The sequence below is a fragment of the Notothenia rossii genome, assembly GCF_949606895.1.
Source record: "Notothenia rossii genome assembly, chromosome: 6".
NCBI classification, from domain to species: Eukaryota; Metazoa; Chordata; class Actinopteri; order Perciformes; family Nototheniidae; genus Notothenia; species Notothenia rossii.
In genome coordinates this window covers 48,882,378-48,953,018 of record NC_136909.1, presented here as the reverse complement: position 1 = coordinate 48,953,018, position 70,641 = coordinate 48,882,378, and the positions used below count along the sequence as shown (strand labels likewise).

General features: G+C 42.5%; 2 protein-coding genes and 1 long non-coding RNA gene across 3 annotated transcripts; 2 read left to right on the top strand and 1 right to left on the bottom strand.

The window, feature by feature from the left end:
- Positions 1 to 19,007: 19,007 nt before the first annotated feature.
- On the top strand, positions 19,008 to 41,579 carry LOC307043980. Its single transcript, XR_013809494.1, has 3 exons — positions 19,008 to 21,307; positions 26,393 to 26,457; positions 39,689 to 41,579. It is a non-coding gene; the product is annotated as an uncharacterized lncRNA (long non-coding RNA).
- A 7,136-nt stretch (positions 41,580 to 48,715) lies between these two features.
- On the top strand, positions 48,716 to 60,466 carry LOC307042416 (uncharacterized protein). Its single transcript, XM_079686278.1, has 12 exons — positions 48,716 to 48,724; positions 48,883 to 49,006; positions 49,268 to 49,345; positions 49,469 to 49,828; positions 49,924 to 50,019; positions 50,101 to 50,333; positions 55,454 to 55,632; positions 57,299 to 57,416; positions 57,885 to 57,982; positions 58,073 to 58,267; positions 58,426 to 58,602; positions 58,710 to 60,466. Exons 4-6 carry the CDS (start codon positions 49,609 to 49,611, stop codon positions 50,211 to 50,213), a joined length of 429 nt encoding a protein of 142 aa, XP_079542404.1. The 5' UTR covers positions 48,716 to 48,724; positions 48,883 to 49,006; positions 49,268 to 49,345; positions 49,469 to 49,608; the 3' UTR covers positions 50,214 to 50,333; positions 55,454 to 55,632; positions 57,299 to 57,416; positions 57,885 to 57,982; positions 58,073 to 58,267; positions 58,426 to 58,602; positions 58,710 to 60,466.
- Positions 50,349 to 55,462, bottom strand: LOC307042415 (SCAN domain-containing protein 3-like). Its single transcript, XM_079686277.1, has 2 exons — positions 53,079 to 55,462; positions 50,349 to 52,788 (listed from the first exon to the last, which is right to left on the bottom strand). The coding sequence occupies exon 1, from the start codon at positions 54,890 to 54,892 to the stop codon at positions 53,081 to 53,083; it is 1,812 nt and encodes a 603-aa protein (XP_079542403.1). The 5' UTR covers positions 54,893 to 55,462; the 3' UTR covers positions 50,349 to 52,788; positions 53,079 to 53,080.
- Positions 60,467 to 70,641: the final 10,175 nt, after the last annotated feature.

Here is a 70,641-nt window from a genome sequence, read left to right as displayed (position 1 = left end):
AAACAGCCTGATTTTGTTTCGGATTGCATCATTACAGTCTTTGTTCCACCACGGTACCATCTTAACACATTTACCAAGTTTCCCAGTTTTATTCCCAATAGTTTGATTAGCGCTTTTAATTATATTTGAAGTAAATTGCTCATTTATTTCATCAATACTTTCTGCCATATCAATCTGATCCAATTCATTATCGCACAATTTAGCAAACATCTCCCAATTTGCTTTAGAAAAAGTCCATCTCATGATACCGCCTAGCTCAACCACATGATTTATATCAAACTTGATTATAATCGGAAGATGATCACTCCCAATACTGTTATTTGTCAATACTTCCCAACTGCTACCAGAAGCTAATTCACTTGTTACAAGAGTTAGGTCGATCGCAGACTCTGTTCCATCTCTAAAATTGATCCTTGTACCTTGCCCATTATTTAAACAAACTAATTCCTTTGCCTCCATTAACTCCTCCACCACCTGTCCGTTGTAATCTGTTGATCTCCCTCCCCACATTGTATTATGTGCATTAAAATCACCACACCATATTATTTCATTTCCTTGGCAAAGACTGTCTAATTCCTCTATTCTGAGTTTATTACATGGATTATAAAAATTCAGGACACTAATTTTCCTTTTATTAATCCAAACTTCTACACCCAATATTTCTAAATCATGACTGTTCTTAAAAGTTAGCTTACTATAAGACATGACTTCTCTGATAAAGATTGCACATCCCCCTCCCCGGCCATCATTTCTATCTTGTCTTATAGCAGTATATCCCCCAATTATGAAGTCCAAATGAGTCTTCAGCCATGTTTCTTGAATACAAATAACGTCTGGTTTTTCTTTTAACTGATATATATAGGTCTTGAATTCTTGTCCATTTGCAATAAGGCTTCTAGCATTCCATTGCAGAATGAGAAAAACCATTCATCTACTCAATCTGTGAATCATCATTATTGGTGGCTAGCATTTCATGTATCATTTCAACGGTTATATCCTTTATCCCCAAAAATTCACCTGCTGCCTCCACTATTGTTTTCATTCTTGACCTCTTTTTTGTCTGTTTTAACGCAACATTCACCACTTTTCCAATAAAGGCCACAAACTTGTACTTATTAACAATCAATGCATCCTCTCCTATCACACACTTATGTGAACACTTTGTGGGGCTTTCCTTTGCCTGTGGGAGTTTGGGAAAATCTTTTGAAGAGAACATACTTGATGCTACTTGGGATTTCCTAGCTATGTTTAGTGAAACCTTTTCTGTTGCTTCAGCATATGAGACTTTATTTTGCACTTTGTATCTCTGCACCTCCTTGGCCTTTTTCTGCACTTCACAGCCCTGATACGCAGCACTATGTTCCCCACCACAGTTACAACATTTCACCTTAGCACCTGCAGTACAACTACCATATTCATGTTCCCCCGCACATGTTGGACACCTGGGCTTAGTTGCTTTGCACTTGTCTGCCACATGCCCAAACCTTTGGCACTTAAAGCACCGCAGAGGTTTAGGGATGAATTCCCTTACTGGAAAGCTCATGCAACCGATCATTATCTTCTGTTGCATTGTTTCTTCAAACTGAAGAAGAACAGACAAACTATCCACTATCTTACCTTGATACCTAGTAGGAAGACGCTTTACTACAGTCACTTTCCCCCCTTTAATTTCCTTCTTGAGTTCTTCTATGCCTATTTCTATGGGAACTCCACTGATAACTCCAAGTATTTTCCGATTTGCTCCAGGAACATGGCATTTAATTCGAACTTCATTCAGGGTCTTCATTTTCAGTAACTTTTCCTGTTGTCTTGCATTAATCAACTCAACCAACATCCGTCCTTTGCTCAGAAATCTTGCTTGTTTTATCGATCCAATTTCTTTGTGAATTGCTTTAGTCAGGGCCACTGGATGTAGCTTAGCTGCGGATTGCTCACCAAACTCCACAATCACTTTCCACTCTTCATTCTCAATCCTTTTCTTTACTTTCTTCAATTCATTCTGTGAATCAGATTCACTAAGACTGTCACTTGACATGTCTATCTTCTTTCTTGAAGTCTTTTTCCTTACTTCATTCCATCCTCCTTCAGATGCACTTTCCATATCCTCCTCTCCAGGACTCAAAGAAGCCATTCCACCAGCTGCTCTCAATCTCGCACTCACTTCAACGTTCAATCCTATCTCCGTCTACTCAGTCTCAGCACGTGTGTCCGCTGCTCCAACCTTCTTCCAAAGCAAGCCTTTCCCCAAAGCCAGGGCTCCCTGCAGAAGCCTGCTGGTTTTAACCTATCGGTTAATAAACCTGCAGAGCTTGCGGCATTCCCCTGTCCGAGATACGCCTCCTACACACGGTCATAATAACCCATGAGCGCCGATATAACGCCTCATGTGGACAGCACTGCACACACCTCCACTCATCCCCTGAGCGTGTACACGCCTCATGATGACAGCCGGAGTGAAACGCAGCGTGTGGAGGTTTCCTCGCAGCCCTTTCGCCTCACGGGCAGCGGCGGCGAGGGCAATGGCATCACAGAGAAGCCAGAACGGGGGAATGAGCAGTATTCCAGGCTGAGTGCCCCCAGCGGCAGCGCCCGCAGCGCCACGGCGCCAGGGTTCGCTGCACGAAGCCTGCTGGTTTTAACCTATCGGTTAATAACCTGCAGAGCTCGCTAATTAAGCCGGCCGCCACTAATCTGTTGATTAAGTAGACAGCAGGGCTCGCTGCAGAAGCCTGCCGGTTTTAACCTCAGTTAATAACCTGCAGAGCTTGCGGCATTCCTCTGTCCGAGATACGCCTCCTACACACGTTCATAATAAACCCATAAGCGCTGTTATAACGCCTCGTGTGGACAGCACTGCACACACCTCCATTCATCCCCTGAGCGTGTACACGCCTCATGATGAGAGCCGGAGTGAAACGCAGCGTGTGGACGCTCCCTGGCGTGGCTCGTTGCCATGACGACCACAGAACATCTCGAGCATGTGCGCCCGCTCTTAGAGTGTTTCTCAGAGTGGCAGCGCGTTAGTCTTATGGACAGATGGATGAGCAGGCTGATCAGCAGAGGATGAGTCCTGCAGTTCGCCTCTCTCCCCCCCCCCTCCCCCCCATAGTTCAATGGGATACAGGAAACACTCCTGTCCTCCCAGAAGCTATGTCTTGCACTCCAATCCGAGCTGCTGGAACTCCTGTTGAAAGAGGATATTTCCAGGGTTCCTCAAAGGGAGGAAAATCAGGGGTTTTCACTCCCGTTATTTTTCTAATCCCGAAAAAGACTGGGGGAATGAGACATCCTCGATCTTTCAGTATTCCACATGCTGACGATCAAACAGGTGCTGGAATGTTTTCACCAGGACGACTGGTTCACTTCCACCTGAAGGATGCATACTTCCACGTACCCATCATCCCGAAACACAGGAAATTCCTGCGTTTTCCATTCAGGAAATATCAGACCAGACAATCGTCTGCCGTTCGGATATTTCCTGGCTCCTTGCATTTGTGTAGAGAAGGCTGGAGCCACTACACAGAGGAGGGATGAGAGTGTGGTTTTTCTCTGGATGACCTGCTATTTGCTAGCTCGCTCCAGGGAGGAAGTCGCTTTACAGACGGTACATCTCGTATCGCATCTGTCAAAGCCTGGGTTTCATAATAAATTGGAAGAAGAGCTGTCCTCTTCCCTCTCAGACAATCGTTTATCTGGGAGTGGAGTTAAACTCAGCCAGCATGAGAGCGCGACTCTCGCGGCAGCGAGGGGAGGAACTGACAGCTCTCCTCCGGCGTGTCACAACCCACACAGCCCTCTCCGTGACGCAGCTGCTCGGCGTTGGCGTCAGCTGGTCACGTGATGATCCCCTTGGATCTCTTCCAACAGGGGGACACTCCAGAGGTGGTTCATTCGCTGCAGAAGCCTGCTGTTTTAACCTATTGGTTTATAAACTGCAGAACTCGCGGCATTCCTCTGTCCCAGATATGCCTCCTACACACGGTCATAATAACCCATGAGCACCGTTATAACGCCTCGTGTGGACAGCATGCACACACCTCTCATCCCCTGGGAAAGGCAGCGTGTGGAAACTCCCTCGCAGCCCTTTTGTCTCACGGGCAGCGGCGGCGATGGCGTGGCTCATGAAGACCATTACGGCACTTCACAGAGAAGCCTCTCCCCCCAGCAGTTCCATGGGATACAAGAAACACTCCTGTCATCCCAGGAACAGTGTCTTGCGCTCTGTCCTCTGCGCGCGCTGTCTTGCTATGTGGCGCGCACGGCTGCCTTGCGCCATTCTCAGCGCCTGTTTGTGCACTATGGAGAGCGCTCGATCGGGCAACCTATGTCTGCACAACGGCTGTCACACAGGTTGTTTGAGGCTGTGTCACAGGCATGTCTCCTCTGGGGTGGAGCCCCCGGAGAACATCAATGCGCACTCCACCAGAGGATTTTCCTCCTCCACGGCTTTGCACGGAGGAATGTGGAGTGGAAGATATTTGCACTGTTGCATCTTGGTCTTCCCCCGGTTCGTTTATTCATTTTTATTTGAGGGATGTCTCCCATTCCTCTCTGACACACCCTGTACTGGGTGTCCTGTCGGAGTGAGTGACGTCAGGGAGCCAGCTGTGCGCCTCTCTCCTGCCTCTCGGCATGCGGAGAGCGGCCCTTTTCCCCTCTTATAGGAGGGATGTTCCTTTGTCCTCTGACACACTTTGTACGGAGTGCCTGGTCAGAGTGAGTGACGTCAGGGATTGTTAGAAATTAAAATCAATGTTTTGATGGTATAATGTAGCTTAAACATACCGTCAGTTTAAACGCTCTTTTATACTGAAAAACCAGAAATTCTTGTGCACAAGCAGTTAAGCTTTTATTCTGAAAATCCTTCATCTACGGTTAGCATTTAGCATGTGGCTAATATACGAATTCCTAAAGAGGTGAATTGAGAAGCGAAATGACGTGGTGTGGTGAAAACCGAAACCTACTGATTTAACACTACAACGATAGATGTCGAGATACTACCATGTTGAATATTAAATGAAAGTACAGTTTATTTGAATACATTATTGTTTACAGACGAGAGTAGCATGTGACAACATCCGGAATGACCGGAAACCAAACGAGCCGAGAAGTATTGTTTAGAGTATTGATTACAGCGTTTAGAATGTGTTAAATGAAAAGTGATGAAAGAGAATATGAGGAGAAATGGCGTGTTAAGCATATATTGAATGTGAAAAGAACCTATCCTCTGTTTAAATGCAATAACGGACATTGGAGACGAGGTGAGCCGGCTGGCGGGGAGGAGCCAGCGGAGGATATATAACAGCGCCGGAGGAGAGATCCAGTCTCTTCTCTTCTTGCTCAGGAGAGCCAGATCACAGCTGTTTTCTGCCGGAACAATATTCTGTCTGTAACACTACCGCGCCTTTTTTAATTAAAGTATCCCATTTGAATCTTTTCAGAGACTCCATTTAGTCTCATTTTAAAGCTTCTCTCCTGGACGCGAGAATAAAGAACATATTTAACAATTGGCAAGCTAGCCGGGATCTCGCAAAACCGGGAGAGACTACAGCAGGCTGCTTGCTGGACCCGCTGGCATCCGTTCAACACACAGAGAGCTCAAATTAACTAGGTAAGGAGAAACCTGTTATATCGAATTCTTCAATAGTTAATGTAGGACAATGTTAGTTCTGTGTGTTTGACGGCGGCCAGCGGATCCTGAAAATAGCTGTGCAATTTAAGTTAAAACAAGCCTAAATTGATAAACATTGGTATCCTACCACGTGGCGTTGCTTTGTTACAGGCAGGGTGAGTTCAATTTCTTTTTTTCTATTTAACCCTGCATGCTATTCGTTTGTCTGTTATTACATGTCGGCTAGAGGCCAATCACTATATGTGTCTTTTGTTGCGTTTTACGTTTTACGTGAATGGTTTTAGGCCATTAAGCAGTCGGGACTGCTTGAGGCAAAGACACAGCCAATGTTTGAAGCTAAGGTTATTGGAGTGAGTGTTTTGTGTAACAACAGTGTGAGGCTGTTTTAAAAAAGTCCTTTTTCAAGGAAAAGGCCTGAGGAGTTTGAAGCTTTCAGTGGTTACTTTATTTCTGTTTTTCAAGACATTGCGTTGTGGATTACGGCAGGAAGTGCGACATTCGTGCGTTAGATAGTGTTACGATATCTGAGAGGACCCAAACGCAGGACACGGCAGAGTGTTCAAAAAGGGTTTATTAGTGAACAAAAGGTGCGGGAAGGATAATCCGGCAGGAGTGGCGAGGAAGTGGAGGCTGGTGACGACAACACGGCGGTCAGAGAATGATCCACTGTGGTTTAACAACGATCTGGCGCCGACAGGTTGTGGAGCCTCTGCTGATATGCCGTTGTAGATGGCTGATGAGAATCAGGTGTGAGGGTGAACAGCTGATTGCAGCAGGTGAGCCGGGAGCCAGAGTGACAGCCACCACGCCCACACAACAGGCAAAGGGAAAACATCCCCAAGGAGGCGGCTGGAAATGGACAGCCACCACAGTACCCCCCCCCCTTAAGGGATGCCTCCAGGCGGCCTACCTGGTCTACCAGGTCTACCAGGGTTATCCCGGTGGAAGTCCCGTACCAGGAACGCGTCGTCGATGTTTCGCCGGGGAACCCAAGACCTCTCCTCCAGGCCATAGCCCTCCCAATCCACGAGATATTGGAATCCCCTTCCACGGCGACGAACGTCCAACAATCGCCTGACGGTGTAGGTTGGGTGACCATCGATGATGCGGGGGGGTGGGGGAAGAGTCACTGGAGGAGACAAGGGGCTGCTGGCAACAGGTTTTAGCAGAGAAACATGAAAAGTAGGGTGAACCTTCATGTGCGGGGGAAGCTTGAGCTTGACTGCAGATGGGTTAACAACAGAGTCGATGATGAAGGGGCCGACATAACGTGGCGTGAGTTTTTTAGACTCTGTCTTGAGTGGGAGGTCTTTGGAGGAAAGCCAAACACTCTGACCTGGTAAGTAGTTGGGGGCCGGGGTCCTGTGACGGTCTGCGATGAGGCGGTTGCGGGCAGCGGAACGGAGCAGGGCGGCTCGGGTGTCCTTCCACACCTTACGACAGCGTCGAAGGTGGGTCTGAATGGAAGGAACAGCAACTTCCTCTTCCTGTGCTGGAAACAGGGGTGGTTGAAAACCCATGGCACAATGAATAGGTGAAATACCTGTGGCTGCATTTGACAGGGAGTTGTGGGCATATTCGATCCATGGCAGATGTGGGCACCATGAAGAGGGGTTCCTGAAAGCCACACAGCGGAGAGCCGCTCCCAGGTCCTGGTTGGCCCGTTCCGTTTGCCCGTTTGTTTGAGGATGATAACCCGACGACAGGCTCACCGATGCTCCCAGAGCCCGACAGAAGACTTTCCAAACGTGGGAAATGAACTGGGGACCCCGGTCAGAAACGATGTCGGTGGGGATTCCATGTAGTCGAACAACGTGGTTGACCAGAAGATCTGCAGTCTCTCGGGCTGTGGGAAGCTTGGGGAGAGCAACAAAGTGTACCATCTTGGAAAATCTGTCCACAATAGTTAGGACGATGGTATTACCTTGTGAGAGTGGAAGTCCAGTAACAAAATCCAAGGCCACATGCGACCAAGGGCGACTAGGTACTGGCAGCGGGCGAAGCAGACCAGAGGGAGGTTGGTGGGAGGACTTGGCGCGGGCACATACTGTACAGGCAGCAACAAAGACCCTGGTGTCTTGAGCCATGGAAGGCCACCAGAACCGCTGTCTGAGGATAAACAGTGTGCGATGGACACCAGGATGACACGAGAGACGGGAGGCGTGTGCCCACTGCAGGACCTTGGAGCGGACAGAGATAGGCACAAAGAGATTATTAGCTGGGCAGTTACCTGGGTTAGGCTGCGCTCGCTGAGCCTCCTTAACAAGTGACTCAATCTCCCAAGTAACAGCCGCTACCACGCAGGAGGCAGGCAGGATGGTGTCTGGACCGGCAGCTGGTTCTTCGGAAGCAAACTGGCAAGAGAGAGCGTCCGGCTTGAGGTTCCGTGCCCCTGGGCGGTAGGTAAGGGTGAATGAGAAGCGACCGAAATACAGAGCCCATCGAGCCTGACGGGAGTTAAGGCGCTTGGCAGTTTGGATGTAAGCCAAGTTTTTGTGGTCTGTCCATACAATAAAAGGGAGCTCAGCTCCCTCCAGCCAGTGTCTCCACTCCTCTAGGGCAAGTTTGACAGCCAGCAGCTCTCTGTTACCCACGTCATAGTTTTTCTCAGCTGGAGTGAGGCGGCGGGAGAAAAATGCACAAGGGTGTAATTTTTGGTCTCTTTCCGAGCGCTGGGAAAGAACTGCGCCTACCCCGGTGTTGGAGGCATCAACCTTCACAACGAACTGGCGAGAGGAATCAGGGTGGATGAGCACAGGGGCAGTGGTGAAGAGTCTCTTTAGCTCCGAGAAGGCTGCATCGCACTCTGGGGTCCAGGAAAAGCCAGTTGTAGGGGAAGTGAGTCTGGTTAAAGGGCCCGCCACTCTGCTGTAGTCTCTGATGAAGCGCCGATAGAAATTGGCGAAACCAAGAAACTGTTGAAGCTGTTTCACTGAGGTTGGTTTTGGCCACCCTGCCACTGCTTGGATCTTCTCAGGGTCGGCCCTAATCTTTCCTCCCTCAACGATGTAGCCCAGGAATGAGACTGTGTTGACATGGAATGCGCATTTCTCCGCCTTCACAAAGAGTCTGTTTTCCAGGAGTCTCTGCAGCACCTGCCTGACATGGATAATGTGTTCCTCCTGGTTACGAGAGAATATAAGGATGTCATCCAAGTAGACGAAAACTGATCGGTTGAGGAGGTCACGGAGCACATCGTTAACCATCGACTGGAAAACTGCTGGGGCATTCATCAGTCCAAAAGGCATTACCAGATACTCGAAGTGACCGAGTGGTGTGTTAAAGGCCGTCTTCCACTCGTCCCCTTCTCGGATTCTGACGAGGTGGTAGGCATTGCGGAGATCCAGTTTGGAAAACATTGTGGCTTCCTGGAGGGGTTCAAAGGCAGAGTTGATGAGGGGTAATGGATATCTGTTTTTTACAGTGATGGTATTAAGACCCCTGTAATCAATGCAGGGCCGCAGTGAGCGGTCCTTCTTGGACACGAAGAAAAAACCAGCTCCGACCGGGGAGGAGGATGGGCGGATGACACCGGCAGCCAGGGAGTCATCGATGTAACTCTCCATGGATTTCCTCTCAGGGCGAGACAGGTTGAACAGACGGGAGGAAGGCAGAGGGGCCCCGGGAAGAAGGTCAATGGGACAGTCGTAGGGTCGATGAGGGGGAAGAGAAAGAGCTCGCTGTTTACTGAACACTTCTCCCAGGTCATGATATTCAGTGGGGACAGATGACATGTCAGGCGGCTCGATCTTGGGTGGTGGAGTGGCGGTCTCTGCAGGCGGTAGGGCAGACTGCAGGCATGAGGATAGACAAAAACAACTCCAACTAAGGATTTTGCCAGTTACCCAATTAATCTGGGGGTTGTGTGTTCTTAACCAGGGATGGCCCAACACTATGGGGGCATGAGGTGAGGAAATTAGGTGAAACTGAATAACCTCACGATGGTTTCCAGACAGAATGAGGTTTACTGGCAAGGTGCGGTGAGTGACTTGGGCCAGGAATTTACCATTAAGAGCATTAGCATTAAGAGGTGAATCTAACACTTCGGAGGGAATTTCTGCCTGAACTGCAATATTAATGTCCAAAAAATTCTCGTCCGCCCCCGAGTCCACTAAAGCGAGCAGAGGTAGGAACTGTTGGTTGCAGCAAAGCACGGCTTCTAGCTGCGTTCTGGGTCGGGGAGAGAGTTGAGAGAGGAGGAAGGGCTCGCCAGAATCCCCACACCTACTGACGAGCCTGACCTTTTGGCAGATTAGGACAGGAGGAAACGAGATGGCTGGTTTGGCTGCAATAAACACATTCCCCAGCCTGGATCCTTCTAGCACGCTCAGATGGTGAGAGGCGGGCCCTTCCCACTTGCATGGGCTCGTCTTCTGGGGGTGAGGCCGTGTAAGGAATCGGGAAGGATCTGGAGATTGGGGCAGTGGCAGTCCCAATTTGGGGATCAGGTGAGGAGTAGCTGGGATTGGGGTGACGGCTATTCCTATCCCTACGTCTCTCTCTGAGGCGATTATCAATCTTGATAGCTGTGGCAATTAAATTATCCAAGCTAACTGGATCATCCCTAGCAGCTAGCTCGTCTTTAATTGCTTCGTTCAGCCCCTGAAGAAAAATATCCTGCAATGACTCGTTATTCCAGCCTGAGTCTGCAGCAACTGTTCTAAACTCAACTGAAAATTCGGCTACACTACGGGAGCCCTCCCGGAGAGAAAGAAGGCCCCTGGAAGCGTCCCTCCCTCGTACCGGGTGATCAAAAACTTTTTTCATTTCGGAAATGAAAGTATCAAATGATAAGCAAATGTGTGGCTGGCTCTCCCTAACAGCTGTAGCCCAATCTAAAGCACTCCCCTTCAACAGACTCATTACGTATGCTACCCTAGCCCCATCTGTATGATAAGTACTGGGCTGCTGCTCAAAAACTAACGTACACTGGAACAAAAAGGCTCTACAAATCCCCAAATTTCCAGCGTATCGCTCCGGTGTGGGAATGACGGCCTCTCGTAGCTGATAGAGAGGTGCGGCAGGAGCGGCAGGAGCGGGAGGAGGGGCTGCCGGCTGTGCAGCGGGCTGCGGAGGAGAATACTGTGTGGTGAGCAGTTCTACTTGCGTGCCGATCCTTTGCACGTTAGCGGAGAGGTTCCGGAGAGTCTCCACTACCTCACGGAGAACCACAGCGTGATGCCCCACGAGAGCGCCTTGACTGGCCAGGGCTTGGCTGAGTTCGTCCGCAGTCTTGGACTGGTGGCCTGTGTCCGCTGGGCAGTGTTGGGTGTAACGCGTTACAAAAGTAACGGCGTTACAGTAATATATTACTTTTTGCTGTAACGAAGTAATGTAACGCATTACTAATGAAATTTGGGTAATATATTACCCGTTACAATGCTCAGTAACGCAGTTACAACACATTTTAACCCGAAATTAAATGGTGTTTTGTTTTTTAAGAATGTACTAACATAGCGAGACATTCCGACACCGGACAAATTATGCGGGTAGATTAGTAAACCTGGTGTTTACCCTTCAGGCTTCGCGTCGAGATCTTCGGGGAAGTTGAACGTTATGCAACCATTCAAAAAAGAGAACGTAGCCAAAAATACTAACAACAAATTGTGTCAGGTGCGCGTGACCTGCTCCGCTGCGCGTGCATCATTTCCAAAGTGCTTCCACAGCAGTGACACACATCTGATCTGTGGATAATCATTTATACGAAAATGGTTAAAGCAACCATCACTAAACGCCAGCAACACTACATCTACTGCAGACAGTAGCAACAGGTCAGATGCGGACATCACGTTACCCTCCGTTGTGGACACTAGCTTACTCCCGCCTGACTCGCCGGCTCCGGAGCAGCAGTCTTCGTCGCCCGAAACTACGCCGCCCCTCTGCGGCCCGCAGGTGCCAGGTATATCTAAACAACTACCCGCCTGTACAGTGGGGTAAGGCGGTCATTTTGCAGCTTGTGGTATAAAAATAGACAATGGCTAGAATATTCATGTGAAAATAGTACCATATACTGACATGCCTGGAGAAATGTTGGGTCAAAAATAATGCATACAATAGCACAGATGCCTTCACCACGAATGGCTACAAAAATATCTCATATCCCAAGCTTATTATAAACGAGCTGATGTTGCAGCTGAAATGTTCTCCAGGTCACAAAGTCAACCTCACATGATGATGTGATACCAGTTTTCAAGCACAATAAATATTCTCTTCCCAGCGTATATGATGGGACCAAGGTGATGAGGCTACATGGTTTTAATAATAATTGCCTTTCAATGTTTGCCATTTCAAACCATGAGCATGGTTTAAATAATATTTGCCTTGATTTACAATATGTTAACCTTCATTATAGTCCTTGACAGCGGTCTGTACTGCTGTATTAACAACGTGTCACATGTTAAGAATTTACAATCAGAATCGAGTATTCAACTAAGCCGTGTAATACAAGTTGTTAGTAGCCTTAAGGGCCTACACAGTTGTTAAGCTATACCACATTGCCCTTCACTGGATGCATAATGAGCTGCACTAAACTACATTTTAGCATTTAAAATACCTAGCTATTCTTTTGCGGTTATTTTGGTGAAAGTAACTAAAAAGTAACTAAAGTAGTGTAACTCATTACATTTCAGAGACAGTAATATTGTAATGTAACTTATTACTTTCAAAAGAGAGTAATAAGTAATATGTAATATATTACATTTTGGAAGTAACTTGCCCAACACTGCCGCTGGGTCCATGCTGGCCAGATCGTTCTGTTACGATATCTGAGAGGACCCAAACGCAGGACACGGCAGAGTGTTCAAAAAGGGTTTATTAGTGAACAAAAGGTGCGGGAAGGATAATCCGGCAGGAGTGGCGAGGAAGTGGAGGCTGGTGACGACAACATGGCGGTCAGAGAATGATCCACTGTGGTTTAACAACGATCTGGCGCCGACAGGTTGTGGAGCCTCTGCTGATATGCCGTTGTAGATGGCTGATGAAAATCAGGTGTGAGGGTGAACAGCTGATTGCAGCAGGTGAGCCGGGAGCCAGAGTGACAGCCACCACGCCCACACAACAGGCAAAGGGAAAACATCCCCAAGGAGGCGGCTGGAAATGGACAGCCACCACAGATAGACGATATTCTTCTGATTGTGTTTGGATAGCGTCCTATTTGTCCCATAAATAGCGTGTTTAAACAGAAGAGATGACCATACTGGCTCTTAAAGTCAAAACATTTACGTACATGGGTAGAGGGCTATGACGTAAGGGTATGAGGCCCATTTATCATTGTAAACTAAATAGAAATGTTATTTTAAACTACAGTGTTGTGTGTTGAATTTACTAGACAAAATATCACCTCACCAATTTCAACTCCAGGTGTTTTCTCAAATCCCTTTGTTCTTCAGGTCAAAGGTTGGAAAACCAGTTGCCATCTTGTCTTGACCTCATGTTCACGGTGAGCCACACGGCAGTCGCCATTTCATGAAATGCTAATTGAAGTACTCTGTTTGCTTTAACACACTGAGGCTAGGCATTCCATCTTCTAAAGAACATCATACTTCTTGTTAGAGTTAGAACTATTGGAAGTACTTCTGCTGGTAAATGTGTATTGGCGGTTTTGTGAATATTCTTCTTTGCAAATGTGTTTTGGCGGTTATGTGCTGTGTTGTTTAACCATAGTGTAATGTTCTTCCTATTTTAAAGATATTTTTGAGGAAACTAAGTTTCTCCTTGTTAAAAACGAGTCAGTTTTGAAACAGCTATTCCCTAGTGGATTAAGCTGGAATTTAAAATAGCGCACTCTGGTGGTAGTACAGAATTATTACCCAAATAGCGGAAACACCATAACATTGTGAATTTGAACCAAATTCATATTTCAAAGTCAAAACCATACACGGTACAACTTTATTTTAACATTTCATATTTTAATTCTGCATATTTTTTATATATTAATTAACTTTATTAATATTTTACCTTAAACTTAAAATCTATAAAAATAATAAAACCTTGAGCAAGAAAAAAAAAAAGAAGAAAAAAAAAAAAAAAGTTAAAGTTCGGACGAACAGCAACGAAGGTGCTAGTCAGAAGATTAGTGCTTCATCTTTGATAAGTTCATAAATAATTAGAGAACATGTCACCAAAACAAACTAAGTTGAGACTAGACGCAGGGCCAGGCTCAACTGCAGATATCAAGGAAAGGGTAAAAATCAGATCCGATGCTTTTAACAGTTTCAAGTAAAAGACAGAGGACATGGAACCAAATGGAGAAACTGTTAGAACAGTGGCAAACGAGAGGATTGATTCCAGCAGATGATCAACCTGGACCAACGGAAGCCCATAGAAAAGCTGTAGTTGAACATGAGAATGCTGAATATCTACAACAGGAAAACGCATGGATCAAAGCCGGACAACCCTCTTGGTATGGACCTGAAAACATTGCTATGAACAGAGCTGAAAAAAGAAAAGCTATGGTTGCAAGTCTGGTATTCCATCTGGAAGATGCCAGCCAAGGATTGACAAACAGCTTACATGTGGAAGAACTCGGCAGAATAATGGAAAAGGAACTCAACAGAGGAATGGAAGAGAGACGAAAGGCAGTTGAAGCCCATACTGACATTGTTGCTGAAAGACAAAGGGAGGAAGATAAAAACCAACAACTTCTGGCGGAAAGACGACAAGAAGATGTAAGATTCCAGGACATGATGGCAGATAGACAACGGAGAGAACAAGAAAAACGAAGAACCGGTGCATATACCTCCATGCCATTGATAGCGGCTGGAAGAGGAGGATTTCAATACAAATCATGGACTCATAGGGACATGGAAGCATTAGTGTCAAAGCTACCTCCACTCACGAAAGGAGGTCAGAAGTGGGTGAATGATCTGAAGAGATACACAGCCCAGGACCACCTGTGCTTGGGAGACATGAGGGCCCTGCTCGGACGGATTGAAAGACGACTTGAAGTGAGAGCAATAGATTCCGAGGCAAATTGCACAAATGACCCAGATGACACTCCATTCAACTACATCAGGTCGAATTATTGGGCTGCTATTCGTCACATCTACCCAACAACACGGAGTTTACATGCCCTCAACAGCCTGAGAAAAGAACCGGGGGAAGACATGTATGCCTTCCTGAAGAGATGTGAAGGAGTGTGGGAGGACTCCACTGGAGAACGACATGACGTTTCACCGTCTGTCGTAATGCTGTGGAAGAACGCGGTCATTAACGCCCTTCCCCAATCAGTGCAGGCAAGCCTGGGAGATGTGGTGGCATTAGACGCTATACCCATTGAAGAATGGAGACAACATCTCATTTACCATGATATGAAATACCAAGCAACCCAGAGATGTCAAAGACGTACAGAATTTCCAAACATGAACCAAATGCCGCAGACAGCCTGGTATCAACCACAACAATGAGGAAGCTTAGAGGACCAGACCATCAGGTGATGCATCTTCAGCACTAGAGTATTTGGAAATCCAGCTACATAGAGCCACATATGTCAACACAGGAGGGAGAGGTTGAATGTTATTTAAAAGATAGTGAGTAGAATATTGCATTTACACAGAGCATCCACAGATTAGAAGTAGCAGAGTAGAACATTTAGCAGACTATTTTTGTAATTATGAGAAGGAAAATACATTACGAGTGATGTTGTTCCCCCACACAGAAAACTATTGTGTCCACACAACTAGTGAGGTCAAGAAGACGGGCTTCCACCCAAAATATGCAAGGGGCGGCGATACACCTGACGTGAAGCTGTCCAGACCTGAAAACAGAAACTCGATTCTGTGGTGGTGAAGTCTGGCTACAAAGGGAGGTGTCCGATAGGGTCGCTTGTCTCAAACCAGTGAAGAAGTCAACAAGAACCCAGCTGAACTAGAGAGTGACTGTTAGCGGGAGAACAGTGACGGAGCGACGGAGACTGGCCCAACATTTTCCAGCCAGTACATAGATGGACCCCGTCAGAAGACCGGGGCTGTGTTTAAAGGGGAACTTCATTTATTGTTAGCCAGAAGTGCAGTTTTTAATCAAACAATTATTTGATTTATGGAGTCAGATTACATTTTTCTCATAAACACAATTTTATAATCGGTCTGAAGTATCTGTTTTAAGGCGTGAGCTGCAGATTAAATAAAAAAAAATGTAATGTAATGAGACTGGCCCAACATTTTCCAGCCAGTACATAGATGGACCCCGTCAGAAGACCGGGGCTGTGTTTAAAGGGGAACTTCATTTATTGTTAGCCAGAAGTGCAGTTTTTAATCAAACAATTATTTGATTTATGGAGTCAGATTACATTTTTCTCATAAACACAATTTTATAATCGGTCTGAAGTATCTGTTTTAAGGCGTGAGCTGCAGATTAAATAACATAACACTGATTGAGAGCTTGGATGAAGAAGTTGTAGGGTTTTTACAACAGTTTCAAGAATCAGTCTTTATTTATTTATTCTTGAGTAACTTTACTGATTTATAGTGTTGTGCGTAAGGCAATATCTCATTTGAGTGAGGGGCACCAGCCCTTCATGCAGGTCACTCTCTGAGAGAATAGTTCATATTTTCCCTCCAGTTTGGAGAAATATTATTTTATCATATGTTAGTTCAGCAGTGTCAACCAATCCTCTAATCCTAGAATTATTGAGACGCATTAGCGACACCAGGGGTATTGTTTTTCGCAGCAACGATGATGCATAATACCATGACAAAAGCCATTATTGAAACAAGTAAACTATTAGAAGTGCTAATTGCTGATTTTTTTTTTTTAGTGAATATGCATTTATACCATCAGAAAACCATAAATCATACGATATTTTTGTACCCCTTGTGGGTACACGGAGAAGTTATATTTATTTAATGCAACGTTATGGGTTTTACATGTCCTGTTCAGAATAGGGTAATCATTGCAATATTAATTGAGCATTTTATGCTCAAAGGAGGGAGTGTCATGATTATACAGATATGTTGATTTCAGTGACGTTGTAGTTAATAAATAATAACATGTAGTCAACAAGAGGTATGCCGAAGCTCGGGCCTTCTCCAATGAGAGAGTGGTCCAGTTTTAGATATTAGACAAATAGAAGTGGATGAATATGTCAGAACTCTGAGTAATATTATGCAGGTTTTGTCTACACAGCAGGCTAGGAAAACTACAGAGATACCAGACGAGACATCAGAAGAGACTCCTGTTCGGCCAGGTGATTGGGTGAGGGTGAAAGTTCACAAAAGACAGTGGGCTGATCCCCGGTGGATGGAAGCGTGAAAAGTTGTAACGAACTTCAAACGCGCTCCGGTTTAAAGGTAAAGAAAAAGGAGCAAATTGACACCACCTCACACATTGTCACCCTTCACTGGCAACTTCCAGAACATTATTGGGAGTTAGGACTGATTTGGCAGAGCTGGAACAAAACAATAAATAGAAATAAGATAAAGATAGAAACAGCTCAAAAGACAAATTGTCTATAGATTTTTATAGATTGTACATTAATGTGAAAACCTATTTTTTGTTTTACATCTGTAAAAAGAGTCCAATTTGTTATGTTTATTTTTGTACTCATTATTTAAATTCTGTAACGGACACAACCAGGGATAAAATAGAGATGATGACAAGAACAAAGCCAAACCAATTGTGGGGTCCCCTAGGGATAAGAGTCAGAATAGCATTGTTGATTGTGCTCATTACACTTGGCACCTTTCTGGTTGGAAGGGGAGTACAATATTATGTAAGACATGGATCCATTAGTTCACTCATAGAATGCCCACATCACTAACAAGACTCCAGCTGGGTTTCAGAGACTTTCACTTATCCCCAGAGCCAAAAGATCAGCTGAGCAACAAGAGGAGGAGTTAGAAATACTCGGTCCCAAACAAGAGGCGGTTATAATCAAGATGATTCACCCCCTTATATGCAGTTCTTGTATCAAATGATGAGATGGGTTTAAGTGATTGGGATATGTAAGTGATGGGGATTTACAGATTAGGGGAATCTCTAAATACACTGGATCCATGTTTTAGTCCGTACCAGAAACACCCCCTGTTAAGTTTATGAACAACCGATCGGTGACCTGAGCACAATTATTGAAAATGATTGTTAGACACAGGCTACTAACCCACAAGTACAGCTTTGTACGTACAAACTCTATGAACAAGATTCCCCAGCAGATAGTGGCGACATCGCAGATATGTCCAGTCACAAAAGTTACTACGGTTCTAAATAACAGTGAGATTTAAAGTGATGGAGAAAATATGGAGACGTTCTTTTATAGTGTGTGAAATATGTGGTGCTTGAAACATGTAGGTATTTAAATTTATAGAAGAAAATGGTTTCCTGAAAGAGTTAATTGGAATAAACATGTTACAGTGGGTGAAGGCAATGTTTAGGGATATGGTAAAATTATTAGTAGACATGAATTGTGTTTAGATGACATTTAACAACTAAGATGGATAGTAAGATTAGGAAAATAGAGTGGAAAAGGTTGGATTTATTTTACCTCAGTGTGTTAGAATTAACTATAGATAATGCGTCCCGAGATCTCTCTCTCTATCTATCCGCCTGTCAGAACGCTACGACCCCATCGTCCAAGCAGACAAAAGACCTCACCACGGAAGACTCCTCCTCCTCCATCGAACAGACAGAGAACCAGAGCTGAACCATCTCCACCTGAGGGATCCAGAACTACAGGTGACATAAAAAGGCACACTCTCATCGGTCCCCCACAGGACATGAAGTTCCAAGCTGAGCCACAAGATTTGGGCACAAGAGCAGAGTGTGGGACATGAGAGCGGAATACGCCCTCCAAGCAACCAGTAGAGACTGTAAAGGAGGAGATGAAAAGCAAAGCAGATGGGACACTGAAAAGAGTTACAGCGGAAGGATCCAAGAGCAGATGGACTGAGGAGAAGGTGGACGGAGGAGAGGAAAGAACGGAGGAGTTGGCATGGTCCGGCAGAATGTGAGGGGGTCGTGGCTTGACAACCAGAGGGGGAGAGAAGGAAAACGGGAGTTTGTGAGTTTACACATAAACACACTTATTCACCAACGAGAAATACGTAAAGAAAAATATTTATTAGCCATGAATTAATCAATTGGTGAATTTATAAAGAAAAAAGAGGAAACTATTAAATAACCCTAAAAACACACTGAGGGTAGAACATATTATTCAATCTTTTCATCATATGAACAAATTATTCTTTAAGAGTTTTTTATTCATGTGTGAATTTGGGGAAGATTTAATTTGTTACAGTATAGACCTACAGTTTAAAGGGGTGATTTTAGTAACCACTCTATAAAAGCAGACAAATCTTTATTTGTATGGAAAATGTTAAAGGTAGAGCTAGTACCAAGCCAAAGATGGTATTCCAATCTAGAGTATTGGTTTCTCCATTGTAGCATGGTTATTACCTCAAGAGGGAAGATTAAGGTGGAAATAACATTTGTTTTTCGTCCAAGATTTAGAGTTTTAAAATGACACTGGGCAAAGAGCGAAAGCAAAGTTTAATTTTTTTTTAAAACTAATGTAGTTGGGAGCAATACATGCAGGGCCTTGGAGCACTCATTGTGATGGTGCATATTTGTTACAACAAACATCGTTTAGGGAGAAGGGGTCGCTCAACCCACCCTGCAGATGTTTTAAATCTTACTTGCAGCTTCAGAGGGAGCGCACGGCACCAGAGTATGAGTTTTAAAAGACAAGCGCCACCAGCTCCTAATGGTCATCCATTCACCAGATGACCTGACATTTAGAGATGTTATTTAAAGGAGAAACATATCTGCCATTAATGTAAATTCCTGAATTAAACTACAAACCATTAATGAAATGACTTCTGTTTTTAAAATCCTTGTTAAAGGAGGGAGTAATTATCACATGCTCGGGCACCCAAGGTTCCACACACTGTAAAAGGGGTTAGCATAGCTATTTAAGTAGACCAGAATTGAAAATAAATTAGTATAATGAGTTATTGATATTCCACAAGTTTTCACACCATTTCAGGGACTTTATCACTGCATTAGAACAGACCACCCAAAGGTACTGAGTAGGAACTTTTAAGTGATGAAACTCTACAACTGTTGTAACTGACCAAAATCTTCTCCCAGAAATGACTGTCTAGAATGCCGTACCCCAGAGTAGAACGTACAACGGCCCCTTCTAGAGAACATATTACTTTCATACCTTAAATGGTATGAAAGGAGGGAGGGTAAATTTCTCAGGAGGAGACAGTTACAAATGCTAGCAGAACAAGACGACCCACCCCGTATACAGATGTGGATGACAATGATGAGTTAGTTTAAATGATATGGATGTTCGGAGATGAGAATCCATTTCAATTTACTTTACACTATTCCAAGATAGTTTATTTTTATTTTTAAATTTACTTTGCCAATCCAAGATATTTTATTTTATTCTTTATTACTTTATACTATTCTAATATGGTGGATCTCATGTTGTAAAAATCATTGCTATTTTAAAATGGTTTGTTTCTTTTCACTTTGTAAAAACAAGTGCCTTAACACTGAGCGTGGTATGAGAACGGTTTCTGTGAAAGGAGGGAGGAAGAAATGTTCTGATACCAAGCCATTGCTGCTATTTTGAAGAATGATATTGAATGCAAACACTAGAAGTTATACACAAGGGACAACTTTTAGGTTTGAACCAGGCAAATAATTTATTTTGTATTTTTGTAAAGGCGGCTGTAAAACCATTCCATTTAATTGTATGTTTGTTAATATGAGATATGTAATATGCAAAGTTCAGATGAAGAACTCATTGATTTCAGTATTATACACACCTTTTAGGTGTGTAAGGAGGGACTGTTAGAAATTAAAATCAATGTTTTGATGGTATAATGTAGCTTAAACATACCGTCAGTTTAAACGCTCTTTTATACTGAAAAACCAGAAATTCTTGTGCACAAGCAGTTAAGCTTTTATTCTGAAAATCCTTCATCTACGGTTAGCATTTAGCATGTGGCTAATATACGAATTCCTAAAGAGGTGAATTGAGAAGCGAAATGACGTGGTGTGGTGAAAACCGAAACCTACTGATTTAACACTACAACGATAGATGTCGAGATACTACCATGTTGAATATTAAATGAAAGTACAGTTTATTTGAATACATTATTGTTTACAGACGAGAGTAGCATGTGACAACATCCGGAATGACCGGAAACCAAACGAGCCGAGAAGTATTGTTTAGAGTGTTGATTACAGCGTTTAGAATGTGTTAAATGAAAAGTGATGAAAGAGAATATGAGGAGAAACGGCGTGTTAAGCATATATTGAATGTGAAAAGAACCTATCCTCTGTTTAAATGCAATAACGGACATTCGAGACGAGGTGAGCCGGCTGGCGGGGAGGAGCCAGCAGAGGATATATAACAGCGCCGGAGGAGAGATCCAGTCTCTTCTCTTCTTGCTCAGGAGAGCCAGATCACAGCTGTTTTCTGCCGGAACAATATTCTGTCTGTAACACTACCGCGCCTTTTTTAATTAAAGTATCCCATTTTAATCTTTTCAGAGACTCCATTTATCTCATTTTAAAGCTTCTCTCCTGGACGCGAGAATAAAGAACATGTTTAACAGGATCCAGCTGGGCATTCTCATACCTGTCTGACACGCAGAGAGCTGCTGTTCCCCCTCTATGATCGCTGCGCAAGGTGGGACCTTCGTCTCTACTTTCTCACAGCGGCCGGTATGTATTGTTCCCAGCCTTCACCCCGTCGGGAAGATAGGCATGTTTTGCTATGTTCCAGGGACGGTGATGCGCCATTACGCATGGCACAACAGGCAAGGGGTGTTATTTAGCAGGTGTGTCTGTGCTTCTAGTGCCGGGCAGACCCAGTGGGGCGCAGACTACATCATGCTTCGCCCTTAACCCAATAGCGATAGCCTTAGAGGGCGAAGCCATATACGAAATAGAACTGAGCTTACCTACTGTAACCCCAGCTTCTATGAGTAAATGGCACAGCCCTCTAAGCGCTGGGCCCCACTGGCTCTACGAATAGCTGAAGAAAAGTTATTTGGTATGGGAGCAGATTGCCGGGCCTCCTTCCTATTTATACCGGAAGGAGGCCCGAGGGTGGGGCCCACCTTGCGGGTGGGCGTGGACATAGCCGTGGGAACATGTTTCAAATGGGGGGTGCTGCGGGGATGACACCAGGGCCGGTTTTGACCAATTTGCTGCCCTATAGGCAAGATTTTAGCTGGCAATGAAAAACCTCTACAAAAGCTACAAACAGAGAAACATATTGACATGGTGGACAGCTTATATAAAAAGGCTTCAAATGTATACTATTTAGTATTGCATGAACATTGAACATGTTTTAATTGTGGGGTGGAATTCACATCCTCTAGGGGGGTCCGGGGGTCTCCCCCCGGGAAGATTGTTTTTAACATTTTAAAGTAAAATGCTTCAATCTGGTGCACTTTGAGCGCCCAATTACTAGAGACTGATCTAGGGGATACAACTCTAAACACCCATATGAAAAAGATCGGTTTGCCTTTTAATAATCAAATAAGTATGTGAACATAACCGATAACCTACCATAGCCAATAACAAATAAATGTAGGCTAACTTGTTTTATTTTGTGGTTCATTTATATCTTATTTTATCAGTTAACATTTATTTATTTATGCATATTTTTAAATCTCTCCAGTTTTAAACGATATTTTTGGTTTACTGTCCTATAGTATACATTGGAATGATTTCAAACCTGTTTTTATTTATCCCAATAATTATAAGGGAGTGCTTTGGAAATATTTGTTTACATAAATTGTGATCAAAACGTTTGAGACCCACTGAGATAACTTAGACTAAAGTGAAATATCTAAACACTCAAGAGTCCTTTACCTCACTGAACCTCTCAGTCTGACAGGACAGAACTCTCCCTCCACATTATTGTAGAAAGAGCTTCTTATATCCGTTAGCGCAGCAGAAGCTAACAACATTCCCCGCCGGTACAGGTGCACCCCCTCTCTCTATCTATCTATCTCTCTCTCACGCTGGCTGTGAGCTGCGGGCGCCTGATAAGCCAACATCCCCCACTTTCATCACTTACAGCGCCCATCGTACGGGGCAAATGGAAAATGTAACCGGGGTGAAAAGGGTGTTATCTTTACTTAATTATGAATGTTGTAACGTCAAGGCTGAAAATTCATTTTTTTTTAAATTATATTTGTATTTAATCTTGTGGAAGTGCAGATCCCCTGTCCTCCACCAGGGGGTGCTGCAGCACCCTCAGCACCCCTACTTCCCACGGCCCTGGGCGTGGACTACAAGTGTTTCAGTGCTGCGCGGGGGCGCAGGGGGATTACCCAATAGCGATAGCCTTAGAGGGCTGCGCCATTTACTCATAGAAGCTGGGGTTACAGTAGGTAACCTCAGTTCTGTGAAACGGAAAAGGATTCTATGGAAACAACATCACGGAGAAAAAAGTAATATCTTCTACATATAATAACGGACAAAGTAAAGAATGAAGTGTAAGCTATGTTTAAATATTCGGAATTTGACCGTGTATGATGGTCCTCTTGAGTTGCCGTACAGCCAATGGCGTACAGCCATTGCTCCGTTTTCATGTTTTTTTAACATGTTTTTCAGAAACATTGTCACACGCTAGGAGTATAGGAATACTTCAATTCGGTTCGTCATGATCTGTAGATGTGATTTTCCCCCGAGCACCCCTGGGTAAATTACCGTACAGCCAATCACAATGCGTACAATGAGTGACGTCATTGGTAAGAGACGGCCCCCGAACACATCTGGTACCCCGAACACATCTGGTACCGACACCGGCTCTCCTGAGCAAGAGAAGAGAGAGAATCCCTCGTCCGGTGCTGTTATATATATCCTCTGCTGGCTCCTCCCCGTCAGCCGGCTCGCCTCGTCTCTAATGTCCGTTGTTGCATTTAAACAGAGGATTGGTACTTTTTTAACATTCAATATATGCTTAACACGCCTTTTCTCCTCATATTCTCTTTCATCACTTTTCATGTAACACATTCTAAACGCTGTAATCAATACTCTAAAATATACAGAAAATACTTCACGGCTGGTTTGGTTTCCGGTCATTCCGGATGTTGTCACATGCTACTCTCGTCTGTAAACAATAATGTATTCAAATAAACTGTACCTTCATTTAATATTCAGCATGGTAGTATTTCGACATCTATAGTTGTAGTGTTAAATCAGTAGTTTTCGGTTTGCACCACTCCATGTCATTTCGCTACTAAATTCACCTCTTTAGGAAATCGTATATTAGCCACATGCTAAATGCTAACCGGAGATGAAGGATTTTCAGAATAAAAGCTTAACTGGTTGTGCACGAGAATTTCAGGTTTTTTCAGTATAATTCAGCATTTTAACTGATGGCATTTTTAAACTAAATTATGCCATAAAACATTGATTTTAATTTCTAACAGAACAAAGGAGCGAACCGGATGTAAAACGTTAAAGGTCTCCTGATTTAGTTTGTGAATGAATGCTTATTAGAGTTTCGGCTGGAGAGTGAGTGCGGACCTGTCGGTCAGATAACAGGCGTGTGTAAGTCCTGCATCTGTATGATACAAATGTGTGTAAAATGATACCGGACGCTGTAATCACTCATCTGGTTACGTTATTACATTGACCACCACCCCCCCCCCCCCCCCCCACGCCACGCTACTGCCGTCAATGGGGCCGCTCGCTCTCTTTTGTTGATCGCACTCTCACGGGCGAACAGTTCAATGTCCCGCTTCATTGTAGGAATTCTGCCATGTCTCTACCACTTTAGTTTGACCATCTATGTGACTAAGTTATGGAATACTAAATACATAAGTAATTAGATACCTTACCGTTACTGCGCTCATAAAGAATGATAAGTATAATGCGTCTTGAACTGGTTTCATTAATTAGTGTCTTTACGTTTCACAGACTGTTAGCTTGTTGTGGTAGGCTGGTAGCCTATTTTATTAAAGACTATATAAAAAGAAAGACTTGTGTTATGTCTTCCTTAATGCAATAGTAATTGGGGGTGCAAGTGGAGTCTCGCAGAGGCAAAACTGTGGCGCGCTTACACTGTAGGTGCGCCGCAGTCTGCGTGATCTGCCTGTAGGGGCGGGCCGGCCCTGCGAGTAAAGTAACGAGTAAAGTAACAAGTTACTTTATGTAGAGAGTAACGAAGTAGTGTAATGTATTACTTTTTTTTTTTAAGTAATATGTAATATATTACTTTTTTTTAGTAACAGCCCCATCTCTGGTTCTAATGTAGTTTGACCATTGTAACTGCTGTGCAGACATAATGGTAAAATAGGGCCTCTAACTAATTACCTTAAATAAACTCACTAATTAATGAAACCAGTTCAATACGCATTATTCTTATTCTTATCATTCTTTATGAGCGCAGTAACGTTAAGGTATCTAATTACTTATTTATTTAGTATTCCATAACTTAATAACAGAGATGGTCAAATTAAAGTGGTAGAGACATGGCAGAAATCCTACAATGAAGCGGGACATTGAACTGTTCACCCATGAGAGGGCAATCAAGAAAAGAGAGAGAGCGGCCCCGTTGAGGGAGTTTAGTTTACAGATGAAAAGACACAGAAAGACAGAAGCACAATAACAAGTAGGCTACATTTAGGTGTTTTTTTGTAAATAACCGAAGCTATAAAGAGGAAGTAAAGTCCCCTGGTTTGTCTCTTATAACCTACCTGCCATGAGACAACTCAAAATCAAGTTGATAAAATCCAACAGGTCTTAACGCACCGGCAGATGACAGCGCTGACAAAGTGCGTGCTATGGAAAGCCTAAAGTGCCACCATTCGCCCGTTTAAAACGCGCGTTTTTTCTAAAAAACGCGCGTTTTTGTTCTTGAAGCGTCTAGAAACGCGCGTATATTCGCGCGAGAAACGCCCGTATTACGCGCAAAAAACGAATATGATAATGAGCCCCTCCTTCTGATTTCCATAGGCACTAAGTTAAAGTGTCTGTAACCAATCAGTGAAGAGTAAAGCCAGACCAAAGCAATCTGTAGATGAAAAGTTCCTGAAATGTTTAGGCTTTGCTGTAAATTGTATATTATTCCAGATTCAGGGGACCAATTATTAATTTTCCTTTGAATATAATCAATAAATCAAACAATATAAAATATATATATATATAAAAAATACAATTACCTTACGCTTTTCCTTAACCCTCTGGAGTATAAGGATATTTTCTCGATATGTTGACGTCTCCTTAAATCACCTTTTAAATGTACTTCTTATAACATGGCACCATTATGTTACTTATCCAAATATTCAGGATACTCTCTGGTCTTGCTAGAGATGCAAGTCACTCACCTTAGAGCACTGTCTTATGAGATACTTAGCTGAAAATGAGAAATCCGATTTTTGGAAAACCTAAAAACTCTTGTGAAAACACATTTACTCATCTCGTCTATTTTTTGGGCCGTTTTAGATTTGGTTTACAAAAGTAGTGAAATAATTATATGAATTACACTATAGGCCTATATAGATGAAATGAAATGTTATTCATGTGTAAAATAGTTCCATCCCTCTGCTTTCACCATAGAAAAGTTACATCAGGACTGATTCATGACTTCATATTCCATACCAAGGTTCATGTGATGTGTACAAATACAAATTGAGCATTAGAACTTTTTTTTTCAACCAACAATTTATGTTAACATAAGAAACTGTAAAATCTCAATATTTACAATATCAGAACTTTTTCAACCAACTATTCATTATAAATGTAAAGACAGGGGGAGCAGTGTCATGGTCTTTGTCTGTCTTCCAGGAAAGGGGGTCTGGCTGCTGTGTAGGTGATGGTGCATGGGCTGCTGGTGGCTGTGTCGGAGGGAGGTAGGTGTGATTGTCCCAGGTTGATGCTGGTGGCCGTGTGGGAGGTACGTCTGCTAGGCAAGACTTCTTTGCTGGCTGGGTTGATCGTGATGGCTGTGATGGAGGCCTTTGTACCGAGGTGTATCTTAATCTTGTGGCAGATGGAGATGGAGGCCACTGTAGTGATGATGGTCCTCTGATCCTTGGTGGTGATGGCTCTGGTAAAGGCCCTTGAGCCACGGTAGATCTTGACCTGGGGGCAGGGACAAATGGAGGTTCTTGTTGCTGCTAGGCCCAGGCAGCTGTGAAATCTGAAAAAAATATAGGACAATAATTACTACTAAGTTTGTTAAAATAAAGTTCAAGTGGAATGTTTCTCAAGCACAAATAACAATGCACAACTAAGAATAAAATTATTTCTCTCTCTGGAGGAGGAGGAGGAGGAGGAGGAGGAGGAGGAGGAGGAGGAGGAGGAGCGTGTGAGAGATAGAAAGAGAGACGTTGTTAGTATTTGGTGCTAGCTCGGAGCTAACGGAGATTAGAAGCTGTTTCAACATTAAGGAGAGGGAGAGCTCTCTCCTGTGGGACTGAGAGAGATAAGGTCAGCTCAGGGAGGTAAAGGACTATTAGATTGTAATCTTTAGTCTACGTTATCTCAGTGGGTCTCAAACGGTTTGGTCATCTTTGTAAACAAATATTTCCATCTATGTAATATTAGTTGTATATAAAATGAGTTAATAAATCATTCCACTGTGCGCAATAGGTCAGTACAAAATAAAAAACACAGTTTGAAAGGGGAGTGATTAGTAAAATATGCATAAATAAAAAGAAAGAAGGCAGACTAGGTAAGATAAAGATAGGAGAGAGGAGTTGATCAAATATGTGTTATTGCTTGTGAGCATATTCTAATGGATTTTTGATGATTGAAATATATACTAGTAGGCCCCCTAGAGGATGTGAGGTCATCACAAATAAAACAGGTATACATGGATAGGATACTAGATAAGTGTGCACACTCATTATATACACACTAAACATTTTTCTTGGATTTGTTAACACTATAATCCCTAATATATTTGTAGAAAGGCAGGAAATGGAATTAAATTGAGAAAATGTTTCATTGCAAAGGACCCCCTGTTTTGTGTCCCCCCCCACTTCTCAAACCAAAATTACACCCTTACACCCACACAATGCAAGTACACTATTACTGTAATATTTTATTTTTTATTTTATTTTACAATTGTGCTGACTCCTTACAGCAAAGTCTACATTTCTGTCTGCTTTACCAAAGCACCACCTGGTAAATACACTCCCTTCCTGTCTACATACGTTTGTGTTGATGATAGTGAAAATTGGGTAATGATCACTTCCTATGGTACAGTCACTTTTACATTCCATTCACACGATTTAACTTAACTATCCGTCACAAGTGTGAGGTCCAAACATGATTGTGTCCCCCTATTCACGTCTATTCTTGTTTTTTGTCCATCATTAAGGCAAAACAGTGATCTTTCCTCTAACATTTGTTCTACAACATCCCCATTACTGTTTGTTTGAATGCTTCCCCATAGGCTGTTGTGAGCATTAAAATCACCACACCACACTTCCCTTCTATGACTCGTCCCTGCTATTGTCTGTAAAGTTTCAATCTGAAGATTTTTACACGGGTTATAGAAATGTACAAGCTTTATGCTTCCTTCTTTCATTGGGCTGCAAATTTCTACTATGACACATTCCTTGTCTTCAGGGGATGGAAATATGCTATTGGGTAGTACATGTGTTTATAGGTCCTGCCCTCTGGCCATACACACCAGGGATTTTGGGCCCCATGAAAATATATCACATTGGGCCCCACCACCAGGCCCAGGCCACGCCAACCAAGCACAATTGCTTTAACCACACCTCCAGAACCCAATCGACTCATTTATGCTTTAAATAACTACCTGTACAGGCTTGCATCTATCTTGTAGTCCAAAACTAACTGCACAATATTTACTGACACTGAGCTGTGAAAATATAACACTTATGGGGGGACAGGGCTGCTGAGCCTAGAGATGGATCTGTTTGTCCTGGCACCAGGGGGAGGGACAACTGATTCAGCATGATAGCTGTCTAACAGAAGTTAAATCCATTTCTCACTTATTCTGACAATCTACTTAACCCAAAATAAAAGAACCCAATAAAAAGAGTTGTTAAATAATAGAGAAGTCACGTTGTAATATGAAGTCATGTTGTAATAACTAATCTAACTAACTAACTAACCTCTCTCGTTCAGATTAATATTGTCGGGTGTTCTTTTTCTGCTTGGCCAAAGGCCATTGTGTGAAGTGTCCCATTTGGGTTGCCGTATGTAGTTGTCCATCTCGCACATGCGCAGTACAGATCGGGCAGGGGGGCAGATCGGTTAGTGACAGAGGTAACCTTCGTAACCAGCAGACTTCATCCGCGCTTGATTCAGAGAGGGGAACTTCAGTTGACGCTCTTTGGGGATCTGATCCGTCGGACAAACATTTGGAGCAGGGCAGGTGGCAACACTGGACTGTGACTGGATGAGAGATGGCAGAGGGAAGTGACGGGGCAGGAAGCGAGTTAGGAGACATGGAAGGAGTAGGCGGGAGTTATGGAAATGGAGAATGGGATATAGTGAGGAGGAATAAACGTAAAAAGCAAGGAAATACTAATTCGGATGAGAGCAATAGTGAGGGTGAAAGGAGAGAAAGAGTAGTCGGAAATAGGCAACAGGAGTTCATGGTGGTTGTGAAACTTGCGAAAGAGGGAGCTTCGTTTGGCGAGTGGAACCCTATACGGTTAACTAAATCGATCAGTAAAGAAATCGGGGAGGTAATGAGTGCTAAAGTATTGAGGAATGGATCAATGTTGATCAAATGTAGGGATAGAGAGCAACAGGGGAGGGCAATAAAGATGAGTACCGTGGAGGGTAAGAAAGTGGAGTGTTCACTGTTTAGTGGTAAAAAGCTAGTCAGGGGAGTGGTGACAGGAATCCCCGTCAGAATTACAGCGGATGATGTGAAAGAGAATATAAAAAATGCAAAAATAAGTGATGTCAAACGCATGAAAGCAAACCGCAATGGGGTTAAAGAAGATAGTCTTTCGGTTCTGATCACCTTTTTTTTTTTTTTTTTCATATGTATTTTTATTGGGAAACATGAGAAAAAACAACAATGAAGTAGCAGTCGTCAAACATGTATGAAATCCCCCCCTTTTTTTCTTTTTTCTTTTTTTTTTCTTTTTTTTTATCAGGAACAGGATAAGGGAATGATAATGAAAACAAAAGGAAATAAAATACAAATAATAACCCACCCAAAGCTGGACAAGAGTCATTAAGAAAAAATAAATAAATAAAAAGACTTAGCACAGATACAATTGTTTGATGCTCGACACACACAGCTCAACATACAATATCATTGATAGGACTATCAGTTACATTCCAGGGAAGTGAGAGAGTCAATGTAAGTGAGTACCGGATTCCACCTTTTAAGGAAATTATCAGACGAGCCTCGTAGTGTATATTTGATTTTCTCTAGATGGAGAAAAGACAACAAATCTTCAAACCAGGAAGATGCGGAGGGTGGGTTTGGGTCTTTCCACTGAAGCAATATACGTCTACGGGCTATAAGAGAGGCGAAAGCTATAACATCACTCTGGTTTCTAGTCAGCATGGTCAAATCTTCAGGTACACCAAAAATAGCAATGTGAGGACTGGGTGACAATGAGATATTGAGAGCCTTAGATACAGTGTCGAAAAACACAGACCAAAATGTAGCCAATTTCGAGCAAGAGTAGAACATGTGAGTATGATCGGCAATTGACGAAGAACATCTATCACAGATATCACTTGAGCCTGGAAATAATTTAGAAAGTTTTGCTTTGGTGAAATGTATTCGATGCAAAACCTTGAACTGAATCAGAGTCAGTCGGGCACAAGAGGACGTAGAATTTACTCTTTTAAAAGCAATTTCCCACCATTCATCTGTGAGGTCAAGCCCAAGTTCCCTCTCCCACTTGCCCACAGCCCCAGCAAGTGGAGAGGTCCCAGCCGATATAATGAGGTCATATAGTACAGTTATACTACCACTTAACTTATTAAGTGAGAGGATGTCATCCATCAAGGAATTAGCAGTCAATAGTGGGAATGACGCAAAGTGAGTACGGGCACAGTCCCGTGCTTGGAGAAATCGAAACAGACTAGAATGTGGCAGATCAAACTTATTACGAATATCCTCAAAAGTTGCGAATGTCCCGTCAATGTATAGGTTAGAAAAAACTACTATGCCCTTTCTTTTCCACAATGCAAAGGTTGTGTCAAATTTGGGTGGGGTAAACAAGTGATTATTAAGGATGGGGCTATGGGGAGAGGGAGAGGAGAGTTTAAAGTGCTGCCTGACGATATAACAATTGGGTTTGAGGTATATTTGGAGGGGCAAGATGCAAGAGGGGCACAAAGCAGAGCAGACAGAGAGGTTGCATGACAACTAAGAGCTTCCATTAGGCACCAATCAGCATCAGAGGAACTATGCCAAAGACGTAATTTCTGGATGTTGGCTGCCCAATAATAAAATAGGAGGTTCGGTAGAGATAAGCCACCATCTTTGTTACGTCTCTGAAGAGTAGTCCTGCGTGCCCTTGGAGTCCTACCAGCCCAGATAAAAACAGAGATCATCCCATCTAGCTTATTGAAAAACTGTTTTGGTAAAAAAATTGGCAGACATTGGAAAAGAAAAAGAAATCTTGGTAAAATGTTCATCTTAATAGATTGAATCCTACCAAACAAAGAAAGAGGGAGGGTACCCCATCGTTGTAAATCCACCTTTATATCTGTGACTAGCTTAGAGAAGTTTGTTTCATGAAGGGAAGCAAGACTGCGAGTTATAGTTACACCCAAATACCGGAAACTCGTAGGAGCCAGGTGGAAAGGTAGGGCATGAGCTGGGATGCGAGTAGCTACTTCATTTACAGGGAAACACTCACTCTTGTCAAAATTTACCTTATAGCCTGAAAATGACCCAAAACTATTTAGGAGTTGCAGAATGTCACCAATACAGTTGACTGAATCTGAGATATAGAGTAAAAGGTCATCAGCATATAGCGAGACCCGGTGATCCAACCCAGCCCTGCGCATGCCTGTGAAAAGTGGAGATGACCTCAGAGCAATGGCAAGGGGCTCTATTGCCAAGGCAAATAATAAGGGGGAAATTGGACAGCCCTGCCGGGTGCCCCTCGTCAAGGGGAAGAATTTAGACAGTTGAGAATTTGTTTTTACGCTAGCAGTAGGGTTAGTATACAAAAGCCTAATCCATGACACAAACCGAGATCCAAAACCAAATTTATGAAGTGTAAAGAATAAATAGTCCCACTCCACCCGATCAAAAGCCTTCTCTGCGTCTAAAGAGACAATCATCTCAGCATCTGGTGAGACTGCAGGGGAAAGCACAATATTAAGTAACCGTCTGATGTTAGAAGATAATTGACGACCCCTGATAAAGCCAGTCTGGTCTTCAGAGACAATACCTGGTAAACACGGGTCCAGGCGGTTCGCCAGCACCTTAGCAAGAAGTTTGACATCCGCGTTCAAGAGACTTATAGGTCTCCAGCTACTACAATCTTCTGCTTTTTTGCCTTTTTTGAGAATAAGGGAGATTGAGGCTTGTCTTAGTGTTGTGGGTAGAGTACCATTTTTCAGGGAATCATTAAACATATCTAATAAAAGGGGAGCTAACTGGGCCGAGAACTTTTTATAAAAATCTACAGGAAAACCATCCGGGCCTGGGGCCTTGTTATTTTGCATCTTCCTAAGACTGCCAGTTATCTCCTCTAGAGACAGAGGGTCGTCCAAGCTATCACGCGTGAGAGTATCAATATTAGAGATATCCAGAGTGTCAAAAAAATGCTCTATATTTGTATTGTCTATAGGGGGTTCAGATGTGTACAGCTTGGAGTAAAATGTGGTAAAGGCATCGTTTATTTCAATAGGATTCGTAGTGAGGGAATGTGAGGAATCATAGACCTGAGTAATAAACTGAGAAACTGACTGGTGTTTAAGCTGCGATGCTAAGAGGCGACTAGCCTTATCACCGTATTCATAATACGTACCCCTTGTCCGTCTAAGAAGATACTCAGCCCTGCCAGTGGAAAGCAAATCAAATTTGGATTGAAGCTTACGCCTCTCAGCATACAATTCAGGAGTGGGAGAACTCGAGTACTGTCTGTCTAATTTACTAATAGCGTCAACCAAATCCTGCTGTTCTTTTGTCTTTTGTTTTCTAGAGTGAGCATTATACGAAATAATCTCTCCTCGCATCACTGCTTTAAAAGTTTCCCAAAGAAGGGAGGGGGAGGTGGATTCAGATTTATTATTATCAATAAAAAAGTCTATTTGCTTTGAAATATGCTCACAAAATGTTTTGGTAGCTAACAGGCCTGTATTAAATCTCCAGGGCCCACACCTTGGACTAGGGGAGAGAGATAGCTCTAGAACAAGAGGAGCATGATCAGAGATGACAATAGCAGAGTATTCAGTCAGTCCAACAGAAGACAGAAGGGCTTTATCTACAAAAAAATAATCAATGCGTGAGTAAACACGGTGAACTAGAGAGAAGTATGAAAAATCCCTTTTAGTCGGGTGGAGAAACCGCCATGGGTCAATACAACCCACCTGGTTCATAAATGTGGATAGTGCTCGAGCCATACAAGAAGGGGTAAATCTTTTGGGACATGACCTGTCTAACTGTGGATCAACTACAAGGTTCAAATCACCCCCGAAGATGAGGCGGTGTGTGTCCATATTTGGTAAAGAGGAGAAAATTGAGGTCATAAAATTTGGATTATCAAAATTTGGGGCATATACATTAACCAAAATCACTGGGGTCTGATATAGCACACCTTTGACTATAATATAACGCCCTCCGGGATCTGAAATAGTTTGTTCAGCTGAAAACTGAACACGTTTGTGTATTATGATGGCTGTGCCCCTGGCTTTAGAATTGAAATTTGAATGAAAAACCTGCCCCACCCAAGGCTTACGAAGCCTAGCATGGTCATTCACACAGAGGTGCGTTTCCTGGAGAAAAGCAATATCAGTATTGAGACTTTTTAGGTGTGAAAACACTCTCGACCTCTTAATTGGTCCTCCCAGTCCCCTGACATTCCAGCTAATAAATCTAACAGAGCCTACAGACCCTCTCTGACCTGTATTCTGGTTAGTCATTAATTAAAATCATCAACCATATGTAACATAACAAGCGTAGTGGACAAGCATCATACACACCAGTAACATTAGATATTAAAAACAAAGACCCTCCCCTAGGCAAACACCCAACCTTTTCCCAAAATAACCCTCTACTAAAAAAGAAAAAACACATATCTTTGAGGACAAATGAAAACAAAGAAAACCTTAAGCTCAACATTGCGGTTAGCAAAGTGAGTAGCAGGATAAACCTTTGCTAAACAACCAGTTGACCACGCAGTGGTATCCCCTCCTACAATATCAAATTAAATTAAACACCACTAGAACGATTCTGTTTTTAGAACAGACAAATTGGCAACGATCTACAGTCCAACAGAACAAATGCTGGCAGGTGACTAAACACCAGCAGAGGACAGTGCTGCACTCACCCGGAAAAAATGATGAGTCCAAACAGAAAAACACGGGCTTGGTGAGCAGGCTAAACGGAATTAGCCTAGCCTAGCAAAAACACACCCGTAGGCAACAACGGAGTTATCAAAAAAAGTAAAATCAACCCGTAGCGAAATGGAAACACGGCAGCTTAAGTCTTATGAATGCATTCTTGATAGAAGCGATCAGCCAGCTCGGGAGTGTCAAACAAGTGGACCACACCGTTGAAGGTGACTCTCAGCCGGGCGGGGTAAATCATGCCGAAACGCACTCCTTTTTTGTAAAGCCGGGACTTCACATTATTGAAAGCGGCTCTCTTCTTAGCAACAGTGGCGCTGAAATCCTCGTAGAATTTGATCCTGTGCCCTCGGTAGGACATCTCCCGGTGTTCCTTGGCCCATTTCAAAACCTGCTCCTTCTCAACGTAGCGATGGAAACGGACAATTATGGGCCGAGAGCCCTGGCTGGGTCTGGGTCTCAGGCTGCGATGTGCGCGATCGAGCTCCGGGCCGGAGTCAGGTAAGACATCTCCAGCCACCTCCTTGAATAACTGAGACATAAACTCCCTAGCGTTTGCGCCTTCCATATCTTCAGGAATACCCACGACTCTGAGGTTCTGACGCTTGGAGCGCGATATCAAGTCCTCCACTGTAGCGTGTAGCGCTGAGTTATCATCCGACACGGAGGCTAGCTGGTTCTTCAAGGTCGCCACGTCTTGCTGCAGGCTAACGATGTCATCTGAGTTGGAAGACAGTGTGCTCTCGATCTGTGATATGGTGGCGGTGTGAGTCGCCACAGTGTTGGTTATAGCTTCAAGTGTTGGGAGTATCGGGGCCATGGCTTCCGACAAGGCAGCGTTGAAATCTTCCTTAAGACTTTCGCTCAATTTCTGGAGCTCAATGACTAGCATCTCAGCCGTTAACTGTGTAGGCCCCGTCGACGACATTTTCTGCTTGTCCTCGAGTCCCGGGAATGAATCAGTCATTCGCTGCTGGGTTTTACCGATCCGTCCACCCTTGCTCATCGTAACGGTGTGCAATATTGTTCCGTTTAACTCTATCAATGTAGTCTGTACCAAAGTTTAAATAAAATTCGGCGTTATCTTAGTAAAATATTATGAAAAATGCGGAGCTGATAGCAACTGCGTCCTCCTTCTACATGCTCAAACCGGAAGCCGGTTCTGATCACCTTTGATGAGAAAAGGCTTCCGGAAAAAATACTTATTGGATATATGTGTTATTATGTGAGACCGTATGTTCCACCACCAATAAGATGTTTTAAATGTCAGAGATTTGGACATGTGGCGGCAGTGTGCAGAGGGAAACAAAGGTGTGGCAGATGTGGTGGAGATCATGAATACGGCAAATGTGAAGAAGGGGTAAAGCTGAAATGTTGCAATTGCGGAGGGGAGCATAGTTCAGCGTACCGTGGATGTGAGGTTAGCAAGAAAGCAGAAGAGGTGCAGCGAGTCAGGGTGACGCAGGGAGTAAGCTATGCAGAGGCAGCAAAGACAGTTTCAGGAGGAACGCAGGTTACAATGGAAAACAAGAATAAGAGCAAAGAAACAGAAAAAGTCCACAACTGTGTTAAGTTGAAGGAGGACACTCTGATAGTGAGTAAAACAGAGTTTGTATTGTTTATGGCAGAGATTATCAACTGTTCAGCGCAGACTAAAAGCCGGAATGAAAGAATAAAAATAATTGTCAGATCAGCTGAAAAGTACCTTGATGTGAAAGGCATGCAGTGGGAAAGTGTGAAAGATATACTAAATGATGACGTCCAACAATCTCAGACATGCAGTGGATCAACTTGATGGTGTTAGTTATACTGCAGTGGAATGCCAGAAGTTTAATTGCAAATGGACAAGAGTTTAAAAAATATAATGACAATCTGGGAGAGAAACCTAATGTAATTTGTATTCAGGAAACATGGCTGAAACCACAACTGGATTTTATTGTGAAGGGATATACTGCAGTTAGAAGAGATAGGGACTCTGGCAGAGGGGGAGGAGTTGCAACATTCATACAGAGTGGTGTAAGTTACAAAGTTATGCATGTAAGTATAGATCATGAAGCAATAGTTATAAGGGTATGGAATGATAGAGGACCTATAGATATAGTAAATTATTATAATCCGTGTGGGAAATTAGATCAAAGTATATTAGAGGATGTTGGGGGTTTACTGCAAGGAAAATTCATATGGTGTGGGGATTTTAATTCACATAACTCACTATGGGGTAGCAGTAGCACAGATGCAAATGGTGCAGTAGTTGAGGAATTTATAGATGACCACGGGCTAGTGTGTATTAACACTGGGGAAGGAACAAGATATAATTGTACAAAGAATATAGAAACAGTACTCGATCTGACATTTGTGTCTAGTGATATAGCAGGTATAAGTACATGGAGTGTGGTAAAGCATAGAAAAGTGGGCAGTGATCATTATCCTATAATGACTAAAGTTGGGACCAACATACGTTTTGAAAAGGAGAAGAAAATTCCTAGATGGAAATTGGGAAAGGCTAATTGGGATGCTTTCCAAGTTGTAAGTACAAATAGATGTAAAACACTTCAAGAGGAAAAAGATGATGATATAAATAAATTGAATGAGGAGCTCGTTAAGGTTATCATACATTCAGCTAAAGAAACAATTCCGGAAGTTGAAGGAGTTAGGCGCACCAAGAGTGTACCCTGATGGAATGGTGAATGTAGGAAATCCATTAAAGACAGAAATAAAGCATTCAGACAACTCAAACAACTCCATTCTCAGGAAGCTTTGAATCAGTATAAAAGGGCCCAGGCTATAGTAAGGAGAACAATAAGAACGCAAAAACGCACTTTTTGGAGGCAATATTGCAATAGTATTGGAAGAGAAGTACAGCTTGCAGATGTTTGGGGCATGATTAGGAGAATGGGGGGAGTTCGAAGGAATTATGAGTTGCCAGTTTTGAGCAGAGGGGACATAATATCTGTCACAAACTTAGGAAAGGCGGAACTTCTAGCTCAGACATTTAAGAAAGTTCATAGTTCAGATAACCTTACAGAGGAAGCCAGGCAGTGCAGAGATAATATATTAATGGAAAACCAGAGAATATTGGATAGAGTAGAAGTGTTGGGGGATCAGGTGGATCTGCATTTTAGTATGTTTGAGTTGAGGAAAGCAATTATTAGTGCTCGTCAAACCACTCCTGGGAAAGATGGTGTTTGCTATAAAATGTTGGAATATATGACGGATAACTCTCTAGTCATTGTGTTAAGGTTGTTTAATAGGGTTTGGGATTCTGGCCAACTTCCTTCGGTTTGGAAACAAGCGATAATAGTGCCCATACTAAAGCCAGGGAAAGACCCTTCAGATCCATCTAGCTACAGACCTATTGCCCTGACATCGCATTTATGCAAAATCATGGAAAGAATGGTGACAGAAAGGTTGACATATATCTTAGAAAGTAAAGCTCTGTTGTCCCCATATCAAAGTGGGTTCCGTAGGGGTCGGAATACAATGGATTCTATATTGTGCTTAGAATCAGACATCAGGAAAGCACAGACCAACAAGGAAGTAGTGATTGCAGTCTTTTTTGATATTGAAAAGGCTTATGACATGCTCTGGAAGGAAGGACTATTAATCAAGTTAAAATCATTGGGAATTGGTGGTAAAGCATATAATTGGGTTATGAATTGTTTACGGGACAGGAAAATACAAGTAAGAGTAGGTGCAGAATATTCAAGTGTGTATGATGTGGAAAATGGTACTCCGCAAGGTAGTGTATGTAGTCCGTTGTTGTTCAATATAATGATACATGACATTTTTAATCAAGTTCATCCAAGTGTGGGAAAATCTTTGTATGCAGATGATGGGGCTTTGTGGGCAAAAGGCCGCAATGTAGCACATGTTGGAAAGAAAATACAAGCTGCAATAGTTGAAGTGGAGAAATGGTCAAATAAATGGGGATTCAAACTGTCAGTAGCTAAGACGCAGGTCATTTGCTTTACAAAACGGCATAAAATTGCTCCTGTATCATTAAAATTGTATGAGCAACCTCTTGAACAGGTAAATACAATAAGATTTCTTGGTGTTTGGTTTGATGGAAAGCTAACGTGGAGCAATCATATAGGAAAAGTTCAAAGTAAATGTAAAAAGGTCAACAATGCACTTCGGTGTTTGGTGGGACAGGAGTGGGGAGCGAGTAGGTCATCACTACTGAACATATATTGGGCACTCATGAGACCTGTATTCGATTATGGGTGTATAGCGTTCATGGCAGCAGCAGAATCAAACCTTAAAAAGCTGGATGTCCTACAAGCTCAGGCCCTGAGGATTTGTAGTGGAACTTTTAAAACATCTCCAGTATCAGCAATACAGGTAGAAATGGGAGAAATGCCTTTAAGGTTAAGAAGAGTAAAGTTAATGTTGGCATACTGGGTAAACCTTCAGGGGCATGGTGATAGTCATCCAGCAGAAAGTATTTTTGAAAGACTGCTGGGAGCACAATGAGTCACATTTAACAAGTTTCAGATGGATTGGTGATGTTAAAGCGGCAAGTATAGGATTGAATCAAATACAGTATTGCCCTACAGTTGCAATCTCGTCCATTCCACCCTGGTTATTCCCATTGCCAAGTGTAGACCTCAATATACAAAAAGAGTTGAAGGAAAAGAAAGAAATACCAGTATGGCGCATAGTCCAGAATTATTTTGCAAGATATCACTCAGACTCAACAATCATATTTACAGATGGCTCCAAAGAGACAGGGCGTGCTGGGGCAGCAGTTTATATCCCAGTGAGTAATTCACATATAAAGAAAAGGGTAACCGACCATGTGTCAGTATACAGTACACCACAGAGTTGTTGGCATTGGTATTGGCTTTGGAATGGATAGAGGAGAAAGGAATACATAATACTGTAATTGCATCTGACAGCTATTCAGCTTTATCGAGTATACGATCAGGCAGATCTTCATTTAGAATGGACATAATAAATGAAATATTTCTAATTTTGTATAAAATGCAAATCAAAGGAATAGCAACTCGTTTCATCTGGGTTCCTGCTCATGTTGGTGTGGAGGGTAATGAACAGGTGGATATTCTGGCCAAACAAACACTCAGAATTACGAATATAGACATTGAAGTTCCGCTCAGCAAAGCGGAGGTTAAAACATTCATACATATATATGCGCAAACAACATGGCAAGATCATTGGGACCTTAGTGACACAGGAAGACATCTTTATAACATTCAAAGGTATGTGGGTGATGGAAGGAAGGTGTATTTATTATAACAATGTTATAATAAACATACGTATGTTAAATGGATATACATATACACATATATAACAATATACATAAAGAAATTGCATACTTTGGACATAGTTCGAATGTTGATTAATCATGATTAATTAATTTTTAAGCTGTGATTAATCTGATTAAAAATTGTAATCATTTGACAGCCCTTGTATATATATTTATATATATATATATATATATATATATATATATATATATATATATATGAACTTTGTAGGTAATGCTTTGTAAAGTACAACACAATGCAATTTGAAAAGAAAGAATGTATTGAGTGTACACCTGCATTTCATTAATTCCCTCTTCACATCTCTCTTTCTCAGAGCGCAATGGCTGATATTGGACCACCTGTTCGATTGCTGATCATCTTGAACGACCACAAGCGTCAGACTGGAGCTTCGAAATGGGATTCCCAACTCAATGGAAGAGCTCATTGAGGAGGTCAAGAATTCATGTGGATTAGAAGGTTACATATGGCTACAGTACAAAGACACTGATTTTGGGAACACATTTGTTAATCTTACATCTACACATGCGATTAAAGATTTAACAGTGATCAAAGTTGTCAAATTAGACCCGGATTCTACAACTGTGGTCTTGTACCCAGTTGAGATACCATTAAATAGTACCCCTACAAGTGGACTGTACAGTGAAGACTCCTCCTCTGGATCTGTGAATACAGATGACACAGTACTACTTAGCGGCTCTTCCTCGGAATCATTAAGAATACAGCGGTGGCCTAAAGTGTTTCCAATCCCGGTCTTCTCCAATGACACAGAATGTCAATTACAGAGAGGAAATGCAGAGTACACAAACAACCAATCTAGACTGACACCAAGCTCAAATCATCTGCAGAGCTCGCTGTGAACTCGTTGAAGACCAAGTCTCAAGAAGAGTCCTACCCTGCGAAGAATTTAAAGAGAGCCAGGCGAGCTGAGGCCAACCATTTTCCATCCTTGCCGATTGGTGAGACTCCAGAAAGCATGGAACAAGAGACAATTTCCCTTTTGGCAGAGCAACAGAAAAGAAAAAACCGGCAATCAATAAAAGAAAAGATGGCGAAGGCGTTTGGATACCGAAGACAAGAAATAGTGCATCAGAGGCCAAGTATTGAAGGCCTCTTGGAGCGGTGGCCTGCACTTTTTCACATGGAAGAGGTCATTATTTTGATGTAAGCCTGTAGTGGAGAAGAAATGAGGGCCCAACTAACTAACAACTATAGACAGCCAAGGCAAATATGTTGAGGTTTTATTTTTACAATATCAATATCACAATATAAGCTTTACATCTATTACTCTTAGTGTCTTTATTTGGTGGTGGTTTTCAATAAATATGTGGATTAATTCAAATGTTACATTCATACAAGCTGACTTGGAGTACTTTTAATGATGGAACTTGAGGGGAAAAAGATGAGCCCAAAAGTGAATAGACTGAGAACCCAGCTGTTCATCCCAGAGTTGTTGCACTCACAGTTACCATTGTTACATGGTAAGGTTTCTAAAACCAAGGTTTTATAATAATTCTGCATTGTAAAACATTAGCGAAAAAGTGTTGTGTTCAGAAGTTGCACTTACAGTATGACCGATTTTCACTGTAGAAGTTATGCATGTCTAATCATTTTCAGACATTACATGTCTCACAGGCGCGAGTTGTCAGTGTTGCTTTAAAAAAAAAGTGTGCAGTGAGTAGATAATAAGGACAAGTCTTTTTTCTAAGAGTTTGATGTTTGGAAGCGGCACATATTACTGCAACTAATAACTGTGGTACTTATTAACTAACATGTCTAAGATCAGGTAATGGCTGCCTCAGAGTCCAAATCTGGTTGTGTGAACAACTTGTTTTTCTTTTAAATAAATGTGCTCTGGAGTTAAAATATACAGATTGATCTGAAGACATTGACTGTTTTACTTTTATTAGTGTACCTTTCAGTTGCATTGCACTCCTTAAATATGTTTGAGACACTTTAGGTAACAATGTGGCTGTCATTTGATTAACTCTGAAAATACAGACTTTAATGAATAAATCACATGAAATGAGTTACAGGTGTCCCCTCAGATGTGCAGACTTATTTAATAATACGGTAGGAAATTGTGGAGTAAAATTAATATCTATCTTGTACACACACACACACTTTTCCTCTGCTGATGAGAGGAAGACAGAGGGGACTAAAGTATTTCTTATTTTTCTACATTGACCTGAATGTATTCTTTATTCTGTGTATTTGTGGATTGAAATATAAGTTTTTATAAAGTTTGTGATACATATATTTGCAGTTACTTTATTATACGTTAAATACATTTAATTCAAGCTAAGATACATTAGCTAGTTAGTGCTCTTACCTGTGTGCCTCCTTCAAACAACATTATAACCAGACTATCTTCAAACGATAAGTACCAGTTATAGCTACTTGATTTTAAATAAACAATTGAAAAGACCAAATCAACCAGCTAATGTATTGAAAGACCAATCTTTATTTTAAGGTGCCTTTTCTTTAAACCTTCAGATGTGAGATATTAGTTATGCAGTAATAGTATTGACAATACAAAAATACTGAGAAACTTTAGTTGAGTTAACTTTATATTTCTTATTGTCTAAAAAGCATTTATTAAACTCATTTTTCCCACTCATATTCACAGTGTGTACCAATTGACTGTATTTCCCGTCAGGTGTCATCTCTCTAACCGGAGTACTGTTTTTTATGAAGCGGTTCCGGCACAAACATTACAACATACATCAGATTCCCCAATAGTAGGTGTAGCAGTACGTACAGCAAGTTGCATTACATAGATTGTTTTGAACACACTCTCAAAATAGCATTGTGATTATATTACTGGATGGAAACTGAAAGCACGGGAACATTAATAAACTACATAACAGAAAGTATGAATAACAATAATGAAATTGTGACTGTAGATATGTTTATACTTTATATTATTTACTGTACATGTTTAATTTAGATTTAATTATTGTGATTATTCTTTATTCTTTCTATCTATCTATCTAAATCTCACAATGGGGTAGGTTACAGGAACTTTTCATCAACAGATTGCTTTAGTCAGGTTTAACTCTTCACTGATTGGTTGCACACACTTTAAATGTACTGGCTATGCAAAACAGAAGGTGGGGCTCATTATCATATAAAAAAACGCGCGTTTTTTACGCGTCAAGAACGCGCGTAAAACGCACGTTTTTTTTGAAAAAACGCCCGGGCAACATTAGCCCGTACCTCTGCACGTCCCTGCAGCTCAGTAAAGACTGAAATGTTGACTTTATTTGATCATTTCAGTAAAAACACCAGACGCGCCGCGTTACGGCTCAGAAGCGTCCCAGAAGCGTAATATCGGGCAGGAAGTGGAACGTTGACAGCATCCGGCCCCCCCCCAAATAAACTAATTTGCACACCCTTTCACATCACTACATCGTCTCCACAACGACACGCACAATGGACGACGAAGTTTTTATATTGGAAGTGGAAAAACACTTGATTTTATCAACCCGGTATCAGGGCAAGAGGTGAACATGTGATGATTTACCATGCTGGGAGACGTGAATATGTCACGGTTTTGTCCCTTCAAAACGTGACAGTTACACGGTATTGTTAACCCATGTTAACCAGTGGAGAAATACCCGGAAGTGCCAAGCAAAGGCTCTACCGCGCCTATAGAGAACCGCAGTGACGCGTCGTAAAACCCGGAAGTAAACTTCTTCCAGTTCCTTCTTGAAAAACCAATGCAAATTCTCCATAGGATTTTGGAAAATAGCTCGAAATAAGGTCTGTGGTTGACACACATTTAAGAGAGGGATCACGTTTTGTTCAGCCGGATAATCTCCACATGTCAACCCTACTTTTATAATTTCTGAATCATAAATCTAGTCGCCAAAAGCTAAATGCTAACGTTATGCTATAAACGAACTACAAGCCAGTACAGCAGCAGGGTCGCACGACTTCAACGTCACGCCAACTTAAGATCAAGATTAAGATTCAAAGATCGTTTGAACTGACTTGCACTTTGAACACTTTAAATTAAATATATTAACATTTTAAACTGTATACCCCGGTTATCTAGGCCCTTTTGGTTTTGTTTAATGTATACCACGTTTATCTAGGCCCTTTTTGTTTTTATGTATACATGTCACACTGTGGGAAACGATATTTCGATATTTCTGGATGTATAACACATGTAGAAGTTTTGACAATAAAGCTGAATTTGACTTTTGCATGCTTGCATATTTTAACAAAGCTTTTCATTTTAGCCACACTGAATTTAACTAGAAGTCATGGCTGTGTCAATTACCAGTCTGATATCGTTTTACAAAGATGATAAGAAGAGTGTAGACAGAGGAGAGAACCACTACAAGTCAGGACACGTAACAGTGCAGCCTAGATGAAGGTGTGCTTACCGGTGTTGTCAGGGCTAGCATGAGGGACAAGGTTTATAGTGTCGGTGAGTAGTGACTGTGGCTGTGAGGGAGTGTGGTCGTCTTTCAACCAGAAGGTTGTGGGTTCGATCCCAGCCCATGCAGTCAACATGTCGATGTATCCTTGGGCAAGATACTTAACCCTGAGTTGCTCCCGATGGCATGGCCAACAGTGTGTGAATATGTGTGAATGTTAGGTCCTAGAGTAAGGTACACTGCTCTGTATGAATGGGTGAATGACATGTAGTATGTAAAGCGCTTTAAGGGGTCTTAAAGACTGGATAAAGCGCTATATAAGTACAGTCCATTTACCATAGCAAGAGTACTGTTAACCTAGAGTTAATTTATTCACATTAATTCCCATCAACAAATCAATTGTATGTGTCACATGAAATCTTTATTAGGCAAGGCAAGGCAAGTTTATTTATATAGCACTTTTCAACACAAGGCAATTCAAAGTGCTTTACAAAAAATGAAAGACATTAAGAAAATGGCATTTAAAATCAGTCATTAAAAAGAAAAGCTAATAAAATAAACATTAAAAGAAAAAATACATGGATAAAAGTTACAGTGCAGTCTAAGATATGAATAGTTCAATTAAAAGCAGCGACAAAAAGAAAAGTCTTCAGCCTGGATTTAAAAGTAGTAAGAGTTGCAGCAGACCTGCAGGTTTCTGGGAGTTTGTTCCAGATATTTGGAGCATAATAACTGAATGCTGCTTCTCCATGTTTAGTTCTGACTCTGGGGGCAGGAAGCTGACCAGTCCCTGAAGACCTGAGAGATCTGGATGGTTCATAATTTAGCAGGAGGTCAGAAATGTATTTTGGGCCTAAACCATTCAGTGCTTTATAAACAGCAGCAGTATTTTGAAATCTATTCTTTGACACACAGGAAGCCAGTGTAAAGACTTCAGAACAGGAGTGATGTGATCCACTTTCTTAGTGTTAGTGAAGAACCAGTGTAAAGACTTCAGAACAGGAGCGATGTGATCCACTTTCTTAGTGTTAGTGAGGACTCGAGCAGCGGTGTTCTGAATCAGCTGCAGCTTTCTAATATATTTTTTAGTGAGACCTGTGAAGACACCATTGCAGTAGTCCAGTCTACTGAAGATAAAAGCATGGACACGTTTTTCCAAATCCTGCTGTGACATTAGTCTTTTAATCCTAGATATGTTCTTTAGGTGATAATAGGCTGATTTAGTAACTGTTTTAATGTGACTGTTGAAACCAATAACTAATGTAACCCGCTCACAAGAGAGCCCACCTCCGAAGATCGTGACTGGCTGAGGGACAGACTCGGGGGCAGGTTTTCAGGAATTTCTTGGCTTCTCTCCCCCGAGCCAGAAGAGGAACACTGCAGCTTGGAAACACTTACTGTTCCTGAAATTATCAAATCTGTTGGGCATCAGGGACCTGAGGCAATTGTGGCAAGCATGGCATTGTCTGAGGAGCAACAGAGGGCAATTCAGGTGGCTACCACTGGTCTGCGAACCAACCCAAACTGGCATTTGTTCAGGAAAGGAAGGTTGACTGCCAGCAACTTTGGAGCTGTCCTGAGGTCAAAGCGTGTGACTGCTTCCTTTATTGCCAGGGTGCGAGGGCAACAACAGGCCCTTGATGGTGTTTTGTCTGTACAGTGGGGGACTATGAATGAATGTGAGGGTGTCAGGGCATTCACGACTGCAACCCAGATGCAGGTCCATGAGTCAGATTTGTGGCTCTCCCTATCAGGATTGTTGGGGGCATCTCCAGATGGTCTGGTAGGGTCTTCCGCTGTGCTGGAGGTAAATTGTCCCAACGGAGCCAGGGAAATGACAATTAGTGAAGCATTGCAAATCAAGGGCTTCTGTGTCAGTAAGGAAGGAGAAACATTAAGCCTGCGTGAGGAACATCCTTACTGGCACCAAGTGCAAGGTCAGCTTCACCTCACTGCAAGAAAGAAGAAGAAATAAAAAAATTGTGATTTTTTTTTTTATTTACATTTACTCGCCTTTGCAATGTTGTGGTTGTTAGAGTGTTAGGTTTCCTGTCAGCTCGTCTGTTGGGAAGATATAAAATATTAGTTTCATGGAAGTCACACCGTCACATATAAGAGCATTAAGACATACAGTACATAGGCTAAAACAAAACATCTAAAGATATAACCTTGCACTTCGATAAGTCTCGGGAACATTTTCACTATTTTGACATTTTTATAGATGAAAATTGAACTAAAGAAATAAATGGTAGACTAATCCATATTGAAAATAGGTGTCAGCTGCTACACTAATTATAATAGTTATATTTCTTAATTAATTAAGATAAGATATTACTGTATTGATCCCAATTTGGGAAATGTTTGTGTTGCAGCAGCATAACAAGAAAAACAAAATATAAGTTATTATATATACAAAAGTATGTGAGGGATGGAATATTAAATTGAATATAAATGTAAAATGTACATGTGATTTTACGTCCAAGAGAAGCTATGGAGCCGAGAATTCTCTGCCAGCCAGAGGTGATTTGTTATTAGTTCAATATGTCAAACTGATTTCCCTGACTACAATCTTTAGTTACATGGTGAAACGTTATGCTGCTTGTACTAATTAGACTTATCATATAAGCCACGCAGGTTTTAATAGGATGTATTCATTATCTTTACTTATGTTGCGGTCTTTTCAGCAGCGCCCTCTCTAAAACGGCGATACAGTCACTCCCCATCATTTACATTTCACCGTGACATGGACAAATATGTAACGTCAGCTCACCTCATGACACGAATCCAGACTCCCCTTTGGAAAACATCGGCCGGGAAACGATAGAACAAGCACGTTTCATGCGAAGACCTGTGGCTGCGTAGCTAACTAGTGTAGCGCTAGCTTTAGCTAACGTTAGCTAACGAAACGAACTACAGAGTAAAATTGGAAAACACTGGTAATTCATTATTCTATCATTTGTAAAACTACGGTGTTAAAAACGACAATTTCAAAAATGCAGATTCTAATGGTCAGATATAGATATACAGATACTAAAGATATGCAGGTACTTGCTTTCAAGAAGAACACAGGGGAAAACAAACTTAGCGGGAGTGTTTACGTGTTCGGCGTAATGACGTAAAACGGCCTCGACAATTTCTGTAGTCCTATTCAGCCACTCGGTAACAACCATCGTTTTTCAGACACGTAAACTCTTCAAAAATCCCCAGTGGGCTCACTGCTGATGTATTTAATGTCGTAGAACAAAACGTGATTTCTCTCTTAAATTTGTGTCAACCACAGACCTTATTTCGAGCTATTTTCCAAAACCCTATGGAAAAAATGCATTGCTTTTTGAGGAAGGAACCGAAAGTGCTAAAAATGCTAACTTACTTCCGGGTTTTACGATGCGTCACTGCGGTTCTCTATTGGTCGGTTTTTATTGTCAAAATCAGAAGTTTTTAATTTATTTTTTAATCCTCACACTCGATTTTGCCGATGTTCTTGTGGCCCTAGCTGGTCGACACCTTTTTCAGCAGAAACAAAGGCTACATTCATGTATTACATCGATGTTAATCCCCTTCAAGCGTGACAGTTACACGGTATTGTTAACATGGAGAAATACCCGGAAGTGCCAAGCTAATGGTCTACCGCGCCTATTGGTCGGTTTTTATTGTCAAAATTAGATGTTTTTAATCAATTTTTTAATCGTCACACTCGATTTCACCGATTTTCTTGTGGCCCTAGCTGGTCGACACCTCTTTTAGCAGAAACAAAGGCTACGATGTTAATCCATTTGTGTTGTTGTGGAAATACCGGACGTGACGTTGTGTGATCGCTTAGCAACTGAACTCCGTGAAAAATAAACACCACTAAGGTTCAAGGGTCAAGGGTTTTTGTTATCAGATGCTAGCTACAGTGTAATTTTGGCATTTCAAACCTTAGATCCCGAGCTCCTCCAACAGTGCAACATAATATAAATAGGACATAATAAGAAAATAAATAAAGATAGATAAAAAATAGTGCAAAATGCACCACTTTTGGTTCAAATGATGAAACCAGTAGATTCATTCATTTATTTATTTTTGTTGCCCCAGCTAAATCGATGTTAATCCATTTATGCGGTTGTGGAATTACTGTACGTTACATTGTGCGGTCGCGTAGTAAGTGAACACCATGCTACCGATTACTATCCGATGACCATGAACGCACCGGACATCGCCTACAACCTCCTCTCTGTCTGACTTCGTCAAGCAGGTAATGTGCTGCACCGCATGCCTCCAATATTTTAATGTTTATTGCAAGTAAATCCGTTGTAGTTACATATCTTTTTAAAGCACGAGCTAGCTAAACACATATTAGCTTTACTTGACCGGAGATATAGTGCAGTGGTGAGTCCTACAACCCGGAAGTGAGTTAGCATTTTACAACTATTGGTTCCCTCGTCTCAGAGTCAATGGGATTTCTCCATAGGATTTTGGAAAATAGCTCGAAATAAGATCTGTGGAAAACGAACCTGCTTGATAAATGCACCTTTTGTTCAGCCGGATAATCTCCACATATCTACCCTACTTTTATAATTTTCGAATCATAAATCTAATGGCCAGAAGCAAAATGCTAACGTTATGCTATAAACGAACTACAGACCATGGATGTATAATAAGAACCTTTAGAATAATTACTTTTAGAAGTACACCAAAACAAACCAAACCAAAGCAAGATCAAACAGCACTTTTAAGAGCCTTTTTCAATTTCTTCTCTTCTCCCTCCTCAGAGCTATATTCCCTACATTTCTTCCTGTCTTCTCCCCATTTTTACCATCTTCATCTCTGTCTCTTTACCACTTTCTCTTTTGTATTTATACGCATGCAAACACACACACCTGTGTGTGTTTAGATTTCTAGTTCCTGAAATGGCTGCTAAACAAGGCTAGGAACAGCTAGAAGATGCCATTTTCCTTGCCGATTTACTTTGTAAACAACTGAAGGTACATTTTTTTATTTCAATTGTATTGGTTTTGTGCCCGATGTACTGATTAGGTTGATTGATTATGTGCTTGTAATTTTGTAATGCTTGTAAGTGAATAGGAATACACTGGGAATGAAAAGCAGCTTGTTGTGAAAATGCATGACTACTTTATTGAAGGAGGAAGAAGACAGGGCCAGAGCAGCATCTAACAGGAGCAGAATCCGCTGGGTTGGCAAAGATGCTCAGGGGTGTCCTCTAAAAAGGAGGAGCAGAAGTGGGGCAACCTGCCGACGTACTAAAGGTTCGTGCATGTATACAGGTATTCATGATTAACATATCATTTTTGTTTTGATTGTTCGCAACATTATTGGTACAGCATGTTTCAGCTTAGAGAGGTATTGAACAAATATATGTTATTCCGTCGTACATATAAAAATAGGCCATTGTAATAAATAGTTAGAGTTGGTTAGAACTGTTAGAACTCTTTTAATGCATAACATTTGCCTGCGATTGCCTCCTGTTATTATCTGTTACCAATATATCTATTATTATTATTTGTAAGCCAGAACTGTTGCCATTGACAGTCCAGTGACTGTGGAACCAGCTGGAGCAACCTCTGCAGTACCCCCTCAGCTTTTTGGTAGGATGACATTTACTATCATTGAAAGTTAGGAAATGTGTCAACATAACATCAAACGAATACGTGATGCAATATAAGTACGCTTTTGTGATGCTGAACCTTTTCTTTTTTGTTTGTTTCCAGAAGATGAGATTCAGCAATTGCAGGAGCTTTTGGTTGATCAACCATCAAACTCTTCCTCATGGTGCCTGCGCCAAAGTGCTGCCCAATTGGAGTGGCAAAAGGCAAGGTCCCATCACTTGGACAGCTTGCTGTCTTCAACTATGGTACCGGAAAGGAGATGCTCACATTGCTCCGCTCCTGCGGTCCTTCGCTGCAGAGAATGCATGCCCCTTGAATGGTTGTGTCATGACTGTGACATTTCTAAACACAGCATACACACCCTTCATATCAGGGAGTCCTTCAATGAAGGATATTTCAAATGTATTCCCCCAACAATGTCACTAGTCAAGACAAATGACATGTTCACTTTGAGACACCAAGGTATTTCACTTAACACAATTTAGCCCCAAGTGGTTATTTTATAACTTTCCTAATGTGCTGGTAGTTTAAGACATATTTTTAACCTCTCTTCACAGATCGTCTTCTGCCCACTGGTAGGCCTTCACACTCGTGTAACCCTGAAGGTGTTACAGAGTCTATAGGCAGGCCTGTCATTTTCCTCTGTATTAATGGTATGATTTTAAGTGTTCTTTTTGTCACCCTAATACAGGTAATGAATGCGATTGTTTTTACTTAACTGTATTTGTTATTAGGGCGTTATGATTTGCATCTCCCCAAGAGGGTGTGCAACACATGCCATTACGAATGGACACCTGATTGGGGAGACCTCATTAGAAGCGGTCACTGGCCAGCTTCTGTGAACTGAGACACGTTATATTCCACGGATGTCTTCAAATCTTTTGAGGACCTGAAGACTGTGGCACCAGGTTTGTCCAGACAGGCCTTTTTACAGATGCTGGAACGGGGGACACAGCATTATGGAAGGGTAAGATGACTTTCACTGAGTATTGCATAAGTAGAGGGCATTGTGAAAGGATGCATTTTATTTTGTGTAGATGAAACATGTTGATTGGAAATATGTTTGTCAAAATAACTAAATTGAAAAGCTTACAATGTTACTGAAAGTAGTTTAACTAGTGTTACATTAGAGCTAAAAACCTAGCACTGGTAGATGTAGGACATACTGTATAAGATCAAACATACAGTATCATAATCCAACTTTTGTTCTTTACTGAAGAACAGAATTTGTATGATGAAAAACATTGTGCTCTTCTGTGGGAAAAAATAGGATTATGTATTGTATTGTACTCATAGCCGTGGGAACATGTTTCAAATGGGGGATGGTGTGGGGATGACACCAGGGCCGGTTCTGACCAATTTGCTGCCCTAGGCAAGATTTTAGGTGGCAATGAAAAACCTCTACAAAAGACCAATACACTACAAAAAGAGAAACGTATTGACATGGTGGACAGCTTATATAAAAAGGCTTCAAATGTATTTAGTATTGCACAAACATGTTTTAATTGGGGGGTGGACTTCACATCCTCTAGGGGTATCCGGGGGTGCACCCCCGGGAAGATTTTGTTGAACATATTCAAGTAAAATGCTTCAATCTGGTGCACTTTGAGCACCCAATTACTAGAGACTAGTGATGTGTCGGTCGCGAACGAGCCGATTCTTTTGAACGGCTCTTTGGTATGAACGAGGGGAACCGAGTCGTACTTGGTGAGAGCCGTTCTTGTTATCGTTCAATTGTTAGTCCGCACTCACTGCCTGCCAAAATCCACTCGCCTGTTAAAAAGCTTGATTTTGTTCCCCAAACGTATTCTGTGAAGACCCGCCCCTACTCTGATTAGTAGGTTTCAGCAGGAGGAGTGAGATGGGGTGGGTCTTAACGGAATACGCGAGAGAGAGAAGTCATAACATGTGGTAGGCTACAGGACAGGTAGACGACGTGTTTTTCGGATGGAAAATGAGCCAAAGGCGAAAACGCAGCAGCATTTTGATGCACTTCAACCAAAAAAGCGCACCATTTGTAAAGGCAAAATATCCTTTAAAGCAGGGCCAACAAATGATCTCCATCGCCACTTAAAAACACAGTATCTAATATTAAGAGTTGCGTGAATTTCATTCAAGGCAAGGCAACTTTATTTACTTAACAAATACGGAGGGTAAATTCAAAGTAGTACATTCACGGACATGAATGACATGGATATGGCGCCACCTTGTGTCGTGTTTACAAAGCAGATTATTGACATTAGGTCTAGCAATACAGTCAATCATTATCCTGGTGATTATTTCACAGACAAACCAAGTAACCCTGCCAAAAAAAACGGCTCTTTTGAACGGCTCTTTTGAACGGCTCTTTGAAAGGAACGGAGCCATAAGATCCGGCTCCCTTCAAAGAGCCATAAATCCCATCACTACTAGAGACTGATCTAGGTACAATTCTAAACACCCATATGAAAAAGATCAGTTTGCATTTTATTAATCAAATCATATAAACATAACCAATAACCTACCATAACCAATAACAAATAAATGTAGGCTAACTTATTTTATTTTTGAGGTTCATTTATATCTCATTTTAACAGTTAACATTTATTTATGCATATTTTTAAATCTCTCCGGTTTTAAACAATATTTTAGATTTACTATAGTATACATTGGAATGATTTCAAACCTGTTTTTATTTATCCTAATAATTATAAAGGTGTGCTTCTTTACTTAATTATGTCCTCCACCAGGGGGTGCTGCAGCACCCTCAGCACCCCTACTTCCCACGGCCCTGATTGTACTGTAGAGCAGAGGTTCTCAATTGTTTTGCAGCCAAGGACCCCTTACAAGATAGAGAATACACCAAGGACCCCCTCATTCTGATTTATGATTTTGGGCTATATAAATAAAAATGTACTTGACTTGACATGTATGTCCCTTGGAATAATCTGACGTAGCCTATTTTTTTACACTTCTATAGTCTTAGTTATGTGAAAGAACAACACAAGAGAAATGTATTAGAAAGATATTAGATATGTATTAAAAATATTTGCACCATCTCAACACAGAATACCCATAAAACAAACAATCAATTAGCTGCAAGTAACACTGTACCTAAACAAAATATCAAAGGGAAATCAAGAGAAAAGTGATAATTTGAAGTGCATTTCAGAACATACACACACAAACACACACACACATAAAGATGAAACATCAAGTGTTTCACTCTTAGTTAAAAATTAAATGATTTATAAAAGTCTAATCACAAAATAAATGCAAGCTATAAACAATTGAACACATGCCTGCATTGCAACATATATTAAGTAAATTGCAAAACAACTGCAACTGCATTGTTACAATCCCAAACCACTACTTGTAATGGCAGCCAGCTCTGGACACTATTGGAGTGATGCAAGGCAGTCCATGAAGCTGATTGCTTCTCTCTGCAAGTGAAGACACACATATCAAACTAAATCATCAAATGCAACATATCTGACATTTCTGTTACACACACACACACACACACACACACACACACACACACACACACACACACACACACACACACACACACACACACACACACACACACACACACACACACACACACACACACACACACACACACACACACACACACACACACACACACACACACACACACACACACACACACACACACACACACACACACACACACACACACAGACAGATAGAGATAGCATGCTCTTACCATTAATGTGAGATATGGGCCCGTCTCTCGCTGCACAACTTCTCCATCCTTGGAGAAGTAGATGAGAGGCATACACGTAGGTCGTTCTCCACTTCCATCCGAGCCCTGTACTTGGTCTTCATGGAGGTCAGCGCTGAGAATGATGACTCGCACAGGTATGTGGTTGGAAAGGGGAGCAACACCCGCATGGCAACAGCAGCGATTTCCGGATACTCCTGTTCAACTGAAGGCCAAAAGTCCACATAACCCCCTTGGCCGAACCGGATTCTCAGCGTCCCGTCGTATGCCAGGTCCAGCAGCTCCTCCTCTGCTTTTCCACTGAGACCCCGCGCTGATGTATGGGCAACGAAGGGGTCGCGCACCCAGTCCCAGGCATCGGTGTCAACGTCAGTGAAATAGTCATTGAAATAGTCACCAAGGGAGGCAAGATGCAAACCGATTGTATTTTTCACAATCTCAGCTGGTATTTGGTTTGTGTCCAAAAACTCTGTGAGTTGGGGGAACATGTCTGTAATGCCATTTTGCACCCGCCTTCTCCAGATCGCTGTTTTGGCACGGAATGACTTCATTTTGTCGCTTACCTCCAGGATAGAGGCATATCTGCCTTGAACGGACAAACTGAGATCGTTCAATGAGTTGAACACATCTGCGAGGTAGGCAAGCTGTGCGATCCATTCGGGGTCCGAGAAGAGTGCTGCAGTGGTTGGCTTGTCATTCTGGATGAACTCACAAAGCTCTGAGCGCAGTTCGTACACCCGCTGTAGCACTTTTCCACGGGAGAGCCAACGCACCTCTGAATGGAACAGCAGGGTGTCCTGTCCTGCGCCCATCTCCCTGCAGAGCTGGCCGAATAAACGGGACTGCAGTGGCTTACACTTGATGTGGTTGACCACAGATACCACCGTGCTGAGAACGGAGTGTAGCTCAGGACTCAATGATTTTGATGCCAGAGCCTGCCTGTGCAGCATGCAGTGGGTAGCTATCATCATTGGATTGCGCTCCTTGGCACGAGCAACCACCCCACTCTTGCGTCCGGTCATGGCAGCTGCCCCATCCGTGCAAATCGCAATGCAATTCTCCCAACTCACATTGCCAGTCTCCATGAACATATCTATAACATTGAAAATCTCCTCACCTGTTGCTCGCCCCGTCAACTCTTGACAAAATAAAAAATCTTCCTGAATCCTTCCTTCCCACGGGTAGCGAACCAGCGCGATGAGCTGCGCAGAGCCGGACACATCAGTGGACTCATCCAATTGAACCGCGAATTTAGAACCTCTCAGTCTTTCCAGCAGTTGTGATTTGATATCAGCAGACATGTCCTCAATTCGTCGTCTGATGGTGTCATTTGACAGAGGTACACTTCTCAATTTGGCAGCCGCATCTTTCCCCACCATCACCTCACACAGATCCACCGCAGCAGGGAGCAGCAGTTCCTCCGCTATTGTGTGGGGCTTTCGCGCCTTAGCAATCCTCTGCGCTACCAGGTAGGAGGCCCGCTGCGCTTTAGCAGAAACAGACGTAACATTAACCATCCGTTGTTGTTGCTGGCGGTAGTCCTCGCCCTTCCTCTCAAAAAAAGCCCGGTCTTTTTTTGCATAATCTGGATGCTTGGTCTCGAGGTGCCTCTTCAATTTGGCAGGCTTCATTGCCTCATTGGCAAGACACCGCAGGCATATCAGACATTTCGGTTTCCCTTCCACTTCAATAAATCCATATTGGAGATACTCCTCATCGTATTTCCTTACTTTTGTTTTTTGTTTTTCATTTACTTCATTTGTAGCCGTAACCGGTCGTTTTAAAAATCTGTCCATCTTCGTTGTATGCTAGCCGTGTTATATCTCTATGATGCTAGCAGCGGCACTCTCTGACTGACGTACCAGTTAATGTTGTTTCCACGGTAACGGGTGACACGCTTGATTTTTAAATGTATAGATGTGTTAGATTAGAACGTAATCTATGAACTATTTTAGATTAAAAAAAGAAAAATATTATTTGTTGAACTATGAAGCCTTTTGTAAAAAAAAAAAAAAAGAAAAAAAATGATATGATAATTTAAATTAATGAATCTGAAAACTTTTAACGGACCCCCTGGCAGAGTGCCACGGACCCCCGGGGGGTCGCGGACCCCACTTTGAGAACCACTGCTGTAGAGAAAGTAGAGTCATGGTGCATAATTATGACAAAAGCTGAAATAATGCTCCTTCTCTTACAGCATCTGCCAATCCTAACCTGACCTTCACTTTTCAGGATATCGTGTGTTAGGGATACTCCTAATAGCCCCCCTCTTGCCTCCAACCACTGTGAAAGTCTTCCTGTTTCCTCGTATTATTCTGACATGTGTAAGGTAACAATTTTGCTTCTCAAACTTCCAGACAGGAAAAATCCATGGAGATGTCTTCCAAAGAAGCTTTCTGGATTATATGGCCTGCCAGTACGAGTGCCAGAAAATTATGTGTGAGGAACCCTTCTCATGCCCAGCTTCTACTCCCAAAATGTTGGCTGTGTCAGTGGATGGGAATAGGAAACAGTACCGTTTCCGACAGTCAGAGAGGTACATCTTTTTTGTATGTCAATTGAATTTAAGAAGTAGCCTATCAATGATCAGGGTGTCCGTGGGGTCTTAAAAAGTATTAAAAGTTGATAAATCAATTTAGCGAAAATTAAGGCTATTAAAAAGTATTACAAAGTATTAAACGGCATTTTCCAAGGTATTAAGAAGTCCCACGGCAACGACAACATGAAACACCCTTTAATTTACTGAAACGACATGTCGGGAAACCCCCTCAAGGCGGCCCCATGCATAGCGCGCCGTAAAATGCTGCTTCTTATTTTAAGTTTCGTTGCCTTGCTCCGCTCTGTGGGGGGGGTCCCAAGGTGGGTATACCGGCATACGCAACGCTCTAGGGGTCCAACGGCTCCGTGTGTAAGCCCAATATGATCATTTTCTGATAACGATGAAATAGCCCGCCTCCCTCTCCCCACGTCTCCTGCTGCTGCTGGGCTGTCAGAAGAGGGGGAGGAAAAGAGAAGCAGGCACCGTTTATTAAATATTATTATACAGAGAACAGAGTCGTTATCAATTTGTTTTAAAGCTCAATAAATAACAAAGAAGACCTCTGATCGGCACTTTTCTAATTTTGTACGGAAGATTTAAACTTTAACAGACATGTTGACCGGCGGAACATTTTTTTTAACGGAAACTCTGCCGCACGGTTCCCTCGTCCCTTGGAAGAGGCGGAGAGGTGGGTGTTTTTCATCTGCTGGTGGACTACCTGAGAGATATACAGCAGGAGAACACGCCGTCCACCGCGGAGAATAAGCAAAAGGGCAACCATGGCAACCATGCTCAGGGGTCTTCTTCGCTGCTTTTGGTGTATTTTGTGGCGGCAGCAGCGCCACTTACAGGCCTGGCATATGTACTACAGCGTTTCCAGCATTTCCAGTGGCCTAGTGTTAACGGACACATTAATGAATCGAATGCGTGTGAACGGAAGACTTTTTTGCGTTTGCGTATGCGTTTTACCGTATGCGTCCTCGTGGGGCCGGGGTCTAAGCCAACAGTCCGACAGTCACAGAGGTACATCTTTTTTGTATGTCAATTGAATTTAAGAAGTAGCCTATTAATGATGATGATAATAATGGATTGAATATTTATTTTTTAATTTAGGATCGATTAACCACTTTTTAAAGGGCCGTTCATCATGGAAGACTCGGCTGTCACAGACTTTGTTGACAAAGTCAGAACAAATGTAAAATGTGTAAGCACAACATTTTTTTTCCGATCATTTTTCTAGCCTTTACTTGTTTTGAGAGTGTAACATTAAAATGTCTTTAATTATAGACCCCAGGAAAAGGTACATGTGGTACCAGCCAGTGGTCAGCTGCTCGAGAGACAGCAAGAAGAGCCAGCAGGCTTGATGAAGAGGGTTTAGAGGTGGCTGTATGTAGACATGGAGTGCTACTGAAAGCTCTCAACATGTTCAGAGGAGAAATATTTGCCTACCTCTTGTTCCTTCAAACGTGCATTTTTATTGCACAGATATTGCTTGTAAATACTGGCCCTACCTCGAGAAAGTGGCAAAGACAATGCCAGAACTGCGACCTTTGCTGAGCATGCAACCGTTTCTCTCGGTCATGCATGCCCACTCTTATATTATTGTGATTGTAAGAATTTCTTTTTACTAATCTATGACATATAATATATGTGTATTTGTTAGATTGTGTGGAGTGGGAGAAATTTGGAGGGTGCTGGTTCGACGGCCGGGGAAGAAGTGGAGATGGTGAACAGCTTTCTGTCACGTTGTGCCATCACAACTAAGTACATGACAAAATCAGGTATGTCCTCTTGTCATTAGACCAACATAATTCTGTCTGGAAGTTATTATCCATCTCTTACTTTACTTTATCTTTGTCTTTGATGTACCGTAATTTTCGGACTATAAGCCGCGCCTTTTTCCCCATTTTTCGACGCTGCGGTTTATATAACGGTGCGGCTAATCTATGGATTTTTACAGCTAACGGCCACCACCTTTAACTCTATGGGCTCTATGGCCGGTCCGCGGACCCCCTCCTTTAAGCGGCGGGTTCCAGCAGGAAAAGCTGGAGGCCGGAAAAGAGTGACACAGGTAGCGCGCAAAAGTAAAAGTGGAACCGAGAGTGGTATGCCGCTGCTGCGGCTTATATTCAGGTGCGCCTTATAGTCCAAAAATTACGGTAGTCTGTTTCAACATTGTTATTTAATGTATAGTATTAACACCTATGTTTTCTTTGTCCTCAAACTGTGTTTCTTGTTATTTACCCAAGACAACACATCAGGCGACAATCAGTCTCTCCAGATGTCCATTGAGCAGCTATTTCTAGGGCTGTGCCAAAAGAAAGCCTGCCTCTCTATAGACAGACTGGTAAGTTATTATTATTCAGTTGCAGTCATGTAATTAAAAAATTCCATTGAACATTGTTTCTGTAATCTTTTTTACAATTACGTCATATAGACAGCAATAAGATTTGGCAGTTGCGTCGCAAAAGGTTAAGGGAGGAAAAGACCAAACTCTTAGCGGCAATACGCCAGTACAACACCGGACAGCCTCCTGAAGGAGAAATCCAGGAAGAAGAGGTGGAGAGAAGACTGTCTGCAGAACAGCAAACAACAGACAGTCTAATATGGCCATGGGAAGTGCAAATTGATGGTAAGAGCTTCTCTTGTTTGTGTTTATATAATATGTTTATTTTCTGGCACTAAGCAAGACCTATAACACCAGCTTCCCAGTCAATGGACACTGGTCACTTATCCTACTGGTGCATGTCTTGGTCGGTAATGGTATGCTTGCTGTTCCTCTCTCTTCAGAATCGGTGTCCATTTTGGCCCAAAAAAAAGTATTTGATGCCTACATGGGCAAAAGGAGACTTGTGGAGGAGAGGGCCATAATTGTGAGGGAGATGAGGCAGCACTGCCTTTATCTGAGAAGTCAGGCTGACAAGATCAGGATGCAGATGCAACATGTGTCATGTGGAGGACATAGTGGTAAATTCCATGATGCCATAACCAAATACTACTTAACATCCACAGTGTGTACTAGTAACAAAAATTAGATGCCTTTTCACTATTCTATTCTCTATGTTCTGCCCTAGACATGACTCAAGAAGGGAGAGATGGATTAGCTAGTCTTCTAAAGAAAAGACTTGCTGACGTGGACACACACATCCAACATCTTTCTTCGGCCTACAGCCTGGCAATCGGACCAAATGCCCCTCAATGGCCTGATGATTCTGTGGAGAACCATGACCAAGACAGTGACATCAGTGATGACAGTGAGGAAGACCCTGATGAGGACATCACACACACCCTACCCCCACCTTGAGGAAAGGACGCTAGGGCACTGCGCCTCTCTCCCCCACCCTACCCCCTCCTTGAGGAAAGGATGCTGGGGTACAGCGCCTCTCTCCCCCACCCTACCCTGAAGGGGTGGCCAACCAGTTAGAGGTTGAGAGCCAATAATTTCCCTGCGTTACTGCAAAGAGCCACATCATACAGATAGGCACACATGCTGGGTGTATGTCCCCCCACCTCTCTCTCTCCTTTCTGTGTGCTCCCTCAATCTCTTCCTCTATGTGCCAGTCTCTCTCACACATAGAACATGAACATCTAAACATTTACAATAATTGACCCACACACTCAGACACACCCTCCCTCACACAGACACACATACCTCTGCTCAGTCAGAATTCTTGTTAATGTCACACACCATGATATTGACTGAAATTTACTTAACCTCTCCTACCAGTATTAAGACCAGAGGCCAGTTATCGTCAGACAATAACATTGTGTGCACTCTCACACACAACTTCTCACTTCAAATAATGTGAAAAAAAGTTGTTATCTTACTATGCATGTTGCTTCTTTGAACTAAGTGAACATTCTGGAATGAATTGCCTTGAACAATCCTTAAAAATGTGGCTTGTGAGGAATATGTAAACGTTTGTATTTAAAACAAACCCATGACTATGGTTGGTTCAAACATTGCTATGTATTGTATTTTAGTTAATTCTCCTCACATGATAACTATCTCAACCTTTACCTAACCCTCTGACTGACAGAAGCTTTGCTGACAGAGATGCACTTTCTCTATTTTTTATTTCTTTACCACAATTCACCTATTCGGGAGTCCTTCTGTGTCAGCAACCAGCTTTCCGTGAGCAGGCCCTCTCTCACACTCACACACCTACAACTAGAAAGTGTTGCCGTTTAGGGTTGAAAACATTATATTGAGTTATTACGGTTTTATCTGAGTTATTATCTTCAGAAGCAGAACTCTCCCTTCACTGTCACATTGCGAGTGCAGTAAAGCCTGCCTCCGGTGCTGCAGGATCTGCATTCTGATTGGCTAAATCACTTCTATGTTGAAAACTCTGTAACGATTGGCCTGGAACTTGTGTGTTGTTTACCCTTTGTGAACTGGGATAAATATGCGCAAAAAAACACACAAAATAAAAATTCTATATGAATTGAAGTTCACAAACCATGGTTTACGTGTCAACTCACTAATTTCTTTGTTGATGTTCACATATCTGTTATCTGATTAAATAAATGCTATTTTAGCCCACTTCCTTCCAACTGGACAGATGTTATCCAATACCCATAGTCCGACAGGTATTCACCTGGCTTTCTTAAAGTAAAACAGGTACACAAGTTAACAAAATACTACATTTATTGTCATGTGTCTCACACTATGAATGTACCATTACAACAGCATTCGTCTACATATAAGAGGCAATGTAAGCTGTGTTTAAGTTCTGACACCCATGTGCAACATCTCAACTGGCTCATATCTTGTCTTATTAATGTTTCTCATAACTAATTGTATTAAAATAAACTCATTTTCCATCAACCAGCTTGTCACAGGAGTGTCAATGTTCGTCACACCCTCTGAATGTACCATTACAACAGCATTCAGCTACATATAAGAAAACATACAAGTGTGTCCAAGTTCCGACACCCTGTGTAACACCTCAACTGGCTCATATCAGAATCAGAAATCCTTTATTAGTCCCACAGCGGGGACATTTCCGCTTGTTACAGCTAAAGTGGCATAGCAGCTAAACAAAAGGCATACCACAGAATAAGCTAACATATTAATTATATTATATATAATTATATTTAAAAACATTTTAGAAGGCCTCACGAAATACTTTAATTTAAATTAAAATGTGAAGGAATGTGTGTAATGTGGTGATTGCTATCATTGACATTATTCACCCACGGATCTATGGGTTGGGGTATTGTTCCGCACGGACATTTTAGTTAACCGGACTTCCTGTTGATGTGAAATCCAAAAACATTTTAAAAGAATAAAATAATACTTTATTCCGAGTGTGCTTGCTTTTCTCTTTGAAAGTCATCACATAACGACATTGTAATACATGGTTCGGCTGCATTAAATATTACATATCTGCCGTAGTTCTCTATTTATAGAGCCCTGATGAGACTTCTAGACAAACAGGAAGAACTGCCGCCGAAACTGAATATGTGACGTGGATCATAAATATATCAGCAATTAAACAACATCTTGCATTTCTTTTCACACAATACGTCTCGCAGTATCAATACTAATTCGGCTGACTTTTATATTTGATCCAATTGGTAGATTGTCACGGTTTGTGAAACAAGCAGGACCCAAATGCAGATTTAAACTGAAACTTCCTTTATTTCAAGGCTATGATATATATATATATGTACAATGACAAACAGAACACTCACCGCAGAACTAGTCAGGGAACAAGACGAACCGACCAAGACAGACAGACAACCCAGAACTTAAATACACACAAGACTCAATCACACAACAAGACACAGGTGAGGAGGGAGGAGAAAACACAGGGGCCCAGGTGAACATAATCAGACAATTAGACACCAGGGAAACTAATGACAAGAGGAAAACACAGGGTCAGGGAATGTTCCGGTATTTGGACAACATTAACATGGGATCACTCCGGTCAATGTACGTACTTCGTCTCACTGGAATATTAATGGCCAGATTGAATACAAAATCGACCCAAATTCTCCGGTCAATGACAGGAGAGTTTTGAAAGTGACAAAACACTGTTCCACACATTTAAAAACACTTAATCAATGTTTACCCAGGATCCATGCACCTTTCCTGGCTTGTAAAATGTGGTGATGCGCCCTGGAGGTAGCGGGTAGGCTCTGTGCGTGGTGCTGAACCCCAGCCTGTCTATGTGGAATACAAAAACAAACAAAGACAAACACCTTTAAGGTCACCAGGGTCGTGAGGTTCTGGTTCTGGCGGTGTGCATGGAGGGGTTTAGTCCGAGTGAGGAGTGCTCGAGCGTGGGAGGATGTGTAAGGCAGAGGAGGGGAACAAAAGGTGTGTGCAGGAGCAGGGAGAAAAGAGAAAATAAAAAGACTCAAAGTGTTCCACCTTCCAGCAGCAGCAGCAGCAGCAGCGGGCCCGCGGTGCTGAACACCTGCCTGTCTATGTGGAGTACAAAAACAAACAAAGACAAACACCTTTAAGGTCACCAGGGTCGTGAGGTTCTGGTTCTGGCGGTGTGCATGGAGGGGTTTGACCTGGCTCCCCGACACAATGCACATAGTCTGGAGCAGCGGAGCAGCGGCTGGGCCGTGTTCCCCCTTCTGTCCATTTGCCTATCAGTTTGTTAACGAAGTGGACAGAGGCTGTTTTTTGCCCCTAAAAGTGACTTTTAATGGTGTTTTTGGCATTTAAATGATGGGTCTTATCATTATCCAGGGTCCCCGACACAATGAAACTAGTCTGGAGCTCGCTGGGGTCCCGCAAAATGCTTTAATCACGATTTTGTCCATTTCCCCATCACTTTGTTAACGAAGTGGACAGAGGCTGTTTTTTGCCCCTAAAAGTGACTTTTAATGGTGTTTTTTGTATTTAAATGATGGGTCTTATCATTGTGGAGGGTCCCCAAGACAATGCAACTAGTCTGGAGCTCGCTGGGGTCCCGCAAAATGCTTTAATCACGATTTGGTCCATTTCCCCATCAGTTTGTTAACGAAGTGGACAGAGGCTGTTTTTTGCCCCTAAAAGTGACTTTTAATGGTGTTTTTTGTATTTAAATGATGTGTTTTATCTTTCTCCAGGGTCCCCGACGCAATGCACATAGTCTGGAGCTCGCTGGGGTCCCGCAAAATGCTTTAATCACGATTTTGTCCTTTTCCCCATCACTTTGTTAACGAAGTGGACAGAGGCTGTTTTTTGCCCCTAAAAGTGACTTTTAATGGTGTTTTTGGCATTTAAATGATGGGTCTTATCATTATCCAGGGTCCCCGACACAATGAAACTAGTCTGGAGCTCGCTGGGGTCCCGCAAAATGCTTTAATCACGATTTTGTCCTTTTCCCCATCACTTTGTTAACGAAGTGGACAGAGGCTGTTTTTTGCCCCTAAAAGTGACTTTTAATGGTGTTTTTGGCATTTAAATGATGTGTTTTATCATTATCCAGGGTCCCCGACGCAATGCACATAGTCTGGAGCTCGCTGGGGTCCCGCAAAATGCTTTAATCACGATTTTGTCCTTTTCCCCATCACTTTGTTAACGAAGTGGACAGAGGCTGTTTTTTGCCCCTAAAAGTGACTTTTAATGGTGTTTTTGGCATTTAAATGATGTGTTTTATCATTATCCAGGGTCCCCGACACAATGAAACTAGTCTGGAGCTCGCTGGGGTCCCGGAAATGCTTTAATCACGATTTGGTCCATTTCCCCATCAGTTTGTTAACGAAGTGGACAGAGGCTGTTTTTTGCCCCTAAAAGTGACTTTTAATGGTGTTTTTGGCATTTAAATGATGTGTTTTATCATTATCCAGGGTCCCCGACACAATGAAACTAGTCTGGAGCTCGCTGGGGTCCCGCAAAATGCTTTAATCACGATTTTGTCCATTTCCCCATCACTTTGTTAACGAAGTGGACAGAGGCTGTTTTTTGCCCCTAAAAGTGACTTTTAATGGTGTTTTTTGTATTTAAATGATGGGTCTTATCATTGTGGAGGGTCCCCAAGACAATGCAACTAGTCTGGAGCTCGCTGGGGTCCCGCAAAATGCTTTAATCACGATTTGGTCCATTTCCCCATCAGTTTGTTAACGAAGTGGACAGAGGCTGTTTTTTGCCCCTAAAAGTGACTTTTAATGGTGTTTTTTGTATTTAAATGATGTGTTTTATCTTTCTCCAGGGTCCCCGACGCAATGCACATAGTCTGGAGCTCGCTGGGGTCCCGCAAAATGCTTTAATCACGATTTTGTCCTTTTCCCCATCACTTTGTTAACGAAGTGGACAGAGGCTGTTTTTTGCCCCTAAAAGTGACTTTTAATGGTGTTTTTGGCATTTAAATGATGGGTCTTATCATTATCCAGGGTCCCCGACACAATGAAACTAGTCTGGAGCTCGCTGGGGTCCCGCAAAATGCTTTAATCACGATTTTGTCCTTTTCCCCATCACTTTGTTAACGAAGTGGACAGAGGCTGTTTTTTGCCCCTAAAAGTGACTTTTAATGGTGTTTTTGGCATTTAAATGATGTGTTTTATCATTCTCCAGGGTCCCCGACACAATGCACATAGTCTGGAGCTCGCTGGGGTCCCGGAAATGCTTTAATCACGATTTTGTCCTTTTCCCCATCACTTTGTTAACGAAGTGGACAGAGGCTGTTTTTTGCCCCTAAAAGTGACTTTTAATGGTGTTTTTTGTATTTAAATGATGTGTTTTATCTTTCTCCAGGGTCCCCGACGCAATGCACATAGTCTGGAGCTCGCTGGGGTCCCGCAAAATGCTTTAATCACGATTTGGTCCTTTTCCCCATCACTTTGTTAACGAAGTGGACAGAGGCTGTTTTTTGCCCCTAAAAGTGACTTTTAATGGTGTTTTTGGCATTTAAATGATGGGTCTTATCATTATCCAGGGTCCCCGACACAATGAAACTAGTCTGGAGCTCGCTGGGGTCCCGCAAAATGCTTTAATCACGATTTTGTCCTTTTCCCCATCACTTTGTTAACGAAGTGGACAGAGGCTGTTTTTTGCCCCTAAAAGTGACTTTTAATGGTGTTTTTGGCATTTAAATGATGTGTTTTATCATTATCCAGGGTCCCCGACACAATGAAACTAGTCTGGAGCTCGCTGGGGTCCCGCAAATGCTTTAATCAGGCGTTTTAACACTTTTCCCCACGAAAATGATTTTTAATTATTTTTTGGGGGCTATATAAATCAAATTCCGGTTAATGCCGAGCACAATTGTACCTTTTACTATTTTAATGTATTTGCATGATATATCTTTGGGCGATAAAAGCGACATATTTGGATGACTTTGTCAGTTTATGGAGCTTATCCCACAAATCCCGGATGATCCGGGCCAAATTTGGGAGCTCATAGGCAGCCTGCCATAGGCCCCCACCCGTGGAATGAAAAAAAAATGAAAGAAAACGGTCAATTATATGTTAAAATAATCAAAAACTGAACTTTTAAAATTACATGGGTCAGGGAATGTTCCGGTATTTGGACAACATTAACATGGGATCACTCCGGTCAATGTACGTACTTCGTCTCACTGGAATATTAATGGCCAGATTGAATACAAAATCGACCCAAATTCTCCGGTCAATGACAGGAGAGTTTTGAAAGTGACAAAACACTGTTCCACACATTTAAAAACACTTAATCAATGTTTACCCAGGATCCATGCACCTTTCCTGGCTTGTAAAATGTGGTGATGCGCCCTGGAGGTAGCGGGTAGGCTCTGTGCGTGGTGCTGAACCCCAGCCTGTCTATGTGGAATACAAAAACAAACAAAGACAAACACCTTTAAGGTCACCAGGGTCGTGAGGTTCTGGTTCTGGCGGTGTGCATGGAGGGGTTTAGTCCGAGTGAGGAGTGCTCGAGCGTGGGAGGATGTGTAAGGCAGAGGAGGGGAACAAAAGGTGTGTGCAGGAGCAGGGAGAAAAGAGAAAATAAAAAGACTCAAAGTGTTCCACCTTCCAGCAGCAGCAGCAGCAGCAGCGGGCCCGCGGTGCTGAACACCTGCCTGTCTATGTGGAGTACAAAAACAAACAAAGACAAACACCTTTAAGGTCACCAGGGTCGTGAGGTTCTGGTTCTGGCGGTGTGCATGGAGGGGTTTGACCTGGCTCCCCGACACAATGCACATAGTCTGGAGCAGCGGAGCAGCGGCTGGGCCGTGTTCCCCCTTCTGTCCATTTGCCTATCAGTTTGTTAACGAAGTGGACAGAGGCTGTTTTTTGCCCCTAAAAGTGACTTTTAATGGTGTTTTTGGCATTTAAATGATGGGTCTTATCATTATCCAGGGTCCCCGACACAATGAAACTAGTCTGGAGCTCGCTGGGGTCCCGCAAAATGCTTTAATCACGATTTTGTCCATTTCCCCATCACTTTGTTAACGAAGTGGACAGAGGCTGTTTTTTGCCCCTAAAAGTGACTTTTAATGGTGTTTTTTGTATTTAAATGATGGGTCTTATCATTGTGGAGGGTCCCCAAGACAATGCAACTAGTCTGGAGCTCGCTGGGGTCCCGCAAAATGCTTTAATCACGATTTGGTCCATTTCCCCATCAGTTTGTTAACGAAGTGGACAGAGGCTGTTTTTTGCCCCTAAAAGTGACTTTTAATGGTGTTTTTTGTATTTAAATGATGTGTTTTATCTTTCTCCAGGGTCCCCGACGCAATGCACATAGTCTGGAGCTCGCTGGGGTCCCGCAAAATGCTTTAATCACGATTTTGTCCTTTTCCCCATCACTTTGTTAACGAAGTGGACAGAGGCTGTTTTTTGCCCCTAAAAGTGACTTTTAATGGTGTTTTTGGCATTTAAATGATGGGTCTTATCATTATCCAGGGTCCCCGACACAATGAAACTAGTCTGGAGCTCGCTGGGGTCCCGGAAATGCTTTAATCACGATTTTGTCCTTTTCCCCATCACTTTGTTAACGAAGTGGACAGAGGCTGTTTTTTGCCCCTAAAAGTGACTTTTAATGGTGTTTTTGGCATTTAAATGATGGGTCTTATCATTATCCAGGGTCCCCGACACAATGAAACTAGTCTGGAGCTCGCTGGGGTCCCGCAAAATGCTTTAATCACGATTTTGTCCTTTTCCCCATCACTTTGTTAACGAAGTGGACAGAGGCTGTTTTTTGCCCCTAAAAGTGACTTTTAATGGTGTTTTTGGCATTTAAATGATGTGTTTTATCATTATCCAGGGTCCCCGACACAATGAAACTAGTCTGGAGCTCGCTGGGGTCCCGCAAATGCTTTAATCAGGCGTTTTAACACTTTTCCCCACGAAAATGATTTTTAATTATTTTTTGGGGGCTATATAAATCAAATTCCGGTTAATGCCGAGCACAATTGTACCTTTTACTATTTTAATGTATTTGCATGATATATCTTTGGGCGATAAAAGCGACATATTTGGATGACTTTGTCAGTTTATGGAGCTTATCCCACAAATCCCGGATGATCCGGGCCAAATTTGGGAGCTCATAGGCAGCCTGCCATAGGCCCCCACCCGTGGAATGAAAAAAAAATGAAAGAAAACGGTCAATTATATGTTAAAATAATCAAAAACTGAACTTTTAAAATTACATGGGTCAGGGAATGTTCCGGTATTTGGACAACATTAACATGGGATCACTCCGGTCAATGTACGTACTTCGTCTCACTGGAATATTAATGGCCAGATTGAATACAAAATCGACCCAAATTCTCCGGTCAATGACAGGAGAGTTTTGAAAGTGACAAAACACTGTTCCACACATTTAAAAACACTTAATCAATGTTTACCCAGGATCCATGCACCTTTCCTGGCTTGTAAAATGTGGTGATGCGCCCTGGAGGTAGCGGGTAGGCTCTGTGCGTGGTGCTGAACCCCAGCCTGTCTATGTGGAATACAAAAACAAACAAAGACAAACACCTTTAAGGTCACCAGGGTCGTGAGGTTCTGGTTCTGGCGGTGTGCATGGAGGGGTTTAGTCCGAGTGAGGAGTGCTCGAGCGTGGGAGGATGTGTAAGGCAGAGGAGGGGAACAAAAGGTGTGTGCAGGAGCAGGGAGAAAAGAGAAAATAAAAAGACTCAAAGTGTTCCACCTTCCAGCAGCAGCAGCAGCAGCAGCGGGCCCGCGGTGCTGAACACCTGCCTGTCTATGTGGAGTACAAAAACAAACAAAGACAAACACCTTTAAGGTCACCAGGGTCGTGAGGTTCTGGTTCTGGCGGTGTGCATGGAGGGGTTTGACCTGGCTCCCCGACACAATGCACATAGTCTGGAGCAGCGGAGCAGCGGCTGGGCCGTGTTCCCCCTTCTGTCCATTTGCCTATCAGTTTGTTAACGAAGTGGACAGAGGCTGTTTTTTGCCCCTAAAAGTGACTTTTAATGGTGTTTTTGGCATTTAAATGATGGGTCTTATCATTATCCAGGGTCCCCGACACAATGAAACTAGTCTGGAGCTCGCTGGGGTCCCGCAAAATGCTTTAATCACGATTTTGTCCATTTCCCCATCACTTTGTTAACGAAGTGGACAGAGGCTGTTTTTTGCCCCTAAAAGTGACTTTTAATGGTGTTTTTTGTATTTAAATGATGGGTCTTATCATTGTGGAGGGTCCCCAAGACAATGCAACTAGTCTGGAGCTCGCTGGGGTCCCGCAAAATGCTTTAATCACGATTTGGTCCATTTCCCCATCAGTTTGTTAACGAAGTGGACAGAGGCTGTTTTTTGCCCCTAAAAGTGACTTTTAATGGTGTTTTTTGTATTTAAATGATGTGTTTTATCTTTCTCCAGGGTCCCCGACGCAATGCACATAGTCTGGAGCTCGCTGGGGTCCCGCAAAATGCTTTAATCACGATTTTGTCCTTTTCCCCATCACTTTGTTAACGAAGTGGACAGAGGCTGTTTTTTGCCCCTAAAAGTGACTTTTAATGGTGTTTTTGGCATTTAAATGATGGGTCTTATCATTATCCAGGGTCCCCGACACAATGAAACTAGTCTGGAGCTCGCTGGGGTCCCGCAAAATGCTTTAATCACGATTTTGTCCTTTTCCCCATCACTTTGTTAACGAAGTGGACAGAGGCTGTTTTTTGCCCCTAAAAGTGACTTTTAATGGTGTTTTTGGCATTTAAATGATGTGTTTTATCATTATCCAGGGTCCCCGACGCAATGCACATAGTCTGGAGCTCGCTGGGGTCCCGCAAAATGCTTTAATCACGATTTTGTCCTTTTCCCCATCACTTTGTTAACGAAGTGGACAGAGGCTGTTTTTTGCCCCTAAAAGTGACTTTTAATGGTGTTTTTGGCATTTAAATGATGTGTTTTATCATTATCCAGGGTCCCCGACACAATGAAACTAGTCTGGAGCTCGCTGGGGTCCCGGAAATGCTTTAATCAGGCGTTTTAACACTTTTCCCCACGAAAATGATTTTTAATTATTTTTTGGGGGCTATATAAATCAAATTCCGGTTAATGCCGAGCACAATTGTACCTTTTACTATTTTAATGTATTTGCATGATATATCTTTGGGCGATAAAAGCGACATATTTGGATGACTTTGTCAGTTTATGGAGCTTATCCCACAAATCCCGGATGATCCGGGCCAAATTTGGGAGCTCATAGGCAGCCTGCCATAGGCCCCCACCCGTGGAATGAAAAAAAAATGAAAGAAAACGGTCAATTATATGTTAAAATAATCAAAAACTGAACTTTTAAAATTACATGGGTCAGGGAATGTTCCGGTATTTGGACAACATTAACATGGGATCACTCCGGTCAATGTACGTACTTCGTCTCACTGGAATATTAATGGCCAGATTGAATACAAAATCGACCCAAATTCTCCGGTCAATGACAGGAGAGTTTTGAAAGTGACAAAACACTGTTCCACACATTTAAAAACACTTAATCAATGTTTACCCAGGATCCATGCACCTTTCCTGGCTTGTAAAATGTGGTGATGCGCCCTGGAGGTAGCGGGTAGGCTCTGTGCGTGGTGCTGAACCCCAGCCTGTCTATGTGGAATACAAAAACAAACAAAGACAAACACCTTTAAGGTCACCAGGGTCGTGAGGTTCTGGTTCTGGCGGTGTGCATGGAGGGGTTTAGTCCGAGTGAGGAGTGCTCGAGCGTGGGAGGATGTGTAAGGCAGAGGAGGGGAACAAAAGGTGTGTGCAGGAGCAGGGAGAAAAGAGAAAATAAAAAGACTCAAAGTGTTCCACCTTCCAGCAGCAGCAGCAGCAGCAGCGGGCCCGCGGTGCTGAACACCTGCCTGTCTATGTGGAGTACAAAAACAAACAAAGACAAACACCTTTAAGGTCACCAGGGTCGTGAGGTTCTGGTTCTGGCGGTGTGCATGGAGGGGTTTGACCTGGCTCCCCGACACAATGCACATAGTCTGGAGCAGCGGAGCAGCGGCTGGGCCGTGTTCCCCCTTCTGTCCATTTGCCTATCAGTTTGTTAACGAAGTGGACAGAGGCTGTTTTTTGCCCCTAAAAGTGACTTTTAATGGTGTTTTTGGCATTTAAATGATGGGTCTTATCATTATCCAGGGTCCCCGACACAATGAAACTAGTCTGGAGCTCGCTGGGGTCCCGCAAAATGCTTTAATCACGATTTTGTCCATTTCCCCATCACTTTGTTAACGAAGTGGACAGAGGCTGTTTTTTGCCCCTAAAAGTGACTTTTAATGGTGTTTTTTGTATTTAAATGATGGGTCTTATCATTGTGGAGGGTCCCCAAGACAATGCAACTAGTCTGGAGCTCGCTGGGGTCCCGCAAAATGCTTTAATCACGATTTGGTCCATTTCCCCATCAGTTTGTTAACGAAGTGGACAGAGGCTGTTTTTTGCCCCTAAAAGTGACTTTTAATGGTGTTTTTTGTATTTAAATGATGTGTTTTATCTTTCTCCAGGGTCCCCGACGCAATGCACATAGTCTGGAGCTCGCTGGGGTCCCGCAAAATGCTTTAATCACGATTTTGTCCTTTTCCCCATCACTTTGTTAACGAAGTGGACAGAGGCTGTTTTTTGCCCCTAAAA

Bases quoted from the DNA above. Each gene is read 5' to 3' on its own strand.
- LOC307042416 (XM_079686278.1), top strand. From the start codon at position 49,609: ATGGTACCGGAAAGGAGATGCTCACATTGCTCCGCTCCTGCGGTCCTT. The intron at 49,829-49,923 runs GTATTTCACTTA...CTCTCTTCACAG, and splicing joins GTTCACTTTGAGACACCAAG to ATCGTCTTCTGCCCACTGGT. The intron at 50,020-50,100 runs GTATGATTTTAA...ATTTGTTATTAG, and splicing joins CATTTTCCTCTGTATTAATG to GGCGTTATGATTTGCATCTC.
- LOC307042415 (XM_079686277.1), bottom strand. From the start codon at position 54,892: ATGGACAGATTTTTAAAACGACCGGTTACGGCTACAAATGAAGTAAAT.